The sequence below is a fragment of the Podarcis muralis genome, chromosome 13 (genome assembly GCF_964188315.1).
Source record: "Podarcis muralis chromosome 13, rPodMur119.hap1.1, whole genome shotgun sequence".
Classification (NCBI taxonomy): Eukaryota; Metazoa; Chordata; class Lepidosauria; order Squamata; family Lacertidae; genus Podarcis; species Podarcis muralis.
In genome coordinates, this window is record NC_135667.1 from 12,730,807 (window position 1) to 12,794,888 (window position 64,082).

At 43.2% G+C, this 64,082-nt stretch overlaps 7 protein-coding genes across 7 annotated transcripts in view; all 7 read right to left on the reverse strand.

Annotated features, from left to right (window-relative positions):
- Nucleotides 1–5,200: 5,200 nt before the first annotated feature.
- Nucleotides 5,201–6,139, reverse strand: LOC114583361 (olfactory receptor 4N2-like). The gene has a single exon (XM_028704685.2). It carries the CDS (start codon nt 6,137–6,139, stop codon nt 5,201–5,203), a length of 939 nt encoding a protein of 312 aa, XP_028560518.2.
- A 10,433-nt stretch (nt 6,140–16,572) lies between these two features.
- Nucleotides 16,573–17,517, reverse strand: LOC114583358 (olfactory receptor 4N5-like). The gene has a single exon (XM_028704684.2). The coding sequence runs from the start codon at nt 17,515–17,517 to the stop codon at nt 16,573–16,575; it is 945 nt and encodes a 314-aa protein (XP_028560517.1).
- A 6,321-nt stretch (nt 17,518–23,838) lies between these two features.
- Nucleotides 23,839–24,798, reverse strand: LOC114589753 (olfactory receptor 4K3-like). The gene has a single exon (XM_028716179.2). The coding sequence runs from the start codon at nt 24,796–24,798 to the stop codon at nt 23,839–23,841; it is 960 nt and encodes a 319-aa protein (XP_028572012.2).
- Nucleotides 24,799–31,006: 6,208 nt separating this feature from the next.
- Nucleotides 31,007–31,960, reverse strand: LOC114589754 (olfactory receptor 4K14-like). Its single transcript, XM_028716180.2, has one exon. The coding sequence runs from the start codon at nt 31,958–31,960 to the stop codon at nt 31,007–31,009; it is 954 nt and encodes a 317-aa protein (XP_028572013.2).
- A 5,427-nt stretch (nt 31,961–37,387) lies between these two features.
- On the reverse strand, nt 37,388–38,347 carry LOC114583355 (olfactory receptor 4K15-like). The gene has a single exon (XM_028704680.2). The coding sequence runs from the start codon at nt 38,345–38,347 to the stop codon at nt 37,388–37,390; it is 960 nt and encodes a 319-aa protein (XP_028560513.2).
- Nucleotides 38,348–46,680: 8,333 nt separating this feature from the next.
- On the reverse strand, nt 46,681–57,768 carry LOC114583353 (vomeronasal type-2 receptor 26-like). The gene is made up of 5 exons (XM_077918074.1): nt 57,758–57,768; nt 52,305–52,596; nt 49,632–49,859; nt 48,176–48,302; nt 46,681–47,582 (listed from the first exon to the last, which is right to left on the reverse strand). The coding sequence occupies exons 1-5, from the start codon at nt 57,766–57,768 to the stop codon at nt 46,681–46,683; spliced, it is 1,560 nt and encodes a 519-aa protein (XP_077774200.1).
- A 2,445-nt stretch (nt 57,769–60,213) lies between these two features.
- LOC114583352 (vomeronasal type-2 receptor 26-like) overlaps nt 60,214–64,082 on the reverse strand; it is a 6,463-nt gene continuing 2,594 nt past the window's right edge. The window contains exons 3-5 of the mRNA XM_077918075.1: nt 63,312–63,539; nt 62,380–62,506; nt 60,214–61,115 (exon numbers count right to left, since the gene is read on the reverse strand). Coding sequence (XP_077774201.1) covers nt 60,214–61,115; nt 62,380–62,506; nt 63,312–63,539 — 1,257 coding nt within the window. The remainder of the gene's footprint in view (nt 61,116–62,379; nt 62,507–63,311; nt 63,540–64,082) is intronic.

Sequence of the window (64,082 nt, forward strand, 5' to 3'; positions counted from 1 at the left end):
CCAATTTTCACAAAAGGCCTTAAAATTGCATTACAGTGGTACCTTGGGTTAAGAACTTATTTCTTAACCTGAAACTGTTCTTAACCCAAGGTACCACTTTAGCTAATGGGGCCTCCCGCTGCCGCCGTGCAATTTCTGTTCTCATCCTGAAGCAAAGTTCTTAACCTAAGGTACTATTTCTGGGTTAGCGGAGTCTGTAACCTGAAGTGTCTGTAACCTGAAGTGTCTGTATCTCAAGGTACTGCTGTATATATGTTCGGAAATGGTTTGCCCGTTTTGTTGCAAGATATTGTCACTAAACTCGACACAAGAGTCCCTCAGGTTCCACCATTTTGAAGTAGGATGTCAGACTGAAACAAAACTTTGCCGTGACTCTGCCTGTTTTCTGGCCTAGGTCCAGCTGCCTCTTGAGATCTTGTTGCCAACTTTGGCATGACAGTCCTTTGGTTGGAGTTCTCCATCGGCCTTTGGACACTGGGTGTTATTTTGATTCAAGATGGCAGGGGGGAAATACATAACTTTGGCATGACTTCACCCCCTTTTTGGCACCAGTTTGGCCACGCCTCGAGACAACATTGCCATCGGTTCCCAACATTGGGGTGGGTGTCTTCATTGATGTTTGGAAGACAGGCACCATTTTGAATCAAGATGGCAGTCCATAATGTGACTCTGGTGTGATGTCGCCCAGTTTTTGGTGACGCACAAATTACACTATCCATTAAAAAAAATATCCATGATATATTTTTTATTTCTAAAAATACTTGGGCAGTGCCAGGCACTCCTCACTAACTTACATATAGATAAATCACAATGTTAGTGTCTGAATAAAATAAACATGCATGTAAATGCATAAATGGGGAGGGGTAGCTCATGAGCCTAGTCAAGGGGGGAGCAGTTGCCCCCCCCCATGAAGTAGAACAATAGAAATACTTAACTAACTGACCAATCACGTTGGTTATGCCCCCCTAACAAAAGTCCGGCCCCTCCCCAACAAAAATCCTGGCTACTCCCATGGTGGAGTTGTGTGTGTGTGTGTTTGTGAACAAGGAAAGTTTTCTGAACATTCAGCATGCAATGTTAATGTCCAAAAGTCTGGGTTTTGCTGCCCTCTGGTGTCCATAATATGCCATTGCTGCTTACATCTCTCCCCCCCCCCTTCCTTCACTACTGTTGCTGTTGTTACCATAATGGTTGCAAATGTATCTTTTTATACCAACTGCGAATCGATCCCTGCACCTTTGAAGTATTGCAGGGATCAAGATCAATTTGTGTCGAGACTGTTTTGAATCCTTTCTGTTGGCTTCCGTTTTGCTTCAAAGCAGAAATTTGGCAATGTCAAATTCAATAAATTCCTGTTTCACAACCTCCTTATCCCAAGCAACACCACCATCTCTCCATTTCTTTCCTTTTTCTTTTCCCGCTAAGGTTTCTGCTCAGAAATCGACAGAACATGAGTCCCAGTAGAGCAAGTGGACTTGAAAGAAAGTGTCCGTCTCTCTTTGTTTAATAGTCCTTAGGACTGGATTGTTAAAAAAATATTATTTATTGATTTTTCACAAAAAACTTTACAGATTTCAGCATGGATCATAAATTGCTTTATCCATTGGCTTCCCGTCCCCGCTTCCATGGTTTCCATATTTACCCCTAAATGCTGTATATTTCACATATAATATCCAATACATCCATGTTAACCTATTGATCTTTATAATTAACTCTCTTAACATTCCAAGTCCTGCTCGTGTTAAAAAGTCTCAATTAAAAGTCTCTAGTCCTCAAGGAAATTTTCAACATTTTGGTCTCTAATCTTTGCTGTTAATCCTGCCAGTTCTGCATACTCCATTGTATTCAAAAGCCAATCTTCCTTTTTGAACATGGCCCTCCAGCCCCCTCCATCTGGCCCTCAGAACTCTCCCCAGGCCAAATGCCTCACTGTTCTCCCCAACTTTGGACCGTGAATGGTTCTCCTTAGCTGTTATGTGTCCTTGGACTCCAAAAAAATGCTTTTTGCCTGCTTGGAAGGAAGATTGAGATGGCTGTTTGCCCCATTAAAGGCAGGCAAATTTATCAATTTCAGTTTCTCATTTTTCCATCTTAAGTTCATTTCTTCTCATTTCCACATCAGTTTGCCAAGGTTTTTTGTTTTTTTAAAACATCTCCTCATGAAAATGTAACAAGCATCTAGGTGCAATTTTTTTCCTGAATATACCCATTTTTTAATTCAATTTTCTCAGACATATATACACTTTCTTCATGATCTAATGCATTTTGTTATGCTATTTTCACTCACACAGGCATTTTAAAGCACACCCTAATGCATGGGTAGGCAAACTAAGGCCCGGGGCCTGGATCCGGCCCAATCGCCTTCTAAATCCGGCCCACGGATGGTCTGGGAATCAGAATGTGAATGTAGAATGAATGTGTGCTTTTATTTAAAATGCATCTCTGGGTTATTTGTGGGGCATAGGAATTTGTTCACCCCCCCCTCAAAATATAGTCCGGCCCCCCACAAGGTCTGAGGGACAGTGGACCAGCCCCCTGCTGAAAAAGTTTGCTGACCTAATATATACATTTCTGAAGTCATCATTTGGCAGCAGGCGTGTCCTGCAAAATTGGGAGAAGTGGGTGGCTTTCTTTCCTTTCAAAGGTTTCGCTTTGCGTATCGCTTTGGCAACTGTGGATTAGATAGGCCTGCTTTTAAATGGTAACTAAGCCTCAGGCCTCTCCCATTCCTAGTCCCCATCATCAGCTGCTCTCTAGCTGGTAATTTGTCCCTGACTGCAGGGCTCTGGGCTTTTTACCGGAGCCTCCAGCCGCCACCTGCAGCATGATGCTTGTTATTCCTCCAAAAAGATGCAGGCAGCAACAAAGGGGAAATGCTAGGGACTGGCAGTTATGTCCTGCCCTCTTTCCCAAACTCCCAGGTGCTATGGGAGCTCCTCCTGGCTGCTATCTCTGCACTCCACTTCCTGGGATGTGTTTTGCATCATGCCATTGATGCAATAATATTGCACCAGTCAGAAGTAAAGATAAAGGTTGAAAGAAGGAACTGCAAGATGGTTACTAAGGTGATGTGATATAGCTCACATCGTGGTGGAGGGAAGTCAGAGCGACGAAACGATAACCAATACTTATGGAGAAATGTATTTATGTTTTGATGTCTTACTGTCTATATTTGTCTATTTTTTTGTGTGTTTCTTTTTTACTCTTTGGTGAATATGTGATTTTAAAAGAGTATATATTGGAAATAAAATTTAATTTTAAAATTAAAAAATAAAATAAAAAAATTGCACCAGTCATAGAAGGCTGTCCTTCCACAATAATTCTGCTTTATTAGTTGTTCTGTGATGCTTCTACAGTGTAACCACTGGAGGGCACTGTTGTTCTACAGCACAATGAAACTGGGACAAGAACACCCCTCTCAATATTATATTTGACTCATAAAATCCACAGATTGCTTGATTGTACATAAAACCCCTCAAAGCAGTTTAGAAAGAGAATAAAACAATAGAAATATCAGTAAAAACAACCCTTTAAAGCTTTCAAAAGACAAAATCAGCAGTAAATGAAAAATGTATTAAAACATACTACATGTCTGGGTAAAGGTAAAGGGACCCCTGACCATTAGGTCCAGTCGTGGCCGACTCGGGTTGTGGCGCTCATCTCGCTTTATTGGCCGAGGGAGCCGGCGTACAGCTTCCGGGTCATGTGGCCAGCATGACTAAGTCACTTCTGGCGAACCAGAGCAGCGCACGGAAACACCGTTTACCTTCCCGCCGGAGTGGTACCTATTTATCTACTTGTACTTTGACGTGCTTTTGAACTGCTAGGTTGGCAGGAGCAGGGACTGAGCAACTGAAGCTCACCCCGTCACGGGGATTCGAACCGCCGACCTTCCGATCATCAAGTCCTAGGCTACGTGGTTTAACCCACAGCGCCACCCGCATCCCTCCATGTCTGGGTAGGCTTGTCTAAACAACAATGTTTTTAACAAGGGCTGAACAGAGTACAGTGAAGGCAACTACTTGATGTCAACAGGCAGGGAGTTCCACAGTGTAGGTGGTGCCACACTGAAAGATTGATTTCTTATGAATGCAGAATGGGCATCCCGTAAAAGTGCCAGTTCTGCAGATCAGTGTGTGTGTGGGAAATCCTCATGAAAATTCACCAGCATTTTGGTGCTGATTTCTCCTAATAAACACACTTCTGTATGTAGTTTTGACTAAAGAACACATTTTTGCAAGCAAAGTTTCCTAGCATAATGAATTTTTGTGTGTCGTTTTCACTAGTGTATTCATTAGCAGGCATTCTTTAACCCAGTGTATGCATTTTTGCAAACCCTGCTCTGTCAGAGAACTGCATTGCGAAAGTTCAGAGAAGTGTGAATTTCGAAGGATGGCTGTGTTTCGGTTACCTTATTGCTTCTGAAGGTGCAAATCTGGTAGATTCACTTTTATTTATTTATATTTTTTCATATAGTTTTATTTGGCTTTACAAGTTCATTCACACAAATAAAATTCTTGCAAATTTTAAAATTAGAACAAGATTCTTCCAAATCTTAGGACTTCTCTCCTCCTCTCCGTGGGTTCTTTAAATACCCTTGTCAACTGCATATGATAAACTCATCCAGATTACATTCCTCTATTATATCCAAAGACTTTGTGACATTGCAAGAGTTATTTAAAGCCTGTCAAAGAGTTCAAGTGTTTACAGTGTTCTTTTAGATACAGTCTATATCCGTCCCATTCTCTATTGAAGTTTTGATCCTCCCAATTTCTGACTTTCCCGGTCAGTCTTGCCATCTTTGAATAGTCTAGTATTTTCATCTGCCAGTCTGCTTTCGTAGGTATCTTGTCATTTTTCCAACTCTGGGCAAGCAGCATCCTTGCAGCTGTACATAAGCAGTCTTTTCAATTCCTTCAGTATCTCTGCACCTACAATTCCTAACAAAAAGGCTTCTGGGTTTTGTAAACAAAAGTTATTCTAAACATTTTTAAAAGTTCATTATATATCATTTCCCAGAATTCCTTTATCGTTTTGCAATTCCACCACATATGACAGAAGGTGCCCTGGAAGATTCACTTTTAAATGTGAACTGAATTGAGTTCCTTCCCCATCCCTACATACACATGACTGGCCCTGACAATGCAGTGAAAAGCAGAGAGTTAATACACGTGACGGATCATGCTCTGCTCCTGCCATGTCACTTCCCACCCCAGACCTTGGTTTTGGTGACCATCTTCCATATGGCAACCTTGATTTCATTGTTCCTCAGGGTGTAGATCATGGGGTTCATTAAGGGGAAGACCACAGTGTGGAAGATGGCGACCAACTTGTCGAGAGCGAAGGCCTGGAAGGGGCGGCAGTACATGTAGATTGCGGGAGCGAACATGATGAAGACGATGATGATGTGGGTGACGCACGTGGAGGCTGTCTTGCCCTTCCCTTTGGTGGAGCTGGACCTCACCTTGGACAGAAGGGCCCCGTAGGAGATGAGGAGGAGAATGAAACATATCAAAGTGGCCAAGCCGCTGTTGAAGAACATGACAAACTCCAGGTTGTATGTGTCGGTGCAGGCCAGCTTGATGATCTGGTTGATGTCGCAGAAAAAGTTGTCCAGCTTGTTTGGGCCGCAGAAGGGGAGCTGGATGATGGGAATGAACTGGATCAGGGAATGCATTAAGCCAAGGAGCCACACGGTTGCAACCAGTCCCCAGCAGACAGCTTTGCTCACCACGTTGCCATAACGCAGAGGGTGGCAGATGGCTACGTACCGGTCAAAGGCCATGCCAATGAGGAGGAGGAATTCGGCCGCCCCCAGCCAGTGGAGGAAGAAGATCTGGGACATGCAGCCCCAATATGAGATGGCTTTCCGCTGCGAGTACAGGTCAGACAACATCTTGGGCGGGGTGACTGAGCAGTAGCAGAGGTCTAGGAAGGCCAGGTTGCCCAGGAAGAAGAACATGGGGGAGCTGAGGCGGGGGTTGCTCAAGATGGTCACGATGATGAGGATGTTCACAGGCAAGATGAGGGTGTCAAAGAAGAGGAAGAGGACAAAGAGAAAGAGCTGGACCTCCCTTCTCTGAGAGAGACCCAGCAGCACAAACTCCTTCACCATCGTGGTGCGGTTGTCCCGCTCCATCCTCTTGGGGTTGCCTCCTGCAACAAACACTCACACACATCCTCACACTGGAAGGACTGCAAGCTCTGCACGAATCACCAACATGAAACAGCTTTTAAAACCTGGATCCGCTAGAGAGGACAAGGTGCAGGCTTGAGGGATTTACTTTGAATTTAACTAAAACAGGGGTGGAAAGCCTCAGGCTTGGGGACTGAATGTGGCCCCAAGGCCTTGCTATCTGGCCCTTGGAATTCTCTGCTGGTTGACTGGTCTTGAAACAGTAGACCAGGCTCCCCCAACATGGTGGTCTCCATATGTTCTTGGACAACAGCTCCCATTTTCCCTCACAATGGACCATACCGACTGGGGATGATGGGAGCTAGGGTCCAATGACATGTTGAGCAGTTATGGCTGGTCCATCAGGCTGAATGGGGCATTGACCTACCAACCTTATTCTGCTTTCAGCCAGCCCTCACCTGCTTTCTTTTTTGCCTACAACCAACTAAGTAGATGGACTTGGCTGCCAGCTTCTTCCTCTTCAGTCTCAGGACCCATCATGTAAAGCAGTATTATACCACTTAAGTATATATTTAAAGCAATATCAAACCACTTTAAACAGCCATGACCCCCCCCCCCAATATCCGGAGAACTGTGGTTTGTTAAAGGAGCTGAGAGTTTATCCCCTTTCCCTTCACACAGCTACAATACAATTTCAGAGAGGTTTAACAAGCAATCCCTCTTCCCAGACACCTAGAGCTTCTCCTCCTTTCAGCTAAGAACAAGTGTATTGCCTGCCAGGTTTGTTTGACCACAACAGTGGGACAAAAAAAGAGGTGGGAATGAGTCATAGATTTCTTAATGGAATCTATTGTAAGATTGGAGGGCTTGGCAGGAGAGGTTCAATGGGCTCGATGGACTGCTTAAAATTGGTCAAACATAGAATCATAGACCTGTAGAGTTGGAAGAGACACCAAGGGCATAGCTGTCAACGTTTCCCTTTTTTAAAGGGAAATTCCCTTATTCCGAATAGGATTCCTCGCAAGAAAAGGGAAAAGTTGACAGCTATGACCAAGGGTCATTCTGCCAATGCAGGAATCTTGCACATAGTTGCTACTGAAGCATGTTGGTCAGGCATATCCATTTGTGATGTAAACTGCAGGCAATGTATTAATGTGGGAACTAAATCGTTAAGCAATTGTATCTCGATGCAGGATTATTTGGGGGGGGGGAGTGTTCTGAAAAGAACAAGCAGAGAAGGGAGAAGACCCTGCGCCCAGCTCAAGATGGGGGTGGATATGTGTTTGCGAATGAAGCGAGCAGAACAGAGTGCATTTGTATGAGAGAGAAAGGCACAGAGAGCCTGAGCTTGGGTTCTGAAAGCATCTCAGGGGCTTGGCTGTCGCTCTAGAGATCTGATGTGGGAGCCATGTGAAAAGTACCATATTTTTGCTCTATAAGACTCACTTTTTCCCTCCTAAAAAGTAAGGGGAAATGTGTGTGCATCTTATGGAGCCAATGCAGGCTGCGCAGCTATCCCAGAAGCCAGAACAGCAAGGGGGATCACTGCTTTCGCTGCGCAGCAATCCCTCTTGTTGTTCTGGCTTCTGAGATTCAGAATATTTTTTTTCTTGTTTTCCTCCTCTAAAAACTAGGTGCGTCTTATGGTCTGGTGCGTCTTATAGAGTGAAAAATATGGTGCTTAGGTTCTATGGGCAACTTGTACGTCTGTAAATATTTACCAAATGCCCACAAACCTGCAGTAACCTCCTTCCAAAGAGAAGCAAAGCCAGGTTAAGTGCAGCACCCTGAGAACATTTCACCATCCAGAGATATGCTTCCCACGCAGAAAGTCTCAGAATTCAATCCCCAGCATATTTAAGGAATGTAAAGTAGTAAGTGGTGTGAAGGACCCCTTGTTGGAAGCCAAGAGTCACTGCCTACCAGAACAGACATTACTTGGCCAGATGGATAAATGGTCTCACTATAAGACAGCTTCATTTATTCCTATTCGAATGAGCTCCAAACACTGAGCTACAGCATGCACAGTAGACCATTGCAGGAGCAACGTGCTGACAACCTCCATTTGCAAGAGTTGCAATTGAAATAATAGAATCATAGAATTGGAAGAGACCCCAAGGATCATCTAATCCAACCCCCTGCAATGCAGGAATATGTAGCTGTCTCACACAGGGATTGAACTAGCAACCTTGGCATTATCAGCAGTTTGCTCAAACCAACTGAGCTGTCTGGGCATATAGTGCACTCTTCCTATGTCTGATGTACTTCCTAGCAAAGAGGGGAGATTGTTTTGCCCTCTGTTCATTGTGTGATGGATGAACATAAGATGAGTCCTGCTGGATCAGGCAAGTGGTACATCTAGCACAGCACCCTGTTCTCACAGTGTTCAAGCAGATGTCTAAGGGAAGACCTGAGCACAGCAACACCCCCCTTCTGTGGTTTCCATCATTCATCGACTGGTATTCAGTCTTCAACAGTGGAAGTAGAACACAGCCATCAGGGTTAGGAGTCACTGATAGCCTTATCCTCCCATAGATGGATGGATGGATGGATGGATGGATGAATGAATGAATGAACAAATAGATAGATAGATAGATAGATAGATAGATAGATAGATAGATAGCTTATGACCTTCTCATGGGCATCTGGGAAAAGAAAAGAAACCAGGGCTTTTGCATCTTTAACAGTTGTCTAGGAGAGGGAATTTCAGCAGGTATAGCAGGAATGAGAAGCTGAAATTCTCATTACCGACGAAAGAATGGCAAATGAAATTAATGGACTATGCAGAATTAGATAAATTAACAGGAAGGATTTGAAACCTGCGGGACCAGAGATTCTTAGAAGACTGGAGTAAATATCTGAGCTATTTGAAAAGCAATTGTAATAAGCAGATTACGCTAGTAGGACTGCAAGAAGTTCTGTAAGGAGGATTATATGAAATATTGCAAGGAAGACTATGAAGAGAGTTATTAGTTAATGGCAATTAAAAGTAATAGAGAAATTAAGAAATGCAGAATAAGTGATAAAGAACGGAAAATCTTCAGAGGTTGTTGACGGAAGTCTAAAATATTGTATAAGATAAGAAGTTATGTTAAAGGACTGTTGGAAATGATACGTTAAATATATATATAAAGAGAAGCTGAAATTCTCTGTTCTATGACCTATTAGAGCAGGAGGAGCCCCATCCTGAATTTTCACCCGGTTTCCTGAACCAGACCTAGACATGCTTTCCACAAGGCTGCTGTGTCATAGTCTAGGCCCTTTCAAAATAGTTTAAAGCTCAAACAATCTTAGGTTCAAATAAGACACAGGTAGACACTGGAGGCATGGTTGATTAGCAGAATAGGATGTGAAGAGAGAGAGAGAGAGAATCAATGAAGGAAAGGCAGAAGAGGAGCATCAGGAATGACTTACCATGCAGGATCTTGGTGCGACAAGAGATGCCCTTAGTTGGCCACATACTTGTAGGAGATCGTCTTGTGGTAGAAGAAGAAGTCAGCAAGCATCCTGTCTAAAACTCTGGAGAGCCACAGCCAATCAGTGTGGAAAATATTGAACTAGATCAGGCACCCCCAAACTCGGCCCTCCAGATGTTTTGGAACTACAACTCCCATCATCCCTAGCTAATAGGACCAGTGGTCAGGGATGATGGGAACTGTAGTCCCAAAACATCTGGAGGGCTGAGTTTGGGGATGCCTGAACTAGATGTTCCAATGACTCAGTAGAACATAGTTTCCTATGTACCCATGTCAAGAAAGAAAAGCTTAAGATATGATGTCTGTTACATTAACTATGACTTGAAGGACCTGCCACAAAATGCTGCAGCACAGACTTCTGTTATTTAGGGGGCATCAAATCATCAAAAAATGAAACGGGAGCAAATTATGGGGACCTTTGTCCCGTGGTGAATGATGATGATTGAGAAAATAATATTTTTACAACCCCCCCCCCCCAATCATGAAGCAGCCTCATTGCCACAACCCAGTGCAGGAAGTATCACAGAAACTTGAGGCATCCCAAGAGTGGTTACCCAATCTCTAGGAGGCTGTTCATATGCTATCACCCCCTTTCTGAAAGCGTTAGAGAGCAAATAATGCCTATTCTGCCCATGAGACTAAAAAGAAAGCCCTACCAGACCTGACCAAAGCTCCACCTGGTGCAGTATCCTCTTCTCACAGTCATCAACAAGATGTTCACGGGAAGCCACTACTCGCTCCCTTCCTATTGGCTTCAGCAGCTGCCTCTGACAGTGGAGGAAGTGCATAGCCTTTGTGGCTTTGGGCCATTCCTGGTTGCATCCATGAATGTGTCTAATCCTCTTCTAAATCCATCCCAGCTGGCAACCATCATTATACAGTGGTGCCTCGCAAGACGAAATTAATTCGTTCCGCAAGTCTCTTCGTCCTGCGAGTTTTTCGTCTTGCGATGCACGGTTTCCCATAGGAATGCATTGAAAATCAATTAATGCGTTCCTAGGGAAACCGCCTTCAGACCAGGTCCGGGGACAGTCTGTCCCCCGACCTCTTCTGAAGGCTGGGAGGGGGGGCGAAAGTCTTTGCTCCCCCCCGCCTGCATTCAAAAGCCCTCCGGGACAGCGGAGAAACGCGCTGCGTTTCTCCGCTCTCCCGGGAAGGCAGGCAGGGGGGAGCAAAGACTTCCCCCCCCCCGCTGGCCTTCAGAAGAGGTCCAGGACCTCTTCTGAAGGCTGGCGGGGGGCGAAAGTCTTTGCTCCCCCCTGCCTTCAAAAGCTGTCCGCCCAGGCTTCGCGGACCTCTCCGCAAGCAGCGGCAGCGCTGCCGCTGCTTGCGTAGAGATGCCGGCATGCCGAAGCCTGGGCGCACCGAGATCAGTGCGCCCAGGCTTCGCGGACCTCTCCGCAAGCAGTGGCAGCGCTGCCACTGCTTGCGGAGAGATGCCGGCATGCCGAAGCCTGGGCGCGCTGAGATCAGCGCGCCCAGGCTTCGCGGCCCCGCCCCCGGCATCGGGGCATGGTCCCGATGGCGGGCGGCAGGGGGAGGCGTTCCCGCCCCACCGCCCGGCATCGGGGCATGGTCCCGATGGCGGGCGGCGGGGGTAGGCGTTCCTGCCCGTCCACCGGCATCGGGGCATGGTCCCGATGGCGCGCGGCGGGGGGAGGCGTTCCCGCCCGGCATGGGGCATGTTCCGGGGCTTTTAAATTGCCCCGGAACAGCGGAGAAGTCCCCCGCTGTCCCGGGGCTTTTTAAAATGCTGGCGGGACAGCGGAGGCTTCGCTCCCGCACGCCAGCATTTTAAGATCGCCCCGGACAGCGGAGAAGTCCCCCGCTGTCCCGGGGCTTTTTAAAATGCTGGCGGGACAGCGGAGGCTTCGCTCCCGCCCGCCAGCATTTTAAGATCGCTCCGGACAGCGGAGAAGTCCCCCGCTGTCCTGGGGCTTTTTAAAATGCTGGCGGGCGACAGCGGAGGCTTCGCTCCCACACGCCAGCATTTTAAGATCGCCCCGGACAGCGGAGAAGTCCCCCGCTGTCCCGGGGCTTTTTAAAATGCTGGCGGGCAACAGCGGAGGCGCTTCCCCGCTGTCCCGGAGATTTCCCTATGGGCTTTCGTCTTGCGAAGCAAGCCCATAGGGAACTTCGTCTTGCGAAGCGCCTCCAAAACGGAAAACCCTTTCGTCTAGCGGGTTTTCCGTCTTGCGAGGCGTTCGTCTTGCGGGGTACCACTGTATCTTGTAGGAGCCAATTTCATAGTTTAACTATGAGCTGTGTAAAGAGGAGCTCTCTTTTGCCTGTCCTGGATCTTCCAACATTTCTCCTCATTGGATAGCCCTGCATTCTTCTATTGTGAGAAAGGGAGACAATATTATTCCTATTTGCTTTCTCCACACTGTACATAATCTTCTACACCCCTGTCACCCCATCCCTTGCCCTTCAACTTATCTTATGTACTGAAAAGTCCCCAATGTTTTAACCACATGTGAGTTGCTCCAATCCTTGGATCATATTGGTTGCCTCCAAATCCTGAACCTCTAGGTTGAAACCAGCCACTCTTACGTTGCAAGGGGGACTTCAGATGCTCAACAAGAAGGACAATAAATGAAGGGGGGGAAACACTGAATGACAAAAATAAAATAAAAATAACTCATCGTTTCCTGCTTTGTTGAGAAAAGGAAGACCTGCGGCCTGTCAGATGCTGTGTTTTCCACGTGCCGCAACCCTAAAATCCCATCTAGCCCAATAAGGAGAATTGATGATGATGGGACCTGTTCAGAGCTTACTCTGGACTCAAGCCCAGTCCAGCGACCAGGGACCTTGTTAAAAAGTTAGTAGCTGAAGTTTGCATGTGATGGAGCTGTATCCTGGGGGGAAGAGGGGGGAATATAGGAGAGTGACTGAAAGATGCACTTCATTTAGTTTTGTCCATCCCAGTGGTATGTTGCTTGGCTTACCTGCTCAAGAAAAAGTTTACATCCATGCATCCATGCCCTTGAAAATTGTACATGATTTGATGACGACGACAACAACAACAACAACAACAACAACAACAACAACAACAACAACAACAATGTATTACTTATACCCCGCTCACCTCGCCAGGCCTCCCCAGCCACTCCGGGCGTCTTCCAACAGGATATTAAAAACACAATAAAACATCAAACATTAAACAGTACCCTAAACAGGGCTGACTTCAGATATCTTCTAAAAGTCAGATAGTTGTTTATTTCCTTGACATCTGGTGGGAGGGCGTTCCACAGGGTGGGTGCCACTACTGAGAAGGCCTCTGCCTGGTTCCCTGTCTGACCCCTTGTTTTTACTGCAGTAGCCAGCAAACCAGGGCATGTGTGTGTTTGTGGAGAACATCATGCTTGGGGACCAAATGCAACTCCATCTGGCCCTTGAAACTCTCCTCAGGCCACACCCCTCACATGCCCTTGCCATCGCCCATCATGCGCAGTAGCCTAAGGCGCAAAGAGGGAAGTAGAAGGTTGGGGGTAATGAAACTCTTATGTTGGGGGAGGTCCAAGAAAAGACCACTCCCGGATTCTGTTAGCGCTTGAGCCAGACCTGAGCTTTGAGGCTCTTCACTAAATAGTTTGCGCCAAAACTCTCGAGCAACTGCAACAGCCACCTGACAGGTACTAAGTGCATTGCAAGCAGCAATTGACATTCCGGCTGATTTTCTTGCAATGTCTCCCTGGACTCAGTTACATTAATAAAGATACAGCAATTTGAATGCGCTATAAACATACAACACCAGATGGCGCCAGAGAACAAGAAATTTTAAAACACAGTTTTTCATAGAGATTTCTTTCTTTTTTTATAATGATCTAATCTCTGACTTATTTATAGCACTTTTCCCCTGTGTCTAGATCCATCCCCTTTAATTATTCATTTGCGGCGCCGGGGTGTAAAGATCCGCCTGGTGCCCCCCCCCCCCGTTGCCCTGTCCCAGGCGTGCAAGACAGCAGAGCCAGCCAGCCTCTTCAGCGTCTCGCTGGCTTGCCCCCCCCCCCAAACTGGCGGTGCAGAGCTGCCCACAGCAGAAGAGCCCACCGCAGCGCTCCAACTGGCAGATGGGCTCTTCCCCAGACTCAACTCTCAGGCCCCAGACACAGCCTTGCATCCCTAAGAGCCTGGCACCTGGGTGTCCTGCACCACTAGCACCTATGGGTAAGACGGCCCTGCCCTCCCACCTTTGCTGCACCATAGCCCCTCTGAACAGCAATAATGTGGTAGCACTGGAGAAGCATCACAGAGCAGCTAGTGAAGCAGAATAAGTCAACCAATGCATTGTTATAGTGTCAAGAATTTTTTGCAGAATGCACCTGCAATAAAACACCAGTCTGGAAGGTCCCCTAGCATTTGTGATAGCAATTGGGTTGAATCAGTCAGTCAGCTGATATTCACACTAGGATTTTCATCTGAATTTTGTTAAGGAGGTTTAAAGAGAAAGCTTTGGGCTCAGGGAAGCAGCATTTGTTTATTTCATTTGCTTAGCAAGAATTATACACCACTTCATCGAAAATTTAAAAAACACACAAATTCCTAAGTTGCTTACATACAATGATATAAAATATTCCTTAAAAACAGGAATAAAAATGGATTTCAAAAAGCAGTAGGCCTGGTAAAATTATCAAAACATATATGGTGTTGTAATTAATAATTGCAACAATTTGGAGATGATCTGTCTGGCTTTCTGAGAGACTGTTCAAATCAGCACAAATCATTGCAAATTGATTTGAGGCAACCTGATCTTCTCTCTAGTGATTTGTAATTTGCTTCAACTGGATCCAGACAGGGCACAAATCAGCCCAAATTGGCCAAATCAGGATTTGGCTGAATCTGGTGCACTGCCGTGTGTGTGTGTGTGTGTGTGTGTGTGTGTGTGCATGTGGTGGAATTGTGTGGGCAAACGAAATACAGATTGTGTACTTGAAACAAAGACTGTTACAAACTTAAATGTATGTGAAATCATGAAAAGTGACCATCCACAAAGTAGTATTGATACCAACCGCCAAATCCTGGCATTGGTAGCTAATTAATACCTATAGTGGGAGGTTTCGATACATATATAACTACACCCATTATCTCGATTCAGGCCGTTGAACTAATGGACACCTGCCCCACCCAATGCATATCATATAAACAAGGCAACATAACTGTTCATGCATCTGATAGACTCTAGTCTGCAAAGGTTTATGCTATCATGATTAGAGAATAGAGAACCAAGAAAAGAGAGAATATAGAGAACATAGAGACTATAACCACTTTGAGAATGAACAAATTAAAATACAGAGAACAGGGATAGACATATACTAATATCAAACTTAGGTGCTGAGCTATGTTGGCTTAATACTTTTCCTAATAAAGGTGGAGAGTAGAGCTAGCAGCAGTATCAGTCCCTGCTGCTTTTTCCTTGAATTTCAAGGGAAAAGGGCTCAGGAAAACACCCTCCCTTCCCCTAATACTTTGGTGGCTGGCTACCTTCCAAAAAGGCTTTGTCGGAAATGTGCGCTTGATCCCAGATCCCCCTGCCTTGCTTTTTCCTCATTAACTGTATGTGACTGAAGGTCATTTCTCCCTCCTTCATCACCCTGGTCAGCACACACAAAACCAGACTGGGAAAAATAAATAAAAACTACCACCCCCTTAGAAGAAACCTCAGTTTCCAGCACCAACAAATGTTTGCCTGCTTGTCAGCAACTGTCATGGTGCCAAGCACAGAATGAAGTGACCATACACAGTGCATTTTATCTTCTGCAGAGGGAACCCAAAACCCTTCCCCAAACCTCTGGCCGACACACATAGATCATACTGAAAAAGTGGGAGACGTTTCATCAATTCCCTCCCCACCTGCAACCCAACCCCCATCTTTGGTTGCCACTAGATGTTTGGTAAGGATTAACCCTGTTCATCTCAGTTATGTGGGACTGATAAAACCTAAAGCATAAGGATTGTGCAGGACTATTTTGAAAGGAAAAGAGGATGAAGAATAAGTTTGAATCTTTCCTCTGCAAAGCAGTCTGTGCTGTAGGGATGGGGGAGAAATTCAATTTGCATTGGATTTGAATGCAAAGCTAGCCTAATCCATGTTTTCCAAAATAATATGCAAACCAAAACACAGCTCAGTTTTGAAATTCACACTTTTTGAGGACTGTTCTTCAAAATAGCTGCCCCTATGCTTAAGGATTTATAAGGCAAAAGCCACACAATAATGAGGAGTCCGGTGTGAGCTACTGGTGTGAATGTCCCCTTATTAAGCCAGTGTGCTGTACTGGTTAGAGTATCAGACCAGGACCTGGCAGACTAGGGTTCAAATCCCCAATCAGCCATGAAGCACACAGCCTCTCAGCCTAACCTACCTCACAGGGTCGTTGTGAGGATAACACAAGGAAGGGGAGAGCCACATATGCAACACTGAGCTCCTTGGAGGAGAGGTGAGACACAAATTCAATTAAAAAATAAATAAACCACCACCACCAGTCATGGTGCTATTTCAAGTCTTTGATGTCCACAGTTCAAGTAAGCAGCAGTAGCTGGTGCTCACTGGAACTGGTAGGACAGAAGGCAGGAAGGCTAAGGGTAAGTTGACTCAGAGGCAATGATTGGCTGAGGCAGAGCCAACTAATTCTAGTTTTACTCCCATCCTCATCCTTGTTGTGATCTACAAGGGCAGCACTGAGACTAAGGAGGATGTAGCTTCTAGGAAGGGTCAGTCCCTGTAGGCTGGTTGCAAGTGAGCAAGTGGGGGCTGGCTGACAGCAGACTGAGGTTGGCCTCCACTGTTGATAAGTCTTCTCCCTGAGAACCTGTCATGGCTATGCTGGGGCTGTTGGTGGCCAAGCTGAATCCCAAATGGGTTTGTGATGCTCAAGTCAGTTGCTTCAGTCGGGGAACAGAACCATTGCTCTGTGCACCTGGCAAGAGCACAAGGCCAGGCTCCCAGAATCCTCCTGGAATTTATACTGATCCTGGCCAATCCGCAGGCCAACGTTTGCCCAACAACCTCCACATGGCATGCTTGATTTCCTTGTTCCTCAGTGTGTAGATCATGGGGTTCAGCAAGGGAAAGACCGTGCTGTGGAAAATAGCAACCAGCTTGTCCAGAGGGGAGTCCTGGAATGGGCGGCAGTACATGAAGATGGCAGGGCCAAACATGACAACCACGATGATGATGTGGGTGATGCAGGTGGATGCAGCTTTGCTCTTCCCTTCGGTGGAGCCCATCCTCACCTTGAAGAGCAGGACCACGTAGGAGATGATGAGGAGGGTGAAACTGATGAGAGCTGAAAGGCCACTGTTGACGAACATAAAGAACTCCAAATCATAGGTGTTGGTGCAAGCCAATTTGACAATCTGGGTGATGTCGCAGAAGAAATTGTCCAGCTTGTTGGGGCCACAGAAGGGGAGTGGGATGATGAGAGCCACCTGGATGATGGAGTGAACAAACCCTAAGCACCAGAATACCACTACCATGGCCCCACAGATTGGAATGCTCACCAGGCTGGCATAATGCAAAGGGTGGCAAATGGCCACATAGCGGTCAATGGCCATGCCGAGGAGGAGGAAGACCTCGGTTCCCCCCAGCCAGTGGAGAAAGAAGAGCTGGGCCATGCAGCCCCTGTAGGAGATTGTATTGCTGTTGTAGAAGAAGTCAGAGAGCATCTTGGGAGGGGTGACGGAACAGTAGCAGATATCCAGGAATGCCAGGTTGGCCAAGAAGAAATACATGGGTGAGCTCAGTCGTGGGTCACTCTGGATAGTCACAATGATAAGGATATTTCCGGGCAGGATCAGAGAGTAGAATAGAAGGAAGAGGAAGAAGAGGAAGAGCTGTGCCTCTCGTGCCTGTGAGAGTCCCAGCAGCACAAACTCTGTCACCATGGACTGGTTCCCATGTTCCATATTGCAGCTTCCACCTGCTGCAACCAAGAGTTGGGATGGGGGGATACAAGGAGTAAATATGAGCAACATCAGAGTGAATCTTGCCATTTTTAAAAGGCACTCATTATCCACTTTCTTGGTTTTTTAAAAACAAAAAACAGGGGAAAGGTCAGTGGCACTCCAGTACATTTCCGAGCACAATTTGAAGTGCTTGTGGTGACCTTTAAAGCCCTAAATGGTCTTGGTCCTGTATACCTGAAGGAGCGTCTCCACCTCCATTGTTCAGCCCAGACACTGAGGTCCACTTCCAAGGGCTTTCTGCTGGTTCCCTCACTGAGAGAAGTAAAGTTACAGGGAACCAGGCAGAGGGCCTTCTTGGCAGTGGCACCCTCCAACAGATGACAAGGAGATAAAGCACTACACAACTTTCTGAAGACATTGGAAGGCAGCCCTGTATAGGAAAGTTTTTAATGTTTGATGCTTTGCTGTGTTTTTATTATGTTGGAAGCTGCCCAGAGTGGCAGCTTAAGTTTTTCGAAACACTATGACTTTCGGCCAACCATTTCTCTGGTTGGTGGTTCAGAATGGTCAGCTGATTATCTCTGTGGGAAATATACCAAAATGCATTATATTGGGGGGAAATTCCTTCAAAAATGTGTATGTTTTTCAAAACTACATGCAAAAAATGTGTTTATTAGGAGAAATTTGCACTGAAAAGCTGACAAATTTTCATGAGGATTTTTTTTTTAAAATGTGTGAATTGCTGCGGAAATATGGAGAACAGAATTTGTAATTGGAAAAATGAGAAACCAAAATTAACAGATTCCTCCATATCTACGGATGAAATACTAAACAGTTTGGTTGAAGAGGGGAAAAATGTATAGTGTGTGAGGTTTCTTTTTTCTTTAGCAGTGTTGAAGAAACAGGGATAAAGACAGAGAAAGGGAGTGTGGGTTAGGAGTTTAGGAACAGCTTGCTAAAGTGTGGTGCAAATTTAGCGATGGGCTGCCCTAGCCGCTCTCTGAATGCCTGATGCAGTCTGAGCTGCCCGCTTGGTTCTGTGCACTTGTATGCACTGTGTTCTGCTTGTCTCTTTGTATGTAAAACTAACATGAGAAGGTTACTATATGAGTGGACTGTTAGTATTTTAAGGGATGGATTCAAATGCATACTGGAAGTTTAGGTCTGTGCAGTTGAAGTGGAATAAAGGGCTCTGTTGACCTTGCACAACAAATCCATTTCAAACAACAGACTTTTTGCAAGTGAAATGGAAACGCATGAAAAGTGTGGGATGAACAAATAATTAAGGGAGGACACCCCACAAGCAAATCAGAATGAATACTCAAGACCGGCTGTAGTCTAACCTCTGCATAAGCTTTGTACAAACCAATCAGGGTGAATGTTCAATAAACTGAATTTCAGACAAGCAAGTCTTTTTTGGAATTGATTCCTTATTTATTTTATACATTTCTAAGACTTTGAATATACATCATGCATTTTCCAAAACAAAACTAAACAAGACCCCTCTTTTCTCAGGACTTCCCAGTCCACCCCCCATGGCATTCTAATCAAACTTTATTTTGCTGCATATCCTTTTCTTCCATCCTATTTTATTCTATAGGTAAAGGTAAAGGGACCCTTGGCAGTTAAGTCCAGTCACGAACGACTCTGGGGTTGCGGTGCTCATCTCGCTTTACAGACCAAGGGAGCCGGCGTTTGTCTGCTTCCGCAGGCAGTTTTTCTGGGTTATGTGGCCAGCATGACTAAGCCGCTTCTGGCGAAACCAGAGCAGCGCATGGAAATGCCATTTACCTTCCCACGGGAGTGGTACCTATTTATCTAATTGCATTTTGACATGCTTTCGAACTGCTAGGTTGGCAGGAGCTGGGACTGAACAATGGGAGCTCACCCCGTGACGGGGTTCGAACTGCCGACCTTCCGATTGGCAAGTCCAAGCGGTACAGTGGTTTAAACCACAGCGCCACCCGTGTCCCATTTTATCCTATAAATAGCCTTTATTGTTGGTCACTGCTGCTCTTACTGTTATTCCTACTCGTAAGTTAATTTAAATATTATATCTTTTAAATATTCTCCCAAGTATTTCCACTCATCCTTTATCAGAGTTTCATCTTTATTTCTTATTTTCACTGTCATGTATGCTAGCTCTGCGTATTCTATCAAATTATTTTGCCATTGTTCTTTGGTCGGGATGTCAAGCAAATCTTTTGATAGAGATGCACTAAAACTCCTCAGCTGTCAGCCTTTAAGGAAGCAAGGAGGCCGTATCAAAGCATTAATTTACACTAAACCATTAGGTCAAAGCAGTTTTTTGTGCTATTCATTTCTAGAATAGATCATATTCTTTCTGCCTTGCCTTCTTCTTCCATGTTTAAGATGTGCCCACCTTTTACACTATTGCTGCAAGAAACCAGGATCTTCATAGCAAACATGATACTTACTAGAGTTGAGTAGAGGAATACTTCCTTCCTCCCTCCCCATTGTTATTGCTTAGGTCTGTTTTGCACACTCCAAACAAATGACACTTCCAAAATGTCAGCATTTTGACAAACACAAAACGGAACTTTTAAGTTTGCACAACTAAAGTTGAATTAAGGGCTCTGTCGTCCTAGCACAACAAATCCAGTTTAAAAAAAGAATTGGACTGTTTGCAGTTTGGAAAGTGGGGTGGAATTGCATTCAAAAGTATGGGGTGAACAAATGATTAACATGAAGATGCATGAAAGCCCCGCAAGAAAATTAAGACAAATGAAGTTAGATTGCTTGTGGTCCCACAACAAATCAGAAAAAATGCTCAATCTAACTTCTGCATAAGCTTTGTGCAAGCAAATCAAGATGAATGAGGAATCTGGAGGAGCCCAAATACTCAAGAGATTGGAGCAAACACATACAGTTGGGAACAGGCTTGACAGCAAACACATACAGTTGGGAACAGGTTTGGTGTTCTGAAATAATGGGTGTTGTTCACAGACAAAGGGATTTCTGAGATTAAAAATATTACCAAAGCCAAGAACTAGCTCAGACACTTACTTGGTTCCCATTGATAAAGGGAGAATGGGAGGCATTAGGAAAAGTAGAAGGGAACTGGAGAACGAAGGTTTCTTGAAAGCAACGTAGCATCCACATTCTTCGGTGGGATAGGGAAGGTATCCCCCCCCCCCCGCCCCGTTCTCAGGTCTGTATCACTGCTCACATCTTTATCTTCTCTGAGCCCAGGAGGTATGTTGCTCACTGAAGGAAGAACAGGACTTGTTATCATGATGGCCCTGGAGGTGAGCCCAGCTCCATACCTTGGGGACCTTGTTAAAAACTAGAAATCAGCTTGAGAAATTGCATCTGCGCCTCCTATGCCCTTCTTTTATCCCAAGGGAGGGAAAAACTGAGCAGGGAAACAAATGAGGCCAAGGGCAGTGCTGGATTTTGGGCGGTGTAGGTAGTCCCCCTGCACAGGGTGCTGAGCCAAGAGGGTGCATTACAAAAACAACAACTTCTGTTTTTGTCAGCCTATTGAATAGATCCACAAAAAAGCAACTCTACCGAAAGGAATTATTGTGAAAATAAGAAATATTTAGAGGGGGCGCCAAATTTTGTCATTGCTCAGGGCACCATTGTCAGGAGCACATGCAGGAGCCAGGCCCTGGGACCAGTAGGACTTTGCAGGACTGGGGCCTTCCTAAGTTTGTTCTGAAGAGGCAAGGCGTGGCCGCACAGGTGAGGCCAATTGGTAACTCACAGCACCTGGTGGCAAGAGCCAGGAAGGGATATAAGGTCAGCATTTCCCTTTGGCTCTTTGCCACAGCAACACGTTCCCTGCCTTGCTGCGTTTTGCTCCTTGACTCCTTGCTTCTTGATCCTTGGAGCCCTGACTTTGTGACTCCTTGCTTCCTGATCCTCAGACTCTTAGCTTCCTGGCTTCTGGACTCCCGTTCCTGCTCCCACCCTGCCATCTTGCCCCCGGTCCTGACTTCTCCAGCCGGGACTTAGATCGCCCGTGAACCAGACTGTGACAACCATCCTATCAAAGTCCATTCCTGCCAAGGGCTTCCAAATTTACCAGCGTGACTTTGCTCTAAGTTAGGAAACTCTTAGCTTAGGCTATAGGTGAGCTGACTTCTGTCTTGTTTGGTCTGCTGTTCTTTCATTTGCTTAAAGGTAAAGGTACCCCTGCCCGTACGGGCCAGTCTTGACAGACTCTAGGGTTGTGTGCTCATCTCACTTAAGAGGCCGGGGGCCAGCGCTGTCCGGAGACACTTTCCGGGTCACGTGGCCAGCGTGACAAAGCTGCATCTGGCGAGCCAGCGCAGCACACGGAAACGCCGTTTACCTTCCTGCCAGTAAGCGGTCCCTATTTATCTACTTGCACCCGAGGGTGCTTTCGAACTGCTAGGTTGGCAGGCGCTGGGACCGAACAATGGGAGCGCACCCCGCCGCGGGGATTCGAACCGCCGACCTTTCGATCGGCAAGCCCTAGGCGCTGAGGCTTTTACCCACAGCGCCACCCGCGTCCCCTGCTTAGGAGGGTCATTTGCTTAGGAGCTGACTATAACAGGCAGTTGGTATTCTGTGGCTGATGGCATGTTCAGTCCTCATCGGGTTATTCCCCCCCTTTAAAGAACAAAAGGAGTAAGTGCCCGCTGAATGAGCCCAAAGCTTCCTGCTCTCACAGTGGCCAACCAGATGCCTGTGATTATTGCACAGGACCTGGGTGCAATAGCCTCCTTCCAACTTGCTATTTCCATAAACTGGTCAGAGGCATACTTCCTCCATCAGTGGAGGTAGAACATACTTGTTAGGGTTAGTAGCCACTGATAGCCTTAACCTCCATGAATTTGTATAATCCTCTTTTAAAGTCATCGAGGTTGATAACCATCTTGTGGGAGTGAATTTGATGGCCTATCCACAAAAAATCACCATAGCTATTTTATTCAAAGCATCATGCTCACAAACTTAGCACAAATGTCACATTAATGATCCACCTTACAAGGCAGTTGCAGAAACAACTAAGATAACGTTTGTGAGCTTCATGCAAAGGAATGTCCAAAAATAAATGAGACTAAATGGCCACTAGGAGGCATTGATGCTTCGTAAATGGCCAGATTGGAATACACCGAAGGCTTTGAATATGCTGCTGTTTTTTCAAGATTTCACTTCCATTTAGGTAGGCTAGAACAGGGGTCAGCAACCTTTTTCAGCCATGGGCCGGTCCACTGTCCCTCAGACCATGTGGTGGGCCAGACTATACTTTGGGGGGGGGGGGAAATGAATGAATTTCTATGCCCCACAAATAACCCAGAGACACATTTTAAATAAAAGCACACAATCTACTCATGTAAAAACACGCTGATTCCCAGACTGTCTGTGGGCCAGATTGAGAAGGCGATTGGGCCAGATCTGGCCCATGGGCCTCAGGTTGCCTACCCCTGGGCTAGTGGCTGTGAAGGAGTGAAAGTTTTGACTGGCTGTTAAGTGCTGTGCCGGGCATTAAACACAGATGTGTGGAAGGTGAACCTGTAACTCTCCAGATTCTGTTGGACTTCAATCCTCATCAGCCCCAGGCAGCATGTCCAATGGTCAAAGATGATGGGAGTTGTGGTCTAGCAATATTTGGAGGGTCACAGGTTCCTTGCTCTTGCCTGAAGGGGAGCAATTCTTAAAGGGCATTTCCTTGCAAATAGTGAGTGGAGAATATTTTGACAAAGGAGAAAACAAGAGAGGGTTTATTATGGAAGGGTGCTGATATTTGTTAAATAATAATAATAATAATAATAATAATAATAATAATAATAATAATTTATTATTTATACCCCACCCATCTGGCTGGGTTTCCCCAGCCACTCTGGGTGGCTTCCAACTGAATATTAAAAACAGTACAGCATCAGACATTAAAAACTTCCCTAAAGAGGGCTGCCTTCAGTTGTCTTTTAAAAGTAAAATAGTTGTTTATTGCCTTGACATCTGGTGGGAGGGCGTTCCACAGGGCAGGCGCCACTACCGAGAAGGCCCTCTGTCTGGTTCCCTGTAACCTCACTTCTCGCAATGAGGGAAGTGCCAGAAGGTCCTGGCGCTGGATCTCAGTGCTAATTTTATAAGTCCATGTGTATTTTTCGCTTGTGGTAGTAAGTTCGCTTGTTCAGCAGTGTGCTGTGTAAAGAAGTGCTTCCTTTTCAGCCCCATTGGATGAGCCCGGGTTCTGGAATTAGGAGAGAAGGATGAAAACTTATCCCTGTCCACTTTACCCAACCTTGTGTGCATAAATAACTGTAAATAAAATAAAAGTTTGCTGCTTTTTTGTGTCAGCCGTCACAGGGGGCCTCTGCAAGCTGCCTAACGGCGGGCCTGGCCTTGAGTGGAAACCTGCCCAGAAAGCCTTGACAAAAGACTTCCCAATGCAGCCTTCATCTCTTTGTTCTTCAAAGCATAGATAGCTGGGTTCAGCAAGGGGGTGATGGAAGTGTAGAAGACAGAGAGTACCTTATCAATCATGAACCGGGTGTACGGACGCAAGTAAATAAACATAATGGGCCCAAAGTACATGGTGACCACGATGAGGTGAGAGGTGCATGTGGAGGCAGCCTTGGTGGTCCCTTCAGAGGGACCCCGGGAGCAGACTGTGTAGAGAATGAATCCATACGAGAGAAGCAAGCCAATGAAACACACCAGTGACAAAATGCCACTGTTGGTGACCATCATGACCTCCAGGGGGTAGGTGTCAGTGCAGGCCAACTTGATGACCAAGGGGAGGTCACAATAGAAGCTGTCCACCTGATTGGGTCCACAAAAAGGCACATTAATGATGAAACCCAGTTGCACAGTAGCATGGAGGAGCCCACCAGCCCAGGAGGCAAGGAGAAGTGCCATGCAATGGCGTCGGTTCATGAGTGAGGCATAGCGGAGAGGATGGGAGATGGCCACATACCGGTCATAGGCCATAACAATCAGCAGGAGCATCTCAATGCCTCCAAAGAAGTGGAGGCAGAAGATTTGTGTCATGCAGCCATGGAAGGAGATGACATGGTGCTGGGCAAGGTAATCAAAGAGAGATCTTGGAGTGGCAAAGGAGCACAGGCAGAGGTCCAGGAAAGCCAAATGAGCCAGCAGAAAGAACATGGGTGAATCTGAAAGACGGTGATCCCTGAAAATCGCAAAGATGATGAGAGTGTTGCTGAAGAGAGTACCAATGTAGAGGAAGAGGAAGAAGACAAATAAGATGAGTTGGACTTCCCTGGTTTCAGAGAGGCCCAGTAGGACAAACTCGGTCGTCATGGTCTGGTTTGACCACACCATTCCCTCCTTGTGTATCACTGTGAAAATTGGGCAGAAAGGAGAGAGTAATGAGATACTTGCTTCACAGTTTTAGGTGAAATCAGCAAAGGGTGTGTCTTGTGTGTTATTCTTCTCAGCTGGGTGCTGAGACTCCAGTCTGAGTGGTTCATACATTATTGCAGGACTTATAGTGATTCAGACTGTTCCCCGATCTAACTTACTATTGTTTGTATGAGGAACCAAGGATGGAGAATATGTGGCTTTTCAGGTGTTGTGGAACTCCAACTTCCTTTCTCTTTGACCACTGACAAGTCTGGCTGTGGATGAGTCCTACCAACATCTGAAGGGTCATAGGTTTCCTGTCTTTGATTTATTTATATGTTACTGCCTTACATTGAGTCATAGTTGGAGCAATGAATAAATCATACATGCCACAAAAAAGAAAGGCTGACTATCCAAGGTGCAGTTTGCTCAAGTCCATCAGTTGTGTGTCAAACAAACCATCAGGTTTAGGTACTGGACAAGTGAGAAATTGCTTAGAAATGGACACCATATTGAGAGACTTGCAATCATACTCCCTCATGTTTTGAATAAAAGAAGGGAATTAAAAATGTTTACATCCCTACACAAACAAAAAAAGATCAGGGGCAAATGGGGCATAACTTTAAGCTAATTGTATATTAGAAATGAGAACTGATTGCTATAAAAATGTGCAAGTTGCTTATAGATCTCAAGAGAGGCTGGATATTAACCTACCCATGGAAAGAATGAGAAGGCACTCTGGACCACGTCTTGTAACATTATTAGACTCAAAAAAGAAGTATGTCAAATCAATGCTTGAGAAATAGAGAAAAAATGTTGCAGAGAATAGATGAACAAATAAAACTAATGCAGGTTCCGAAAGGAGGTGAATTGCAAAGGTTAAACATAAACAACCAAACTGAAATAGAGAGATAGTAATAGGAGTCATGGGAATGAAGTAACTTCCCAACAGATTTTTTTTATTTCTTTACATTCTTTACTTTCTCCCATGCCCATGTACCCCTTTGTCTACCTTCATTACTAAACTGCATCCACTCCTATTGTGCTGTTTAAAGGCTGGCCTTAAAATTGTACGCCCAACTGAGGTTTAACTTTTGCTTCCTCCTCCATTTTCACATCTATCCTTGACCTTGGTCCCACCCACCCCCTTTCTAATAAGGTATATTTCAATAAATGTGGGGTGGTGAGTTTGAACCCAGATATTTTCCCTCCTCACAGTTGTTTGAACCCTGCTCCCCTTGTTCTCTGTTGGAAATGAAAGTAGAGTTGCCACAGTTATCTATTCTTGGGGACACTCTGACGGATCTAATTTTGTAGACGTTAATAGAAGAGAAGAGAAGAAAATGTTGCTCTGTGGAGTGTCTCTGTGTCCTAGCTACCCAGCTACCCATCTCTCCCCTCCCAGTTTTCCATCTCCCCACTGCCACCACACAATCCCAGAAAAGGATGTTAGAACTCTTGTGACCACTGGGCATGTTCAGTCTCACTGGGCTGTTTTGAGGTGGATTTTGTCCCCCCCCTTAAAGAAGACCAGGGAACCCTCCTGGATCAGGCCAATGGCTCATCTAACCCAGTGTACTACTCTCACAGTGCCCAAACAGACTCTTTTGGGAAACCCGCAAACCAGACCTGCGCAGAAAAGCATTCTCTCCCCTCCTGCATTTTCCTGCAGCTGAAAGAGTACTCAGCTAGTTGGTCATAAGTTGCATTCACATGTCAGTTTATTCCATTTCTCTAACTGTTCATTTCCACATTATATTTGAGCTTTCACACGACATAAAAGCTACTTCCAGAACTATAGTCAAAACAAAATAAATTCCTTCCAGTAGCACCTTAAAGACCAACTAAGTTAGTTCTTGGTATGAGCTTTCGTGTGCATGCACACTTCTTCAGATACACTGAAACAGAAGTTGCCAGATCCTTCTATATAGTGAGAAGGTGGGGAGGGGTATTACTCAGAAGGGTGGTGGGAATGGGTGATTGGCAGATAGCTGTGATGAGCCTGTTGAACTATAGTTGAACATACAAAACTTTGGTGCTAATTTCTGTGCTGTTTGCTGCCAAAAAAAATCCTTTGCAAATAATACAGAAACGAGGTTCTAAACATCTGCTATACCCTTCTATAGTTCTGGATGTGGTTTTTACATTGTATAATGGAATGTGAAAATTAACAGTCAGGGAAACACTGGGGAAATGGAATGAACTGCTATGTGTATAATAGCCAGTGTCTAACCTGGAAAGGTAGTTCTGAGTTCTCATGTCCTTATATTCTCCCTTAGAAAGGAACACCACTTCCCTAACCTCAGTATTCCAACAGTATGCTGGGACAAATCCATTCCAGATCAGGCTGTGGTAAGCTGAGTGTTCTGTCTTCTGACAGCAGTCAAACAGATGCCTATGGAAAACCCAGGAACAGAACTTGAAAGAAGCAACAGCTATCTTCCACTGTTGTTCTCTAGCATTGAGACACATGCCACCTTCGATACTGGAGGTATTATATATAGTCTCCAGTGCTCTGGATGGAGAATTGCATCCCAACAATGATGACCAGTCTCTATGCTGCCTCTATGCCTATAGACAATCTAGCCACTAATAGGCATGTGGAGCTCTGGAGACAGAGAGGGTGAGAAAGCAGATCAGCAGATAGAAACTGCTGGACAGCTCCTTGGAGGAGTCTGCAATATGTCATCTTCCGCAGAATTTCGCACCTGCGTTTTGGAAAAATCTAATCCACCCTCATCTATTTTTTCACCCACCTGCAAATCCCAGCAGATATTTCTTGAGGTTTTCAGCAGCAATTTCTTCTACTCAGGATCAGCATCAGTTTGGAGCTGATTGATCCGGTTCCATCTGCTGCCTATGAGTGCTATGCACACGAGACATCTCTGGTGATGATCTATCTGCTCCAAAGGCTGACCAGCAAGTCAAGAGTAAATAGAGCGTGTGTTTGTGTGTGATTAATTGCTCATTCTTTTTGAAAGGGGACTGCATTAATTGGTGCCTTATCTGCTCTTTCTGCTCTTGGGGAGCTAGAGAAAAAAGTAATTATTTGTCACTAAGGAACATGCTACACAGCAGTCCACAAGGGTGCACTGTGTGTTGGTTTGACTTCTGGTTTGGTTTCCTGGGTAGATGGCAAGGGATCAAAAAAGGTGGTAAGAAACAAGGGTTTGATTCCCCCACAAGTTTTCCAAATGTGTGATCTCACCACCTCCAGCAATTGAATAATATCCCACTGTACCTATCAGGAAGGAAGGAGGGAAGGACATGTTATTAAGTGGATGACAAGATTAGCAAGTTAATTTGTGGCTATACTATTTCCCAAGTGCTCAGGCAGTCCACCACCAATATTACATGTGCCTTTAGGAACATGTGTGCATACATGATACACCCATGAACCCCAAAACACACACACGTGAGAGGTGGATATGTTGTGGGAGTCAAACACATGATGCCTTGAATGTGTGCCTAAACAATTCCAAACCAAGAAATTCACAACACAGAGAATTTCAAAAGCAAACTTTTATTACACTGTGGTCTTGGAAAAAAGAGATCTCAGTTGTTACAATCTAATCAGTGCAATGCAGTACAGTCACAGGTTTCTTTTAATCCTAGTACCCCAATACATTCACACTCCTAAATCTAAAGAAATAAGTGTCATTTAAAAGGACAAAACAAAATGATTGAGCATAACCCTTAGTTATAGAAACCCCAAGAAATTAGAATAGAATCCAGTGACCTGTGTTGGACTTACAGAGGTATAAGTAAAGAAAAGTCAATTTTGGATTTCCCCACCCATCCTTCTAAGAGTGGAGAAAAGTCCACAAGGAAACCTCCCTTCAGTATGGGCTTCAAGACTGTTTCAAGTCTGTTTCAATGTGTATTGAAACAATTAATTTCTTGTTAGTAGCATCTTGGTTTGTTCCTATATCTGACCATATATTTACTTGGACTCTAAATTAAGACTAATTCAATATTAACCCCACTGCACCATAAGTTGATTTGGGTCTGCATCCTGGCTGGCTTTCTTCTGGATCTTCCCAGGTTGGGGGGCAAGGGTGGAATTTTGCACAGCCTTAGAATTTGTGCAATTTCTTGCCTCAGGTATCAAAATAACTCGAACAGTCACTGGTACCCAAAGCTCTGTACAGACTGGGGCCTGGATACCTGAATGATAATCTTATTCCTTCTGTACCAACTGGTCGTTGCAGGCAGGGGGGACCTGTGGCCCTTGAGATAGAAAAGTCTACCTAACTATGAAGAGTCTCTTGTCTGCAGTGGTGTAGCGTGGGGGGTGCAGGGGGGGCCAGCCACACCGGGCGCAACATCTGGGGTTAGGGCAAATCCATGGGTTAGGGGGTGCAAATCCACAGGTTAGGGGGTGCAAATCCACGGGTTAGGGGGTGCAAATTACTTGCCTTGCCCCGGGTGCTGACAACCCACGCTACGCCACTGCTTGTCTGTGCAGACATTTTTATTTAGACAAAGCTACACAGATGTATAGAAAGTTTGTATGAGTTGTAATTCATTTTAGTCTATTCCATGGGTAGGCAAACAAAGGCCCGGGGGCTGGATCCGGCCCAATCTCTGTCTCAATCTGCTCCGCGGATGGTCAGGGAATCAGCATGTTTTTACATGGATAGAATGTGTCCTTTTATTTAAAATGCATCTCTGGGTTATTTGTAGGGCCTGCCTGGTGTTTTTACATGAGTAGAATGTATGCTTTTATTTAAAATGCATCTCTGGGTTATTTGTGGGGCATAGGAATTTGTTCATTTTTTCCCCTTCCAAAATATAGTCCAGTCCCCCACAAGGTCTGAGGGACAGTGGGCCGGTCCCCTGCTGAAAACCTTTGCTGACCCCTGGACTCTATTGTGGTTTAAACCTTCTGTTTGTTTTAAATTATGGTTGTAAAAGTTTTATTGAAGATTTATCATTTTTTGTAAAATGGATTTAGACAATTAGTTTCCTGGAACTGGTCTATGACCACCCAGTCAAAAACCTTGCCCTGGAAGGGGAGATTAGCAACTGGCCAGTAGATTTTCTGAATCCAGTGAGGGTTTCTTGAAGAGTGGTATTACTACTGCCTCTTCAAGCAGGCAGGGACCATCCCCTCTCAGGAGGAGGCATTCATTATCTCCCTGGCTCAGCCACCTATCCCTTCCTTGCTAGTTTTTATCATCCATGTAGAGCAAGGATCCAGAATACAAGTGGTCGTCCTGATTGATCCAAGCATCTTGTCCACTTCCACAGCCTTACTAACTAAAACTCATCCAACACAACAGGACTATACAGTGCTCTGGACACTACATGAGATTCATTTGCTATAACAGCAGAGTGAAGATCCCAGTGGATACAAAATAAATCACTGCATATCACACTTATATTCTAAAAAGCTATCTGTGGCAGAGCATTCAGCTGAGAACAGGAAAGTTTAATTCTGTTACGTACTGCTTACCTTCTGGAAGGTGCTTGCATAGGAACATCCTGAAACCAGCTGGAATGAATGCCGAGTGTTCTGATTCACCATGGCATTCTACACAGGGAACACACCCCTGCAGCTTACCCACCTATATATAACCTTAACCCTCAACTCCTGATGACTTGTGGTGGTCCAACTCAGTACAGGGCAATCTGAGACTATCTCATCCAGATACAGCCTAAACCCAGATTGCCCCAGTCTGGTTCAGCCTTCAGTCAAATTCAGGACAAAGCCCTAACAGAGATGTCTACTGTACCCTTACGCATCACTAGCCATCTAGTCCAACATCCTGATTTTATAGTGGCCAGCCATGTCTAGGAGAAACCTACAAACACAACATGAGCTGAACAGCATTCTCCCACTCATGTTCCCCAAGTAATTGGTATTCTAGGGCATATGGCCTCTGATACTGGTAGTAGCATAGCCATCAGGAGTAGTAGCCATTGATATACTTAACCTCCATTAACTTGCCTAAACAAGACCTCCAAGTTGATGGCCCTCACCTGTGCTAGCAAATTGTGTTGTTCAGGTGTGAGTTGTCTAAAAAAAGAATGTCCTTTTCAGCTCCACTGGATGAAGAGGAGAACCACCTCTCATCCACTTTCTGAACACTGTGTACAAAATGCTAGAGATGCAGTAAATTAAATAACTAACAATGTTCTGCTCTTTTGTGACACAGAGAGGAGCACCTCATGCTACCTAACATCAGGGCTGGCCCTGAGAGGAAACCTGCCTAGAAAACCTTGAGAGCAGACGTCCAATGGCAGCCTTCATCTTCTTGTTCTTCAAAGCATAGATAGCTGGGTTCAGCAAGGGGGTAATGGAGGTATAGAAGACAGAGAGCATTTTATCAATCATGAACTGGGTGGATGGACGTAAGTAAATGAACATAATGGGCCCAAAGTACATAGTGACCACAATGAGGTGAGATGTACATGTGGAGGTAGCCTTGGTGGTTCTTTCAGAAGAGGACCGGGATCGGATTGTGTAGAAAATGAATCCATACGAGAGAAGCAGGCCAATAAAACACACCAGTGACAAAATGCCACTGTTGGTGACCATCATGACCTCCAGGGGGTAGGTGTCAGTGCAGGCCAACTTGATGACCAAGGGGAGGTCACAGAAGAAGCTGTCCACTTGATTGGGTCCACAAAAAGGCACATTAATGATGAAACCCAGTTGCACAGTAGCATGGAGGAACCCACCAGCCCATGAGGCAAGGAGAAGTGCCATGCAATGGTGTCGGTTCATGAGTGAGGCATAGCGGAGAGGATGGGAGATGGCCACATACCGGTCATAGGCCATGACTATCAGCAAAAGCATCTCACTGCCTCCAAAGAAATGGATGAAGAAGATTTGTGCCATGCAGCCATCAAAGGAGATGGCTTGGTGTTGAGCAATGTAATCAAAGAGAGATTTTGGGATGGCAAAGGAGGACAGGCAGAGGTCCAGGAAAGCCAGTTGACCCAGCAGAAAGAACATGGGTGAATCTGAAAGGTGGTGATCCCTGAAAATTGCTGAGGAAATAAGAATGTTGCTGAAGAGAGTAGCCACATAAAGGACAAGGAAGAGGATAAATATGAAAAGTTGGGCTTCCCATGTTTCATAGAGGCCCAGCAGAACAAACTCAGTCACCATTGTCTGGTTTTCCCACATCATTCCCTTCTTGCATATCACTGTGTCGACTGGGAAGGGAGAAAGGAGACAGTAATGAGATACTTCCATCACAGCCTTATGTTAAATCAGGAAAGGGTGTATCCGTGTGTTAGCTGCTGTTATTCTTGGCTGGGGTCTGAGTGCTCATGCACACTTCCATTTCCCCAGCCATTTTACCTGGGAAAACCCGTATTTTAGCACTGAACCATGACAAACAGCGATAGGGTTTTCTGTGGATTGCTATTTGTTGCAATTTGGCACTAAAGAGCGGGTTTTCTGGAGGATAGCAGCAGGGCAAAGGCAAAACCACTTAGACACATGCCTAAAAAGCATGGGAGAAGCAGAAAACCACCTGGAAGTGGTCTACACACACACACACACACACACACACACACACACACACACACACCACGTACATTGAGTCAGACCATTGGTCCATTTAGCTCAGTCTAGTCTACACTGTCTGGCAGGGGCTGTTCAGATCTTTAGGCACATGAACATTCACAAACCTATCTGGGATCTTTTCAATGTAAAGCTATGCTCTACCAATGATTTATTACCCTTCTCCATCTTTTCAGTTCCCCTAAAATATACTGACCTTTTGCCCAATGTTTTGTACATTCACGCACCTCCAACTCAGCAACGACCCACCTTCATAAGAAGTAGACCACTTTCCAAAATGCAACGTAACCCTGGGTAATGTCTGGAGTATAAGTTTTTGGGACTCTTCAGAGCTATAGAAGAGATTGGGGGAGATTCTCAGGGGCGTTACCATCCACAGATGACTGCGGAGAAGAAAGCCTGAGCTGCCTAGTGCTCTCACACAGCTCTTGACTTAGTGGCCGCTCCACCACTAGGGTGGGTGTGACAGAGACCGCATGCCAGGATTCTGGTTTCAGACCTGAGATGCTTTGAATGTACCCCTTTGGTCATCTTCATAATTGAACTGCATCTGCTCTTATTGTGTTGTTCAAAGGTTTACCTTTAAAAACCATCCAACTTAGCGGCAATCACTGACTCCTGAAGTACTTTCATCTGCCCTGAATGAACTTCATTGGTGTTTTCTGAAAGATTATTATTATTATTATTATTATTTTGGTATTTCTCAGGGTTCCTGTTTTGGCTGCAGTTCTGTTGGTGCTAAGATCACTATTAGACAGCACTGTAGAACTTACAACTATGACGGTGTGTTGTGCAAAGTGAAAAGAACTAGCTAGACAGCTCTGGGGTTGCCTGTGAGATTGATTGCTTCTTTGTATTATGAAAACCAGTAAGAATAAATTATAGACACACGCAAAGACACACAGATCTCTCAGTAACTTCTACCCATGATAACATGTTCAGAGGCAGAAGAAAAAATTCAACAGAATTATTAACAGGCCAGATACATTATCATGTCCTGTTTTGTGACCCTATCCAAAGAAGCACCTTTTGGGGCACTGTCAGAAGACAGATTGCTCAGATAAATGGCCAGAGGATGTACTCTCATGGCAGCTTATTCCATCGCCAATAGAACAATTTTAGTGCTAATTTCCATGTTATTTGCTGCCAGAAAAAAAATCAGTTGCAAACTATGGAATTGAGGACTGAACCCACACTATATTTGTCATTTGAAAAGTGTATTTTCCTTCATGTGAAAGCTCCAATGTAATGTGAAATTTAATAATAAGGAAAACACAAGGAAAATAGAATAAATTGATACGTGTATACAAGTCACAGCCTGATCTTGAATGATACCTGATTTCCCAGTTTCTTACAATCTGCCTTAGCAAAGGACTCCACTTCCCTAACCTCAGTATCCCAACAGCATGCTGGGGCTGAACCATTCTAGAGCAGGCTTTGACCATCTAGCAGAGTATTCTGTCTTCTGGCAGTGGTCAATCATATGCCTACAAGAAACTCACAGAGCATGGATACAGTAGTCCTCTCCCGCTGCTTTGCCCTGGTATTCAGAGGTATTCCACCTATGGTACTGGCGGTTTTGAATGGACAATTACATCCTAATAATGCTGACCATTCCCCATGCTACCCCTGTATCCATCTGTAATCCAGCCACCAAAAGGCATGTAACTCGCTGGAGTAAGAGAGAGAAAAAGAGAACACCAGCAGATGGAAACTGCTGAGGATCTCTTGGAGGAGCTGTAGTATGCCATTCTTCCCAGAGTTTCACACTTGCATTTTTGAAAAATCTTTTTTAAAAAAGGTTTTTATTGTTAAAATAATTCAGCATTAATACACACATATTGCGAATATACAAGCATACAAACATACATTTCATACAATCCTTAAAAATATTCAGACATACCTACATTCAGTCCCACAGATAATTCCTTTTCCCATCCCCATCCACCACCCCTCACCCCACCTTTGTGTTAGACTTCCAATCTACTCAATTGCAATTTCTTTCCACTTCTATTTCTTTCTTTCACACACCTTTAACCTAATTTCATGCTTCTTTTTCTATTACACATTGTTATCCATCTTATTTAGTTGCAAAACCACATTGAAAAATCAGAACTCCTATTAGAATAAACAAGTCCCGTTTTAAATACTGAAATACTAAATAAGCATTTTTGAAAAATCTAATACACTTTCAACTGTTTCTTCACCCACCTGCCAATCCCAGCAGATATCCACTGAGGTTTTCTGCAGCAACTTCTGTTCAGTTCAGTATCAGCATGGAGCTGCTTGAACCAGTTCCTTCTGCTGCCTGTGAGTGGTATGGGGATGAGATCCCTGTGTGGATGAGATCTTTGCTTAAAAGGCAGGATGAACAAGCAAATCAGGTGTAAATAGTGTGTGTGTGTGTGTGTGTGTGTGTGTGTGTGTTTGTGTGTGTGTGTGTTGGTAATTGTAATTAATTGCTCATTTTCTTCTGATGGGGGCTGCATTTGCTGCTGCCTTATCTGCTTCTCTGCAGCTAATTAGAAAAGTAATACTTTTCAGGTAAGTGTTACACAGCTGATCTCAAGGGTACGTTCTGTGTTATTTTGAGTTCTAATTTGGTTTCCTGGGTACATTGCAAGGGATCAAAAAAATGGGGAGAAACTGTGGGAAGATTTTCTCTCCTTTTTCCGAATGTGTGAGCTCACCACCTCCATCAATTAAATGATATCCAACTATACCAATCAGAAGGAAGGAAGGGTGTGCAAGATATGAAGTGGATAATAAGATTAGGAAGAACATTTTGGGTTATTCCATTTACCAGGTGTCCATTTAGGAACATAAGATTATCTGCGAACCCCAAATCAGTATAATACTGCTGATTCTTTGACAAAGGTGTTGCAAAGACAACAGACATAATGTACATGAGCAATATGTGGAGGAACAAATTTTAGTAAATTTACTTACTGAAATAAATGGAACTGAATGGCCACTAGGAGGAGGAGGAGGAGGAGGAGGAGGAGGAGGGGGAAGAGGAGGAGGAGGAGGAGGAGGGGGAAGAGGAGGAGGAGGAGGAGGAGGAGGAGGAGGAGGGGGAAGAGGAGGAGGAGGAGGAGGAGGAGGAGGAGGAGGAGTTTGGATTTGATATCCCGCTTTATCACTACCCGAAGGAGTCTCAAAGTGGCTAACATTCTCCTTTCTCTTCCTCCCCCATAACAAACACTCTATGAGGAGAGTGGGGCTGAGAGACTTCAAAGAAGTGTGACTAGCCCAAGGTCACCCGGCAGGTAGGCTGGCATTGATGCTTTCTGAACAGCGTCATGGGAATATACTGAGGTCATGTGGATATGTCGCTTCGATGTCTTCCAGATTTCAGTTCCATATGTTTTTGTACTTCAATTCCTATCAGCCTTAGTTGGCTTGACCAATGGTCAGGCATGATGGGAGCTGTGGTCCAGCAACATTTAGAGGGCCACAGTGCCCTGCTCTTGTTGTCTGAAGGTGAGCAAATCTTTCCTCCTGAGTAATGGGTGGAGAATATTATGACAAGATGAGAGAGGTACACTGTGGAAGAGGGGGGTGAAAGTTGCTTCATTAACAGCCAGTGCTTTGAAAATAAAGAAAAACCATGTGGATCCATAAAAAGTATTATTAAACTTTCTTGGCCTGCTTTTTCTTTATTAAGGAAGGTTATAAAGCTCCACTAATTTTCAGCAAAAGAGTCTGTTTTCTTCTGCTCGTTGCCAGGTGTAGTGGCTGAGTTAGCTTTTTCACCAAGGCTACATCCCATACTTTCTTGTCCCGGTGTTCCAGAGTAAGCCATTTTGAGTCTTTTCAAGGTTGGACTATTAATTAACATTCTAACTGCCATGAGAAGAAAACACAAATATATCTTGGTTTGTTACTATAGCTGACCATATAGTGTGTGTGTGTGTGTGTGTGTGTGTGTGTGTGAGAGAGAGAGAGAGAGAGAGAGAGAGAGAGAGAACTAATTCAGTATTAGTACACACCTCCCCCCCCCAATTTGACCAGAGTCTGGATCCTTGATGTGTTTTCCCTGGGTTGACACAGGTTGGGGTAATGAAAGTGCAAGCCCTTGAATTTGTGCAATTTTCCGCTTCAGCTACCAAAATGGTTTGACCTGCTGTTGGTGCCCAAAGCTCTGTACAGCCTGGGACATGGATGCCCGAAAGATTGTCTCATCCCTTCTTTACCCAACTGGTCATTACAAGTATGGGAAACTGTGCCCCTTATGATAGAAAATTCCACTACTGTTTTTGAATAAAGGGAAAATGTTATTATAGCATAACACACACATACTCTATTAAAAAAACAAAACAATCTGCAGCAGAGCAATCTGTGTTTTATTTATTAAAAATATTTTTTATTTCATTTTTTTTAAAAAGGAGGAGATGCTGCTTTGCCTTTTCCAACCCCCAACTGAGAGTAGGAGGGTGAAACAGTCCTTTGAAATATTCCCACCCTCCACCCCACAACTCTAGATGACTCTTGGGGGCCCAGCCCAGCATGGGCCCACCCAGTGCTGTCTGAATCCAACTTGGCCCAATGCCATTTTGGCCCAGTTTCATTGAGCCTTCAGCTAAATCCAGGACAAATACAGTCAGAATTGTACAGTTGGAAGAGACCTCGATAGCTCTCAGTTTCCCTTCCCTAGCAGTCATGAGAACAGCCATGCCGGATGAGCTCAGCAGCACTCTTGTTCCCCAAGCCACTGCGGGTTTACTGCTTCTGATACTAGCCATCGTAAGCTTTGTTCTCCATGAATTTGTCTAATCTGCTAAAGATGTTGAAGATGGTGCCATCCCTTGTGGTAGGAAATTTCATTGTTCAACTGTGTCCATCTCTGAATAAATAGTTCCTTCTCAGCTCCACTGGATGAGCCCGGGTTTTAGGATTCGGAAAGGAGAAAATCTCCCTATCCACTTTCTCTGCACCTTGTATAAACGTAAGAGGAACAATAAATAAAACAACCAATGATTTGTTGCCTTTTGTGACCTGCTGCTGGATGTGGCTGACTCAGGCTGCCTAATGGTGGGGACGGCCCTGAGCGGAAACCTGCCCAGAAAGCCTGGCCAACAGGCTTCCAATGGCTGCTTTCATCTCCTTGTTCTTCAAAGCATAGATAGCTGGGTTCAGCAAGGGGGTGACACAGGTGTAGAAGACGCAGAGAACTTTATCAATCATGAACCGGGCAGATGGACGCAGGTAAATGAACAAACAGGGCCCAAAGTACATGGTGACCACAATGAGGTGAGAGGTGCATGTGGAGGCAGCCTTGGTGGTCCCTTCAGAGGGACCCCGGGAGCGGATTGTGTAGAGGATGAATCCGTACGAGATGAGCAGGCCAACAAAAGACACCAGTGACAAAATGCCACTGTTGGTGACCATCATGACCTCCAGGGGGTAGGTGTCAATGCAAGCCAACTTGATGACCAAGGGGAGGTCACAGAAGAAACTGTCCACCTGATTGGGCCCACAGAAAGGCACATTAATGATGAAACACAGTTGCACAGTGCCATGGAGGAGCCCACCAGCCCAGGAGGCAAGCACAAGCCCAATGCAATGATGCCGGCTCATGAGTGAAATATAATGGAGAGGATGACAGATGGCTATGTAGCGGTCATAGGCCATGGCCACCAATAGGAGCATCTCGCTGCCTGTAAAGACATGGACAAAGAAGATTTGTGCCATGCAGCCATCAAAGGAGATGACATGGCATTTGGCAACATAATCAAAGAGGGATCTTGGGATGGCAAAGGAGGACAGGCAGAGGTCCTGGAAAGCCAGCTGACCTAGCAGAAAGAACATGGGTGAATCTGAAAGGCGCTGGTCCCTGAAAATTGCTGAGAATATGAGGATGTTGCTGAAGAGCGTACCAATGTAGAGAAGGAGGAAGACGACAAATAAGATGAGCTGGACTTCCCATGTTTCAGAGAGGCCCAGCAGGGCAAACTCGGTCACCACTGTCTGGTTTGCCGACATCATTCCCTTCGTGCATATCTCTGTAAAAATAGGAAAGGGAGAAAGGCAAGGGTAATGAGATGATTCCATCAAAGCTTTAGGTAAAATCAGCAAATGATGTATCTGTTTGTCAGCTGCTATTATTCTTGGCTGGGTCCTGAGGCTACTGTCCTAGTGATTAGTACAATGTCCACAAAAACATCATAGGGTGAGATATGCTGCATTGCACTATTGCTGCATCCAAATCACTATCATCTGTGGCCATTCAGATGCTGTCGGACTCCATCTCCTGTCATCCCTGAGCATGCTGGCTCAGGATGATGGGAGTCAAGCATGGATGAGGAATATCAGGTTCAGGGACCAAATTCAGCCCTCCAGGCCTCTCTGTTGAGGCTTGTGCCATTCCCTCTCTTGTTCTGATTTAGATTCAGAGCTATTAGCATACAAAGGGGGATGAGAAGGCACTCTGGACCAGGTCTTGTTACACCAATGGAGCAAAAAAGGAAAAAAATCAATATTTGAGAAGTAGAAAAATTATGTTGCAGAAAGTAAATGAACAAATGAAACTAGTGCAGGTTCAAAAAGGAGTTGAAATACAAAAGTTAAACACAAAAAACTGAGGCATAGAGACAATAATCATAATAAAAGCAGAGATAAATTATCGTTATTACTATTGCTTTTGTTTCAGTGAACCTCTCTCTACTGATTTTCCTTTTGTTTGTGTGTCTTTTGTATTTAATTATGCTAGCGTAGTTTCTAATGGATGGGACAGGGTGGCTGAGTGTGTGGTCATAGCTGATGATGATATGTGTTGCTTTTCTTCCCATTCACTTTCAACATTTTATTGCCAGCCTCGCCCCGCAATGTTAAAAAACCCCAAGGATGATATGGTGCTAAGATGTCTGGACTACATGACAATACAAAAGTGTTTATCAGAACTTTGGAAAACACCACCTCAAAAAACCTAACTGAGATACAGAGATAAAAATGACAAGTTTTGGAGTTTTTGGAGTGAAGTAATTTCCCAACAGATGGTTTATTTTTTTACTTTCTTTTCTTTTTCTTTATCCATCCTCTCTCCCCCTTTTTAAAAAAAGTTTTCAGGTCTTTCCTTTATTTTGAGGTGTAGAAACTATACATTATCTAAGTTAATAATGAAATTACTGGGATGGGGGAATACAAAAGGGTTTAATTCGCCTAATAAAAGGTGTAGGTAAGAAAGATAGTTGAGAAAGAAAAAGCTGATCTTATTTTTCTTCAGAAATTAATTTTTTTGGGTGTCCTTTCCTAAGATAGGAATTTGCTTTTTATTGAGGCAGTCCGTTAGTCTATTTACTTCAACATTGTTTACACCTACTGGCAGTGGTTTTCCAGAGTTTACAACCAGGAGAGAATTCACAACCTTACTTTGAGATGCTGAGGATTAAACCTGGAACCTTCTGCATGAAGAGCAGTTGCTCTGCCAATGAGCTATGACCCTTCCCCACCTTATCAACACCCTAAAATGGTCTTCCTTTTCACATCTCTCTTAAATACATCCCAGGCCTTGGTTCCATTATCCCCTTCCAATACATTGTCCACCCACCTCTTTCAAGAAATGTGATGTGGGCAGGAGCCCTGATTTTTCTCCTCAAAATTGTTTGCATCCAGTTCCCATTGTTCCCTGCATATAATGGGTTGCTGGTAGTGAAAGTAGAGTTGCTTTCTTAGTAGCACTCAGTTAGGTCTAATCATAGAGTGGTGCTCTGTGGAGTGTCCCAGCTAGCCATCTCCTCTTCCTGGATACTCCCTCTCTGTTCCCCATCTCCTAGCTCCCCATCTCTCCACTGCCACCCTGAAGAAGCATTAACAGGCTGCTGGCACTCTGAGCAGGTTCAGTTCTCACTGGGCTCTTTTGAGGTAGGATTCTCCCTCTGTAAGAATGTAATAAAATCTTGCTGCATCAGGCCAATAGCCCAGCTAGTCCAGCATCCTGTTCTCGCAGTAGCCAACCAGATGCCTGTGGCAAACATGGAATGCAGGACCTGAGCACAAGAGCAATTTCACTTCCTAAGGTTTTCAGCAACGGGTGTTCAGAAGCATCACTGCCTGCGACTGTGGAGGCAGAACATAGCCATTGCTGCTGGTAGTGATTGGTGACCTTGTCTTCCATTAATATGTCTAAACCTCTTTTAAAGTTATGATTTCATCTGCCCTGAATCTTCCAACATCCAGCTTCCTTGCTGTTTTCTAAATTAAAAATAAATTACTTTCTTACTTTATTTAAAAAAGTTTTTATTAAGGTTAATAGAGAAAAATTCAAAACTTAATATTCTCCCCCTTTAATAAAACACCAAACCAATACTTTTACAGTGGTACCTCGGGTTAAGTACTTAATTCGTTCCGGAGGTCCGTTCTTAACCTGAAACTGTTCTTAACCTGAAAACCACTTTAGCTAATGGGGCCTCCTGCTGCTGCCACGCTGCCGGAGCACGATTTCTGTTCTCATCCTGAAGCAAACTTCTGAACCTGAGGTACTATTTCTGGGTTAGCAGAGTCTGTAACCTGAAGTGTATGTAACCTGAAGTGTATGTAACCAGAGGTACCACTGTAGCTAGATAAAAACACAAAAAGGGTGGGGGTGTAGAAGGAAATAGAGAAAGAGAAATAAGAAAGAAAGAAAGAAAGAAAGAAAGAAAGAAAGAAAGAAAGAAAGAAAGAGTGAGTAAGAGTGGAAAAGAGGTTAAAAGAGAAAGACAGAAAAATAAGATTTAGAAAATAACTAATTTCTGATTAATCTGTCTGCTATATAAAAACAATATTCACTTTGTCCAATCCATTATAACACCCACCAAAGCCACTTTCTAGAAACAAACATTTTGGGGGGACTTATCGAGGTTCTACTGAGGATGCTGGCTCTTCCCTCTTGTTTCTCAGCCCTGTTTTGGTTGCAGCCCATTTGGTGCCAATATCAGTATTACTGTAGATGGCACTTTAGATGTAACACCCATGATTTTCTATTGTGCAAAGTGAAAGGAACCAGCTGGACATCTCATGAGTAGCCTGTGAAATTTGATGCCCCAGCACATTGTGATACTCAGTAAGAATAAATTACAGAAATAAATGTTACAGATAGGTAGCCGTGTTGGTCTGCCATAGTCAAAACAAAAAAAATTCCTTCCAGTAGCACCTTAAAGACCAACTAAGTTAGTTCTTGGTATGAGCTTTCGTGTGCATGCATGAAGTGTGCATGCACACGAAAGCTCATACCAAGAACTAACTTAGTTGGTCTTTAAGGTGCTACTGGAAGGAATTTTTTTTTTGTTTTGAGAAATAAATGTGTGAACACACAAAGATATCTCAATGCCTCCTGTGCATGATAGTGTGTTCAGAAGCAGAGGAAATAACTGACAGAATTATAAACAGTCAGATGACACTATCATGCCCTATTTTGAGATTCCCTTCCAAAGAACATCTGGCACTGTCTGAAGACAGAGTGCTCAGCTAGATGGCCTAGGCTGCATCCACACATTGTTTATGTAACTGTTAATTTCCACACTATATTTGATCTTTCACACAACAACTTCCAGAACTAGAGTGGAATATAACGTAGCTTTAGTGCTAATTTCCATGTTATTTGCTGCCAGAAAAATCATTTGCAAATATTATGGAAATGGGGCTAAACTTACACTCTTTTCCTCCTTAGTTCTTAAAAGAGCCAATGTAATTTGAAAATGGATGGTCAGGAAATAGTGGGAAAATGGAATGAACTGTAATGTGTATATGAGCCACAGTCTGATCTGGAGGGGTAGTTCTGATTGCTCAACTTCTTATATCCTCCCTTAGAAAGGAACACCACTTCCCTAACCTCCGTATTCTAACAACATGCTGGGATGGATTCATTCCAAATCAGGCTGCGGTAATCTAGCTGAGTGTTCTGTCTTCTGACGGATGCCCATGAGAAACACACAAAAAGAATTTGAGAGGAGCCATTTTCCACTTTTGTTCTCCAGCATAGAGAGGCATGCCAGCTCTGATCCTGGAGGTACTATACATAGTCTCCAGTTGCTTTGGATGGATAATTACAATGATGACCAGTCTCTATGCTACCCCTATGTCCAGAAGCAATCTAGCCACCAGAAGGCATGTGGAGCGCTGGAGATAGAGAAGGGGAGAGAGCAGATCATAGAATCATAGAATCATAGAATCATAGAATCATAGAGTTGGAAGAGACCACAAGGGCCATCGAGTCCAACCCCCTGCCAAGCAGGAAACACCATCAGAGCACTCCTGACATATGGTTGTCAAGCCTCTGCTTAAAGACCTCCAAAGAAGGAGACTCCACCACACTCCTTGGCAGCAAATTCCACTGTCGAACAGCTCTTACTGTCAGGAAGTTCTTCCTAATGTTTAGGCGGAATCTTCTTTCTTGTAGTTTGGATCCATTGCTCCGTATCCGCTTCTCTGGAGCAGCAGAAAACAACCTTTCTCCCTCCTCTATGTGACATCCTTTTATATATTTGAACATGGCTATCATATCACCCCTTAACCTCCTCTTCTCCAGGCTAAACATGCCCAGCTCCCTTAGCCGTTCCTCATGAGGCATCGTTTCCAGGCCTTTGACCATTTTGGTTGCCCTCCTCTGGACACATTCCAGTTTGTCAGTGTCCTTCTTGAACTGTGGTGCCCAGAACTGGACACAGATCAGCAGATAGAAACTGCTGGACAGCTCCTTGGAGGAGTCTGCAAAATTTCATTCATCCCAGAGCCTTCACCTGCCCTTTGGAAAAATCTAATACACCCTCAACTATTTTTTCACTCACCTGCAAACCCCAGCAGATATTTCTTAAGGTTTTCTGCAGCAACTTCTGTTCAGCTCAGCATCAGTTTGGAGCTGTTTGGTTGAGTTCCATCTGCTGGCTGTGTGTGTTGCGAGGATGAGATCTACCTAAAAAGCAGGATGATCAGTAAATCAAGAGTAAATAGATAGAGAGAGTGTGGAAGTAATTAATTGCTCATTTCCTCTCCAATGGGGATTGCATTTGCTGGTGCCTTATCTGGTCCCGGGGAGCTAGTTTAAAAAGTAAAACTTTGTGAAGCAAGTGTTACAGAGCTGTCCTCAAGGGTACATTCTGTGTTAGTTTGACTTCTAATTTGGTTTCCTGGGTAAATGACACAGGATCAAGAAAGATGGGGAAAACTGGAGTGTGGTTTTACTACTTCAATCAATGGAATATTATCCAGATTAGGGCTTGGCTATATCTGATTTTCAACATCACAATATATCACCAGCTAAATGTCATGATATCTTGATATACCACAATACATATCTGTGGTGATAGAGGGTGTGCCATGCTTTGGTGCAGCAGCAGAGGGCCTTGCCTCACCTCCCCATGGCAGCAGGGGGCCCCACTGTACCTCCCCATGGCAGCAGAGGTGCGCTGTGCTTCCCTGCAGCAGCCAAGAGCCTTGACGAGGCTCCCTGCAGTGGTGGAAGGTCTTAAAATGTAATGAAAATTTAATAAAAATATTAAATAAATTTCCATATATTATATTTAATATATTTTCAACTAATTTAAGAGTAGTTTAAGTGATTTACTAGTCAAGCTGCATCTGTTTCCCCACTCAGAGGTCTAAGTAGAATCTGTGCATGCAAAAGCACCACTGAGTTCAACTAAACTTACTTTCCTGAATTAAGTAGGGCTTGCTTGGGAGTAGACATACTTTTGCTTTCACTGCTTACTGAAAAACACCCTCCCCATCATTCTCACAGAATACACAACCTCCCAATTCAGCATAAGGCCACCAGCTAAATCTCCTTCCATCCATCCCCACCCCCAGAAGTCCCCCCCAACCCACATCCCACCAATCTTTCCTTTTTTATCAAAGGGAGGGAGGGCAAGCAAGCAAAAAGATAGTTTCCAATCAATCAATCAATCAATCCCCTTCCTTTTTACTATGGAGGAAAGCTATTTAGGGGGCACCAACAACATAAACACCACCAGAAAATAAAAATACAAACCCGTCCCTCTCTTTTTTTCACCGGTGAGGGAAGAAATAAATGCTTTCCACTTCTTTGTTCACTTTGCCTCTTTAATTGTCTAGCTGTGGGAGGGGGGGTTTCATCTCCTGGATTGTTAGCAGCATTCATTTATACTCCTTAATCTGAAGAGATAAGAGTTTCTTCAAAGTGGAAAAGAAAGTGGTGAAACATAACCTAAGGTTACCAGACGTCCCCATTTCCCGGGGACAGTCCCTGGATTTGCAAATCAGCCCCCATACAAAATCCATTGAAGTTGAAAAGTGTCCCCGGATTCATTGAAAAAAATCTGGTAACCTTAACATAACCCTTAGTTACGGAAGCCCCTATGGTGTGAACCACTCCTGCGAAACTCTACAGGATCACTAGAGGGGGCCCCTCTTCCTGCCCATTGCCACCAAGGGTCCAGCCCAATGCCCCTTCTCAGTGCTATTTTTCTAGAAAAAGAGATGCCGGAACTCAGCATGAACGCCTCCCTTGTTCTCTTATAATGGCAATGGCGCCCACACGAAAGCTTCCTGAACTGAGTTCTGGTGAGTTCTAGTGAAAAAACACCAAGCCTCTTCTGTCACTTACATTGGTATCCTGCCAACTTACAACCAAACCAACCACATTAGCAACCAAGACATGAGGCCATTATGAGTGCCTGCCATCCTAAGTCATTGCTGGTTGCAATTATATGTGTAGGCGGGGAGCATTTTATGTGCTCCTGATGGACCCATGACTGATGATGAACGCATCAATTTGTGGCCCAGGAAGGGGGTGGAACAGAGGCGGAACAGGCTTATGTGAGACCACTTATTTGTGTAATGACTCGCAACACAAACTCCACACAAACGGAGAGTTGCTGGCACTCCATCTGGCCTGTACACATTTTTTATTTCACAGCTGAAAAAAGGAGATGCTACAACTTTTTCCTCCACCACCAACAACTGAGAGATGGAGGGTTTAATCTTGCTGGGTGCTTCTATCAAACACAAAAGTTTGAGAATCCCAATAACACAGAATCATTTATCTGGGCTCTGACTACAGAGAGGCAAGCAATCCGAAGATTCAAACAACCAACGGCAAGAATGTTTTGAAGCCACTTGGCACTGGAAAAAAATATTTACCCCAAAATATCCCAATCTCCTCTCCTTCCTCGTGAAATTCTTCAGGTTTAATTTTTGTTTCTTCTCTTTTGATGTTTATTTGCATTTGGAGCATATTGCCAAAAAGCAGATATCATTATTGGACTAAAAACCAGTGAAATCCAGCCAAACCCAAAAGGATTGGGATCTGAAATAACTACATTTTGAGTGTTTGGCATATTTCTTTCCCTTTAAATTAGCTCGTAATTTATTTGGCTCTTTCCCTTTTTTCTCCCCTCCCTTCCTCATTAAGTTTTTCTTAATGTTATATTTAATGAATGCAACCTTTCTCTCAATTTAAAGTGACGTCTTGAGTCCTCCTTGGTGTGGCTGTGATGGCAAAACATTTTTACTCAGATTAATTGTCAGATTTACAGTTTGGAAGAAAGCAAGGGGAAAGAAAAAAGATAGGGCAGGTCCTTCATAAACCTTTTAGTCCTCAGTGCTTATATTTTGTGACTGTTTTTATGTCCAGTTTTTAAAGGATTTCTACAGACCTATCCTATGAAATTTCCACTAGAGTGGAGCAGGACGTACATTAACATAGCCAAATGCAGAAAAATAAGATGGGATTAGAAAGGGTGAAATTGTTTATCTGTAGTGTGAAAAAGTTGTGAGAAACAGCATCAGAACAGAATAGTACAGTGCCGAGGCCTAAGAATAAGAGATACAGAGTTGAAACTGAGCAGAGGAAAAGATGCAGTAGATCTGGGATTGCTGAATATGGGGGACTCAGTGTGTTGAAACAGGGCAAGTAGTGGAGATTTTTGAAGACAGGAGTGCCTGGCGTGCTCTGGTCCATGGGGTCACGAAGAGTTGGACACGACTGAACGACTAAACAACAACAGTGGAGATTTTCAGGCAATAGTAATGAGAAATGGACATCTGCACAGCCTATGTGATCTGGGGTGCAATTTTGGACCCTGGATTGGGCCAGCTGAGGGAAAAACAGGCATGCCCTATATGCATCCTCAGAGCAAATTGGGGGCAGGACTAATATTTAAATGTTGTTTTAAAAATGCTGATAAAGGTTGGAGGCAGGCAAGGGAAGGAGATACACCATCTCCTTCCCACATTCCGACTGACAGCAGAGGATGGTTAAATCCAGATGGTTGGTAGCCTACAGAGGATTCTGGGTGCTTCTTTTCAGGTATACATACAAATTGCTCTTCTAGATATTGTAACCAGTGACACAGAATTTGATTTCTTTAGCATTTTCTTCTTATTAGGTGATCCCTATTGTTCAGCTCAGGTCTCAGCAAAATAATGTAACATTTTGGAGAAAAGATGCAACCCAACAACCCACCACTGGAGGCTAAGATAGAGAAGATCTCCACAGCCACCATGTATTTCCCCTTTGTGCTCATGTAGGAAGGAACAAAGGATAACCAAACACTGCAAAAGACCAACATGCTGAAAGTGATGAACTTGGCTTCGTTGAAACTGTCAGGTAATTTCCGGGCAAGGAAAGCCACAGTGAAACTGACCAGAGCTAGGAAGCCCATGTAGCCCAAGACACAGTAAAAGAAGGTCACAGTCCCCTCATTGCACTCCAGTACAATTTCTTCAGTCACTGACTTCATGTCAGCATTAGGGAATGGAGGAGAGATCACCAGCCATACAGTGCAGATGAGTGCTTGCATAAGGGAGCAGGAGAGGACAATAGAGTTTGCCAGTCCTTTCCCCACCCACTTCCTCATCTGGGATCCTGGTTTTGTGGCCATGAAAGCCAGAACCACAGTGATGGTTTTGGCCAGCACACAAGAAACAGCCACTGAGAAGATGATGCCAAAAGCAGTTTGTCGGAGGTGACACGTCACCTTGTCAGGATATCCGATGAACAGTAATGAGGAAAGGAAGGAAAGCAAGAGGGAGATGAGCAGAGCGTAGGTGAGGTCCCGGTTGTTGGCTTTCACAACAGGAGTGTCCCTGTGCTTCACAAATATTTCCAGTACCAGTGCTGTAATGAAAGCAAAGGAAAGAGCAGAACAGGCTAAGCTGAGGCCCAGAGGTTCTTCAAAGGACAAGAAGGTTGTACTCTTAGGAATACATATATTCTTATCTTTGTTTGGATACTTTTCGTCTTCACATTCATAGCAGTCATTCATGTCTGAGAAAGAAAAACATAGTTCTTAATCTCAAAAATATGACCAACATGTGCTTCTTCTTCTTCTTCTTCTTTTTTTTCATTTCAACATTTGGACCATTTTTTTTAAACAATTAAAGTATAATCTTTTGAATCCATTATTAAAATGATTTAAAAAGGGATTTAAAAAGGGTCCAAGGCTTACACCAGTTTAAGAAGCATCACATTCACCTCCGCCTGCTTAATCTTTGTTTATTATATCATATCAAGCAGATATGATGGCATATTTCCAGCTCTTATAGAAACCTCCTGGCTCATCTGAAAATCCACTTTATCCTAATCCTGTTCAATGTGGTGGATCTTGCTATAGGATTCTTCCTTAATAACAACATTCAACATCCACAATCACAAATTCTCTCTCTCTCTCTCTCTCTCTCTCTCTCTCTCTCTCTCTCACACACACACACACACACACACACACTTTCATTATGTCCCTCTTCAGCAAAGTTTCTCAATATTTCCTGAACTGTCAAAGGAATCTTGGTGAATGCATGACTTTATATGCATGTTCTCGATTAGAGGCAACAGGCTTTAAATATATACATTCAATTTCTTACCCTCCTGATCTGAAATCTTCCCTTCTGGACATGGGATGCAATCGTAGCAGCAAAATGCTTCCCCCTCCTTTACTTTCCTGTAAAAACCAGGGCGGCAGCTCTCAGTGCATACAGAGTCAGGCATTGTCTAATACACAAATGAAAGAAAGAGATGTATTAAAAAAGTGGACTCAAAGTCCACTCAAATTTGAGCTCTCCATTAAAAGGAACTTGCAAAAGAACAACAGCGATTCACCTAATAAGTTGTTTCCATTCCATTATGACTCATTTTCTGACATTTCGCATTGACTCAATGTGGAAACTCTAATAAATTGTTATTTTTGCCGTTACTGTTGTGGATAGTAAGATTTTTAATATCCTGTATAGTCAGGGCTCGGACTAGGTATGCACACTTCTTTCTGTCAGAGTGACATTAAGGGGTTGTGGTGGTGTTCCTTAATGCAAATTAAGCCTCTAAGTTATACACCTGCTATTTTAAAACCTTGAAGCACGCCATGTTTCATCTACCTTGTGAGGTCATTTATAAAAGGAGCTACAGTTTAGAAAGTGCTGAACATTGACATATGGATCCTTTTTTAAAACTGAAATACATGCCAGCCATAGATAGGTTTCTTTCTAATTTTGGTGAAAAGCACTGATGTACTTTAATCAGGCTTGTCAACAATGACACACTTTCAATGGCTGACAAGCGTCAAAGTGGTTAAAACATGATTAATATTTCACTTTTAAAATAATTTTTATTTATGAATTTTGAAAAATGAAAAATTGAACAGCATGGTTAATGTTTTCCTTGCCCATTAAAGCATATGGGAACTAGAAGAAACATGTTATTGTTTATCTTAATTCAAATCTATTGTAAAAAAATATTTTGTTTAAAGTTCAGCCCGTGCGGTTTGATCCAATGTGTTTTTTTGTGAAATCTGTTTTATAGCATCCTACATCCTCGCCTTGGGCCTTTTTGCAGAGCCACAATAGAGAACCCATTGGGTGTAATTTCAATTTACATTGTTATATGCCAACACCAGTCTCCAAGTAGTGATTTTCTTTTAATGATTGCCGGAGACCACAGTCTTGAGTATATATGACTTTATTTAAACATTTAAACATATGGCTATATTTAAAATAGTTCTGCAAGCTTCCCTTTCTGTGTTCTCCCCTCACTGATGCAGAATCCTATGACTGGAAGGGGAACCAGGGTTTCATCCAGACTGATATTCCAAACTCATAACAGTATATTCAATACCATTAAAATCTATTTAGAATTCACTTCTTCAAGTTGTCAATTTATATAGTCACTTTCAGTGAAACAAGAACCACTATACAGGCTGTGCATTCAGCTTCTAACATTAATTCATAGCTTATGTTACCTTTAATCCATTTTTTAAAAGGCTGAACACCGCACAATGAAAATATGTTTGTATGTTATGTTCACAAATGGCTGATGTTCACATCCTACCTGGTTAAACCAATGGTGCCATTTTATGGCTCCCTCATTGATGGTCAGCGCTTGCTGTGGAGGAGCCAGGGAATCCACCCCTCCTACCTTCACTCTCTGAAAGGATTGGTTGGAGGAAATGATCCAATTGGTAATATCAAATCCAGCCAATATCTCCCCATTCTGGTCCAAGGAAATCTTATCCCCAGCGCTGTTGTTAAATGAGATACCCCTGAGAAAATGGTGGAGCTAGATTAAAAAGAAAGAGAAAGTATAGAAAAGGCTTCAATTCAACAAAAGATGATAACGATGTTCACTTTCGTGTCAGGATTCCAAATATAAACCTTGAAGGAAAGCAGTTTTCTTTTCACATTTTTTTAATGTGTGTGTGTGTGTGTGTGTGTGTATGATTTAGGGACGTGGGTGGCACTGTGGGTTAAACCACAGAGCCTAGGGCTTGCCTATCAGAAGTTCGGTGGTTCAAATCCCCCGACGGGGTGAGCTCCTGTTGCTCAGTCCCTGCTCCTGCCAACCTAGCAGTTTGAAAGCACATCAAAGTGCAAGTAGATAAATAGGTACCTCTCCAGGTTATATCACTTTGCTCTCTATAGACTCTATATGCTTTGGTATGTGATATATTATTCCCTTTATATGCCAACTTCAGAGGTAAATGGGTTGGTATGAATAGTTGAAGGAATGGTGATAAAGGCAAAGTCTAGAAGTTGGCTAAATCATGTTTGGATGGAATTCATTTTCTTTTGTTCTCTTTCAGTATTTCTACTTTAAGTTCCAACAGTTTAAAAGAAGACATTTAAAAGGTTTAAAATTAGAAGTAAAATGCAAGGAGATTAAAATACGAGAACACTCACGTGCCTTGGGTAAACAAAAATATTTTAAGCAGGTGCCTAAATGAATACAGTGAAGGTGTCTGTCTGATGTCAACAGGTAGGGAAGTCTAGAAGGTTGAAACAGAAGCTAGAAAAGCAAGTGGAGAAGTACCCATTTGGCTCTATTTGCATTTCAAGAGACATAAAGCAACTATCTCATGGCCAAAGGGCAGTGAATGGAAGAAGTGGTTTGGCGGCACCTGGGGAAGATTTCAAGAGCATTGTTGCACCGACATGGGTGACCCCTGCTGTGGTTGCTTAGGAAAAATGACAATTAGCAAAGGTATAAAACCAAAGGCTTTTGAACCTCTTTCAGGAAGGATGTTCATCCCAGTACCTGCCACAGTGGTTGATTCTGATACTTCACTCCTCCCCTGATCATTACTGGTCTGTGTTTGCCTCGGGATGTAGACATGGCATGTAATGCATGGGCCACAGCATAGACAGCATTGTAGATGTTGTAGCTGTGGCTGGTCATGCTCATTTCAAAGAAAGGACCAGGAAGATTCTCCAGCTTCTCTTGCCCAGTGCAAATATGACCCTTCACACTGCCAACCACTCGATTCGGAAATACACAGCCAAATGCCTGTTGCCAGAAGTCCAAAATGAAGCCATCACCATTTGGGCTGGAAGGGTTTTTGCTCTGGACAAATTGATGAAATCCTGGTGGGTCATTTGAGTGAGTTGTGAATGAGAGAACCCCATGGAGTATTTCTGTATCCCAAGTCTGTTGATAAACAAAAGAAGTGAGCTCCAACTGGGCTGTCATAATCCACACTTTACCTTTTGATGTATTTGAACTTTGTTCCAGTTCTGATAGGTAAGGCAACCATCGAAAAAATGCCAGAGCATATGATATTCCATAAAACAAGACTACATTGGCTTTGCTATCATTTATTCTGTCATGTATTTTTGCCCCCAGTTTAAACATATCATTAATTTCAGTGACATAAGTAAATTTGTGACTTCTTTCTATGAAGGCGAAACAGATGCCACTCTGGGAAAATAGGGGAACCACAGTTTGCACAAATCTTTCTGCATTCTCGTCATAGAAAGTCAGGATCCCAATCCATATCCACTGGAAATGCAGAAGCAAAGAGAGGATCCCCTTGTACTGCCGGGTTTCCTTGGGCATCATCTGGTAGAAGAAAAGGCCTGGGGTTTTATCATTCATAACTGGAGCAGGGCCATATATCAGCTAAACGTAGTTGTGGTAGGAGGAGAAAGAGACAGAAGCAACAATGACTTTTAATTATTAGATTTGTGTATTACAAGCATCACTGGGGCAATTTCCATTTGGACCTTTCAATCCTTGCCACTTGGCCTGTGCATGCTATTTTTGCTAAGCCAAGTGATTCTCACCTGCCAATCAGCTGTTATCATATACAGTGGTACCTCAGGGTTAAGAACTTAATTCGTTCTTGAGGTCCGTTCTTAACCTGAAACTGTTCTTAACCTTAGGTACCACTTTAGCTAATGCGGCCACCCGCTGCCACCGTTCCACCGCCGCACAATTTCTGTACTCATCCTGAAGAAAGTTATTTACCCAAGCTACTATTTCTGGTTTAGCAGAGTCTGTAACCTGAAGCATCTGTAACCTGAAGCGTCTGTAACCCGAGGTCCCACTGTATCAGGAACTAGCTAGGCCAAAAGGGACACCTGAAGCAATAACTTATGTGCTAACCATACTTTATTTCTTAGCTTTGATCTGCCATTAGCAGATTATTTGAAATGTGCACATTTTATTATCCAAATCTATCTGGATGTGCCTAGTTTCCATGACACATCATAGTGATATATATCTCACCTGTGGAACCTTATAGATATCCAAGTTCGTTGCCACATGAAGAGAAGTTTGGGAGTCCAGTCCCCCAATAATGGCTATCAAGTTTTTCTTGAAATCACAGATGTAGTTGGGGACAAATGTTTCCAGTGTGGATATGAGTAACATTGTGGCATGAGAGGTCCATTTGGCATTGAAATAGCTGTCATAGATGCGGAAGCCTAAAGTGACATTGGGTAAGAGCTGAGGGTTTTCGTTGATCTCCTTCACTGCAAATTCCAAAGCCAGGATGTGCTGGTAATTCTTTGGTACCACACTAAAAGAGTTTCATTTTCCATCAGAAGGGCATGTAACACTTTCTAAATTTATCATAACTCAGTTCTTCATCATCCTCATTAGTATTGTTTATTACTGTGTTCATTTAATTATTACTTCTTTTTTTCAGGGGAGGAAACTCTTGAACAGTGATCACTACACATGAACCTCCTCCTTGCCTACAAGGTTGAAAGTGAAGAAGGGGAAAATTCTATGGGAGGGGAGTGCAGACTTTAAAATATCCGTGATGTACATTTTTAATGCTGGCTTCATAATCTGTGTAGAAATCCTGTACTTATTTCACTCTCCTGGGGCCCTTAGGAAATACTGATGCAGATATTTCCACAACAATGTTACATGTCTTCATATGATACCTGAATATTTAATTCAATTGGGAAAGTGGCAACATTTCCTTCAAACTAGAGGAGATCCTCCTGACCACATTTCTTCTACCTCACATCTCCTTCGACCCAAACAGTAGTTCTGCCTCTAGGACAATTTGGAGAACTGTGGCCCTCCAGATGCTGTTGTCCAACAATTTCCATTATTATTGATGCAACTGATGGACTCCAACAACCACTGCAGGGCCACAGCTTTGCCACCCTTCCTCTAAATCTGATCACTCCAGTGTCCAAAGAAGGAATCAAAGTGCAGAAATGAAATTATCCAGGTCTTACTTTAGCTCTTCAAGCAATGTTGGTAGGGGTTTTTCGGTGAAGGCTATTGAAACGGAGATGATGATGCTATGAGAGGCTATGCCACCAATGATGAGGTCTCCTTCCTGATGATATTGATGAAGTGGAGTGTATGGATCATGGACATGACATTTAACAATGGGAGATTTGCTTATTGCATGAGGAAGTAGAGTCAGCAGCAAGAAGAACAATGCCACCATCTTTTGTATAATTTTTCCATACATACTAAGGTTCCTCTAACACTATTACAGCTTTTGAAACTGAAGTAGTCTAACTTGTTGGCCTTTTAGTCTGCTGATAGGTATGAAATCCTGACTATGAAAACTGGGGGGGGAATAGAGATGGTGCTGATGGATCCTTGCTGGTTTCTGGTTCCCACATCTAGCTGTGATTACTGGAGGTAATCTCTCTCTCTCTCTCTCTCTCTCTCTCTCTCTCTCTCTCTCTCTCTCTCTGCCTTCTCCAACCTAGTATCCCTCAGATGTTTTGGGCTACAATTCACAGCATTTAAAACAGGTGATGGGGTTGTGATCCAGAATAGTCCAAGGGCATCAGTCTTTTAAAGGCTAAATTATAGTACCTTTCACAGACTTTTTCATTTGTTGTGATAGTGTACTGTGCAATTCCAGGAAATGATTTGACAAGTAGGAACATTAATTATAGTTCTTTTGATAATTAATGGGAAGATAGTCACTTGTGTTTCTTTTTTAAAAAACAACAACACTTCATGAGATTTTGATTTACAATGATATACAATCAGAAAAAAACCCCCACTGGAAATACAACCCTTTGGTCTCTTAGGGATGAAATGAACATGCTTGATCATAGCACTAGCCTCTTGAAATTCTGACCTGGAAAGAAGAAAAGTACGGAGATTTGGAGTCTTCCACTACTTACATTGCATTCAAAGTTCACATGAAAGTACAATAGCATTAGTTGGTGTCCTTGTCTTGCTAATGGATGGGGGGAAAGCACCAGCTTTTTTGCTGGAGAAACTAAAATGAGACATGGGTAATGTCTCTGCCAACACGGAAACACATTTCTAATTTGTTGGCAGGGCTCAATATTACCTATTGCTGTTCTTGCATCTCCCTTTCCTTGTCTCATTTTGTCACTACTTTCTTCACCAAAATGTAAAAAGTTGTGCCAGAAATAGGTTATTATATTTCCCCTTCCCTTTCTTTGTGCTTTACAAATAGGAATATAATTTAAGGGCAGACATACTTATTCTTGCACTCCACCCCAATCTCTTAAGTGGTTTGTGATTCCTGGTGCTTCAGGTGCTCACCCACACTTTTTGTATCCTTTTGGAATGCGGCACAGCAGAGATTGTGGCGTTTTTAGAATATATGGTTTATTTACGCATATATATATATATATATATATATATATATGCAGGTTTTGGTGTCCTCGGGTGTCTTCCCGTGTAAAAGTTGGGGTGTCTAGGCGACGTTTCGACGAGGTCTCACTCGTCATCTTCAGGCTGGTGCTTTCGGCTTCTTGTTACTGGAACAGAGCAGGATCTCAGTGTTTGAGTTCCTATAAATACTGTTGAGGTGTGGTGTATAGCCTCCAATGTTCTGGGCAGAGAGGAAGTTCCCAGGCTAGTGTGCCTCTTCTTCTTTTGTTCCTTAATTACTTGAGGGATATCTTGAGTGATTTCTTGAGTGATATCCTGAGTACCACTTAGGTGGGTCATTAGGTGTGGATTAGTTGCTAAAGCCTTTGTGTCTTGACCTCTTGAACTTTGTGAAGAGTTTTTCTGAGAAGATGGCTGTACTGCATTTACTTGTGCTCTGGCTTGGCTTCGTGTATAGGGGCGAGCTGTGGTTTTGTGGCCTGTGCCAGCCAGATCTGTGTAGGGATTGCAGGGGGGTGCAGCATCCGGAGGTGCCACCATGGTTTGGCTACTGGATGGTGTCTGTAATTTATCTGTGGAGAGGGTCTGGGTTTGGGTCTGGTGTGGTTGATTGGTGATGGCGTTCTGTGTGCCTCTGGATCTGGTGTCAGTTTTTGTGGGGAGGGCTAATTTCCAGATGTCTGGCAAGCGGGATGTGTCGTCACGCTTGTTCATGTTGTGAGGGTGTTTCTCTATCTCGATGGCTTCCATGATTATTCTCTTGTGGTGATGTTCCATGTTAAAGAGCAATTTGGAATCTGCAAAATTAATTTCGTGTCCTGTTTCTTTCATGTGTTGGAAAAGAGAGGAAGTTTTTTCTTCTTTTTTGACGGCATTCTTGTGTTCTGCAATACGTGCATTTATTCGTCTGTTTGTTTGTCCAATGTACGTGGCTGGGCAGACTTTGCAGGGTATTTCATAGACCCCTTGGTTTTCCAACTGGATTTTATCCTTGGGGTTTCTGAGGATATTGGCTATTTTTTGGTTGGTGCAAAAGGCTGTTTTGATATTGTGTTTATGGAGGATTTTGCTAATTTTATCTGTAGTGCCCTTGATATAAGGAAGGAGGGCCATGCCATTGTTTTCTTCTGTGTCTTGGTTTTTGGGGGGTGTTTCTTTTTGGATTAGCTTCGTAACCCTGTTTTTCTGGTATCCATTGGCAATTAACACATTTGAGAGATTCTGTAACTCAGTTGTCAAGTGGTCTTTGTCAGCCAGGCGTTTGGTTCTGGAGATGAGAGTCTTGGCTACGGAGTTTATTTGTGCAGGGTGGTGGTGTGATTGTGCATGTAAGTAGCGGTTGGTGTGTGTTTTTTTCCGGTAGATAGTGTGTCCTAGGGAGCCATCAGGTTTTTTGTAGATTAGGACGTCAAGGAAGGGAAGTTGGTTGTTGGCTTCTATTTCCATAGTGAATTGTATTTTGGGGTGTAGGCTGTTGAGATGTGTGAGGAAGCTATCCAGTTTTTCCTTCCCGTGTGGCCAAATTACAAAGGTGTCGTCAACATATCTGAGCCAAAGTTTGGGTTTGTGTTCTGACTTGTCTAGAGCATTGGTTTCAAAGTGTTCCATGTACAGGTTTGCGATGACCGGTGAGAGGGGTGATCCCATAGGTGCTCCTTCTATCTGTTTGTATCTTTGTCCATTGTGGATGAAGTACGTGTTGGTTAGGCAGTGGTTGGTCAGGTCCAAGATGTATTCGGGGGGATTGTATTTGTTTTGAATGGCTGTCAAGGCTTCATTAATGGGCACTTGTGTGAAGAGAGATACAACATCGAAGCTCACAAGTAGGTCATTGGGATGTAGGTTTTGCTTCTTTATTGTTTCTATGAACTGGAAGGAGTTTGGAACGTGTGAAGAGATGGATTCTGCATAGGGCTGAAGTTGCTTGGCGAGAAATTTAGTAATTAAGGAACAAAAGAAGAAGAGGCACACTAGCCTGGGAACTTCCTCTCTGCCCAGAACATTGGAGGCTATACACCACACCTCAACAGTATTTATAGGAACTCAAACACTGAGGTCCTGCTCTGTTCCAGTAACAAGAAGCCGAAAGCACCAGCCTGAAGATGACGAGTGAGACCTCGTCGAAACGTCGCCTAGACACCCCAACTTTTACACGGGAAGACACCCGAGGACACCAAAACCTGCATTCCTGTACCCGTGAAAATCTACGAAAGCATATATATATATATATATATATAGGAATGAGATCTAAGCCTATGATGGAGGGGTTCACAGCATTAACACCCCTAAAGGGTCTCATTTTTCTCTTAGCTGTACCCTTGGATTAAAAAAGACATCAAACATTGCTCTCTTAGCTGTACCCTTGGATTAAAAAAGACATCAAACATTGCTCTATGACTCTTTCTGATTTATTTCTAGGTTGCATCACTGCAAACTCCCAACTCTAAACCCGGGCTTTGTCTTTTGAACCAGTTGAGGGAGGGGCCCCCAACCATTTCCTGTCTCACATAGAGCCCCCTTTCCTTTGTTCTCCTAATGGCCCATCACCCAGGCAATCACCTCAACACAGGAAGGTAGCCTGGCTTATATTTTAACACTTGCTCAATCCTGGGGTTAGAAGGTTCTGACATGCAGCCAACTTCCCCCTATCCAAGCCCAAATTCATAAGAGTATATAAAATGATATAATGTTAAAAGCTAAATTGCAAGTCAGCAAGAAGAAGAAGTAGCAGAATATAGGTTATTCCTGTACGATGAATGATTTTATGCCTTTAGAAAGATAATATTTGAAGGTAGGAGATCCCTGTATAAGAATTTTGTTTCATTAGATGTTTCATAATGTGACTCCAAAGCTTTCCAAAAGATTCTGCTACCATGCATGAAGGTGTAAATTTGGAGTTCATTGGAGTCTCCTGACCTTCTTCATCAAATAGATGCACTGGACTTCTCTTTCCCTATCTCTAACTTACTTGAGGTGTCTCTTCCTAATTGGTTCCCCGGATCTTTCTCTGTTTCTCATTGATAACTTTGTGCTCAATTCCTTGTCATGCTGTTCCAGCTTGATCAGCAGATTTGATCAGCGAGTTTGGTCTTATACAATGAACCCACCCTTTCCTCATCTCGACAATGTGACAATGTGATGGATGGACACAAATTCCCAGCCTGTACACTGAAGAAAAGAAATACTCTTGTGCTTTTTTTCAAGACCTCCTTCTAATTAATAGATCCCTATCATTCAGTTCTGGTCTCAATAAAATAATGTAGTACAAATGTACTAGTGTGCCAGTGTGGTGTAGTGGTTAAGGGCGGTAGTCTCGTAATCTGGGGAACCGGTTTCGCGTCTCCGCTCCTCCACATGCAGCTGCTGGGTGACCTTGGGCTAGTCACACTTCTTTGTGTTTTTTTTTTTTTTTTTGCAAAAATTGTATTAGTTTTTACAATATCAGCGACAAACAAAAACATAAAACAAACAAAACATAACAAACATAAATCATAACCTTATTGAAAATAACAGTTATTTACTTTGCAAAATGACTTCCTCATTTCCCCTTAGTTGAATTTCATTGCATATCCTTATAAAGGTTTTCCAAATCCCAATTTTAATACCCTTTAAATTAAACATTAACATCTTTAAATCTTCTCCTTCTTGTATTAGACATATTATTTTATCAGTTAACATAAATACAATCCTAAGCCCATTAAGTATCTGGACGCTATTTCCAGTTATTTTAGCTTAACAAATTTAGCTAAATAATCATTAAATTTCTTCCGTTCTTCGTGGTGTTCCTCCTCCTTCTGGTCGCGGACTCTTCTTGTTAGGTCGGCTAGCTCCATACAATCCATCATCTTCATCTGCCATTCTTCAACTGTTGGTAATTCTTGAGTTTTCCACTTTTTAGCTAACAAAATACGAGCCGCAGTTGTGGCATACAAAAATAGATCAACATCTTTCTTGGGCAATTCTGAACCTGTTATTTCAAGAAGAAAGGCCTCTGGTTTCTTTATAAATGTATATTTCAACATTTTTTTCAATTCATTATAAATCTTTCCCCAGAAGTCTTTCACCTTGGGGCAGGTCCACCACATATGAAAGAATGATCCTTCCTTTTCTTTACATTTCCAACATGTATTATCACAATTATGATACATCTTTGCTAATTTTACAGGAGTCAAATACCATCTATACATCATCTTCATAATATTTTCCTTTAACAAAGTACATGCGGTGAACTTCACCCCTTTCTTCCACAATCTTTCCCAGTCCTCAAACATTATATTATGTCCTAAATCTCTTGTCCACACACTTCTTTGAAGTCTCTCAGCCCCACTCACCTCACAGAGTGTTTGTTGTGGGGGAGGAAGGGAAAGGAGAATGTTAGCTGCTTTGAGATTCCTTAAAGGGAGTGAAAGGCGGGATATCAAATCCAAACTCTTCTTCTTCTAATAATAATATGGAAGTGGGGGGAGGAGATTTCTGGCCATTCTATTTTCCATATGTGCAGGAAGTGTTGGGAGATGCATGTACACATAATCTACCCCTGAACCTCTAAAAACATGCGCATATGAGAAGTGAATCTGTTTTGGGAGTTAAGACACATGCTGCCCTGAAAATGTGCCTAAACAGTTCTAAACCCAGAAATTTACAACACAGACAATTTCAAAAGCTAACTTTTATTACAGAGGAAATAAGGTTTCAGCCCCTATTTTCTAATCAATGCAATGCAATACTTCCATGCATGCATTTTAATTCTAATATTCTAATTCATTCCTACTCCTTAAATCTCAGTATGAACCACTTCTGGGGAGCCCCACGGGATCATTAGGAGGGGCTGCTCTTCTTGTACATTGCCACCAAGGATGCAGCCCAGTGCTCCTTCTTAGTGCTATATTTTGGGTGCTTGGCATATTTTCCTCCCTTTAAATTAGTTGGTAATTAGTTGGTAATTTATTTAGCTCTTTCCCTTTCTTTAATGTGGTCGTGGTAATTGTCTATCTATGGTGCTAAGGGCAAATGACTATAACAAGTTGCCCCTAGAGTTATATTTAATGTATATAAACCTTTTCCCCAACTTAAAGTGGTGACATGAGTCTTCCTTGGTGCGGGTGTGATGGCAAAGCAATGTTACTCAGATTGACTGTCAGATTTGCAGTTTTGAAGAAAGCAAGTGGGGAAAAAGATATGGGGGACTCAGTGCGTTGAAACAGTGCAAGTAGTGGAGATTTTCAGGTAATAGACATCTGCACAGCCTACCTGATCTGGGGGTGCAATCTCGGGCCCTGAATTGGGCTGGCTGAGGGAAACAACTGCCCTGCCTTGCATCAATCCTCACAGCAATTTGGGCGTAGGGCTAATATTTAATTGATGTTTTAAAAATTCTAATTAAAGTTGGGAGAGGTCAGGGAAAGGAGACACACCACCTCCTTCCCACTTTCCAGCTGACAGCAGAGGAGGGTTAAATCCCGTGGGGTGGTAGCCTGAAAAGGATTCTGGATACTACTTTTCAGGGATAAATAGAAATGGCTTTACTAGATATTATGGCCAATGACATAGACATTTGATTTCTTCAGGATTTTTTTCTTATCAGGTGCTCCCTACTGTTCAGCTCAGGCCTCAGCAAAATAATGTAACATTTGGGGGAAAAGATGCAACCCAACAAGCCAGCACTGGAGGCTAAGATAGAGAAGATCTCCACAGCCACCATGTATTTCCCCTTTGTGCTCATGTAGGAAGGAACAAAGGATAACCAAACACTGCAAAAGACCAACATGCTGAAAGTGATGAACTTGGCTTCGTTGAAACTGTCAGGTAATTTCCGGGCAAGGAAAGCCACAGTGAAACTGACCACAGCTAGGAAGCCCATGTAGCCCAAGACACAGTAAAAGAAAGTCACAGTCCCCTCATTGCACTCCAGTACAATTTCTTCAACCACTGACTTCATATCAACATTAGGGAATGGAGGAGAGATCACCAGCCACAGAGTGCAGATGAGTGCTTGGAAAAGGGAGCAGGAAAGGACAATAGAGTTTGCCAGTCCCTTCCCCACCCACTTCCTCATCCGGGATCCTGGTTTTGTGGCCATGAAAGCCAGAACCACAGTGATGGTTTTTGCCAGCACACAAGAAACAGCCACTGAGAAGATGATGCCAAAAGCAGTTTGTCGGAGGAGACACGTCACCTTGTCAGGATATCCGATGAACAGTAATGCAGAAAGGAAGCAAAGCAAGAGGGAGATGAGCAGAGCGTAGGTGAGGTCCCGGTTGTTGGCTTTCACAACAGGAGTGTCCCTGTGCTTCACAAATATTTCTAGTACCAGTGCTGTAATGAAAGCAAAGGAAAGAGCAGAAGAGGCTAAGCTGAGGCCCAGAGGTTCTTCAAAGGACAAGAAAGTTGCACGCTTGGGAAGACATATAGTCTTATTTTTATTCGGATACTTTTCATCTTCACATTCATAGCAGTCGTTCATGTCTGAGAAAGAAAAACATGGTTCTTAATCCCAAAAATATGACCAGCATGCAACTACTCTTCCTCTATTTTTTCATTTCAACATTTGGACCAGTTTTTTAAAAAAATTGAAGTATGTTAATTTGAATATATAATAAAAGTGATTTAAAAAGCATAAAAGGAGTTCCAAACAATAGATACTTAAAATTATGGAACCATGCCCCTTTATCCTATCTGATGTAGAATATTGATTGAGGCAAAATGCAAAAAGGAGGGCCAAAAAGACCCTTCCTGATCTGCAGCCAGAAGCCAACTCAAATTTACCTGTCACTGATTTAGTTGCTCACACTTACTTACTCCTTATTTAAGTAGTGATTGTGTAATTCAGACTTTGCAAATTTCTACATTAGTTGACCAAATCAACACATTTCAACTGTTTTGTGGATTTAAGTATTTCACACGTCTCCAAACCTTATGCCACTATTCCCCAAAGTTTAAGGGCATCAAAATGCATGTTTAAATATGTTACCAGAAAACAAGTGCACACTGAAATATTATTTGTATGGAAAAAATATTTGTCTAAACACATTTTAAGAGAAAATGCAGGGTTAAGTATGTAATAAATCAAACAAATTATGGGCAAACATATGTGAAAGTAACAAGGATTCAGCCAACTGTATCCAAAGTGTCAAAACAGATTTCAAGGACTGCTGTAGAAGATGATTTCAGAAATAAGGACAAATAGTATGCCAAGGTGATGGTGTAATTAAATCCAGGAGTAAATTAAGACAGCATAAAGTGCACCAGATGCAAAATCCATTCAGGAGGAGGGCTGCCGCTGCGTGAGCTGGCTAAAGAGTGTCAGAGAGTAAACAAGCTTTTTAAATAGGATTACACCACCCTTTTCTTTGGCTTAATTTAGGCTGGATTTCCAGATCATGTGACCAAGCAGAATAGCCTTCATGCATTGTATTCTAAGGACACCCCCCACCATGGTCTCAACCCTATATGATATTTCCAGCTGTTACAGAATGCTCATTCTGGCTCATCTGAAAATGCACTTTATACTAATCCTGTTCACCCTGGTGGAGCTTGCTATAGGATTCTTCCTTAATAATAGCATTCAACATCACAAATTATCACACACACACTTTCATTAGGTCCCTGTTCTGCTGGATTTCTAAATATTTCATAAGCTGTAAAAAGGAGCCTTGGTGATTGCATAATTTTATATGCATGTTCTCGATTAGAGGCAAAAAGGTATAAATATATACAGTAAATTTCTTACCCTCCTGGTCTGAAATCTTCCCTTCTGGACATGGGATGCAATCATAGCAGCAAAATGCTTCCCCCTCCTTCACTTTCCTGCAAAAACCAGGGTGGCAGCTCTCAGTACATACAGAATTAGGCTGTGTCTAAAACACAAATGAAAGAGAGAGATGTATAAAATAAGTGGACTCAAAGAAAAGCTAACAAGGGAAGTTGAGCTCTTACCTCTTTTACTGAAATATTTATACCTGCAGGCCATAGTTCTATCTAGGAATATAACAACCAGAGGTTATAGGGATTAGCCTTTTTTTATGGGGCTTATGTAAAAGTCAATGTCACATCATTTTTCTTCCTTGTTAAAGCATAGTCATAAATTTGGGATACAGGCACAGATGTGTGGGGGCCCAAATATTTCAAGTACTATCTAGGTTGGCCCTTTGGGTGTAATTTGTATTTATATTGTTATATGCCACACCAGTCTCCGAGAAGTGAGAGAATATGGGGTGGTTTTCCCAGGAGTTTGATTTTCTTTTAAAGAAGGCCAGTGGAGAGCACAGTCTTTAGTATACATGGCTTTTATTAAACATTTAAATATATAGCTTTATTGTTCTGCAAGCTTCCCTTTATGTGTTCTCCTCTCACTGATGCAAGATCCCAGGATTGGACAGGGAACCAAGGTTTCATCCAGACTGATCCTCCAAACTCATAACAATATATTCAGTACCATCAAAATCTATTTAGAATTCCCTTCTTCAAGTTGTCAATTTATACATTCACTATCAGTGAAACAAGAACCAGTATACAGGCTGTGCATTCAGCTTATAACATTAATTCATAGCTTGTGCTATCTTTCATCCAGTTTTATGAAGACTGACCAATGTACAATGAAAATATTTTTGTATGTTATGTTCAAGCCTTCAAAGTCACAAATGGCTAATGGTAATATCCTACCTGGTTAAACCAATGGTGCCATTTTATGGCTCCCTCCTTGATGGTCAACGCTTGATGTGGAGGAGCCAGGGAATCCACCCCTCCTACCTTCACTCTCTGAAAGGACTGGTTGGAGGAAACGATCCAATTGGTAATATCAAATCCAGCTAGTATCTCCCCATTCTGGTCCAAGGAAATCTTATCCCCTGCGCTGTTGTTAAATGAGATACCCCTCAGAAAATGATGGAGCTGGATTGAAAGAGAAAGTATAGAAAAGGCTTCAATTCAGCAAAGGACAATCATGATTTTTACTATCATGGCACGTTTCCCAATATCCACCTTGGAGGAAAGCAGTTTTTTTTTCATATTTCTATTTTTATATATATATATAAGATGTAAGCAAAGCTTTATTCACATTTTGAAGTTCATTTCAAATTAAAGATTTTAAGATCTCCAGAAGCAAATGCACACAGTCATAAAAACTTTATTAACAAAAAGTAGGAGATCTGTTCATTTTGTTGTCTAAAATATGTAACTTTGCTCTCTATAGACTCTATATGCTATGCTATGTGATATATTATTCCATTTATATGCCAATTTCAGATGTAAATGGGGAATCAGCCCCATGCTCATCTAAGAGGTTGAGCATGATAAAGGCAAAATCTACAAGTTGGCTATATCGTGCTTGGATAGAATTCATTTCTTTTTGTTCTCTTTCAGTATTTCTACCTTAAGTTCAAACAGTTTAAAAGAAGAAATCTAAAACATTTAAATAGCAGTAAAATGAAAGGA

Coding starts and splice junctions, on each gene's coding strand:
- LOC114583355 (XM_028704680.2), bottom strand. CDS start 38,347: ATGATGTCGGCAAACCAGACAGTGGTGACCGAGTTTGCCCTGCTGGGC.
- LOC114583353 (XM_077918074.1), bottom strand. Junction 49,860..52,304: donor ATATCTATAAGGTTCCACAG/GTGAGATATATA, acceptor TTTTTAATCTAG/CTCCACCATTTTCTCAGGGG. Junction 48,303..49,631: donor GGCACCATTGGTTTAACCAG/GTAGGATGTGAA, acceptor TTTGTGTATTAG/ACAATGCCTGACTCTGTATG.
- LOC114589753 (XM_028716179.2), bottom strand. CDS start 24,798: ATGGTGTGGTCAAACCAGACCATGACGACCGAGTTTGTCCTACTGGGC.
- LOC114583358 (XM_028704684.2), bottom strand. CDS start 17,517: ATGGAACATGGGAACCAGTCCATGGTGACAGAGTTTGTGCTGCTGGGA.
- LOC114589754 (XM_028716180.2), bottom strand. CDS start 31,960: ATGATGTGGGAAAACCAGACAATGGTGACTGAGTTTGTTCTGCTGGGC.
- LOC114583361 (XM_028704685.2), bottom strand. CDS start 6,139: ATGGAGCGGGACAACCGCACCACGATGGTGAAGGAGTTTGTGCTGCTG.